We start from the raw sequence: 69,305 nt of genomic DNA on the forward strand, positions 1-69,305 counted from the left end.
GGTTGGTGAACACGCCGTAGAGCGTCACTACAACGAGACACGGGGACGGGCGTGGGTAAGGACAGCAGCCAGCACCTGCCACTGCTCCTCACAACAGCAGCTCGGATGGTTTGTAACGGGTGATGCTCAGAGAGATGGAGAACCAGGGAGGAAGAAGCAAGGGAAAAGCATTTCACCCCTCCGAGCTTCAGAGGACAGGCTGGTCCCACAACACTGCTACAGTGACAGGGCTGAGCGCTCCTGTTCAGAAGGACAGTCTCTGGGACATGGCTGAGCACATCCCAGTGGCAAACTGGACACTGTGCCACTGTCACTCTCACCCAGTGACAGAAAAACTTCGCAGAGTGGGAACCCATGTGCTGTCTGTGTGTCCAGGCATTAAAAAGCATTTCATGCCAACAAAAAATATCAGTGGTGGGTGAACTTTGGCACTTCCAGCAATCACCTCTGACACACAGCTTCCTCCCTTCCCCGGCCCATTCCCACCCAGCAAGGCAGCCCTGGAGCTGTAGCACAGTGGGAACACACCGTCCCGCAGGGATCCCAGTCCTTGCTGGGGCTCTGGCACCCTGCCCAAAGGAGGGCTCCAGGGTGCCCCGCCTGCAGGGACCCCTCTGCCCATCTCTCCTGCCCACCCTGGAGATGTCACTGCAGAGCCCCCAGCCGGGGAAGGGGTGGGGTACCCAGGAGCACTCACTGCAGGGAAGCTGCTTTGGGGTGTCCAGGCGAGGGGCCCTGGAATCTGCCCACCCAGGGTGCCAATCCGAGGGGCACACTGGCCTGGGGATGCGTCTGGGGGCATCCTGTATTCCCAAAGCAGTCGGGAGCTCCCTCCCCTGGCTGCGAGGGCGGTCTGGAGACACCAGTCCGGCAGGGGGAGCCTGCCCGGGGGGTGCTCTAGGGACAGAGGTGCCCGAGCAGGGTGGATCGGGGGGCAGGGGTGCGGGGGTGCCGTTACCGATGTTGCGGTGCCCGCGGAGCTGCTCGAGCGCGGCGCGCTCCTTGCGGAACCCGTACTCGGCGCAGTCGGCGGCGGGCGGGCGGGCGCCGGGGCGGCGAGCGGGCCCGGGCCGTGGCCCCGGGGGCGGCACGAACTCCTTGACGGCGCCGGGGGGGGCCCGGGGATCCCCGCAGCAGCGCACCCGGTACACCGAGGCCGAGGAGCCGCTGCCCAGCGGCGCCTGCACCTCCCACAGCCGGCCCAGCGCCTCCAGCAGCGGCGGCGCCGCGCCCCACGCGCACCCCGACATGGCGCTGTCCCGCCTCACATCGCCGTCCCGCCGCTGCCCCGCCGCTGCCCCGGCACCGGCCCCGGCCCCAGCCCCGGCCGCCGCCGCGCTCCGGCCGCCATGACACCGGAAACGGGGCGGCACGGCGGCGGCACCGCCCTCGGCGGGGCGGGGCCCTCGGCCCGGGAGCCAGCGGCTCCCCCGGCAGCCGGGCCCGGTGCCCTCTGCCCCGGTACGGGCGGAGTCCAGCGCCCTCAGCACTCGCGGGGGTCACCGCCCTCAGCCCAGACACCAACCAGGGCTTCCGCTGGGGTCCCGTCTCCCCAGTGCCCCGAGGTCCGGTCCCCTCAGCCCGGGCTCCGGTACCCTTAACAGCCTCGGAGTTCCGTCCCCTCAGCCCGGGCTCCGGTACCCTCAACAGCCTCGGAGTTCCGTCCCCTCAGCCCGGGCTCCGGTACCCTCAACAGCCTCAGAGGTCCGTCCCCTCAGCCCGGGCTCCGGTACCCTCAACAGCCTCGGAGTTCAGTCCCCTCAGCCCGGGCTCCGGTACCCTCAACAGCCTCAGAGGTCCGTCCCCTCAGCTCGGGCTCCAGTACCCTCAACAGCCTCAGAGTTCCGTCCCCTCGGCCCAGGCACCGGCGGGCTCCCATTACCGCAGCACCCCGGGATCCGGTCCCCTGTGCCCGAGCCCAGCCATCACCCGGTGGTGCCAAGCGCAGCAAGGCAGCCACGTTCTCCACCCCAGTTTGGCACCACCAAACACCCCCTGGCTCCCCACCAGGATGGCGCCAGGGTCGTGCAGGGTGTCCTCTCCCATCAAGGGAATGCCACACATCAGTAGGTACAAAAACCAAAAAAATTTATTGTGCAATCTGCATCTCTTGTCTCAAACCACACACACGCACCCTGACAACATAAATAGAGGGACTGGACTCTAACCGGCTGTGAGTGACAACCCTCAAGGGGAAGGTTCCCTTGGGATCACAGCGATTGAAGATAGTGGTTCTTCAGACAGGGCCTGCAAGTCCTGGTTTCCATCAACACCAACACCGCAGTGCAGACCTGGCAGCACACACACACCCCTGGAGCTGAGGGTGCAGGTGGCCATGCACAGCGTGATCACATTGTCAGGGTGTGTGACACCTCAGCACTGAACATGGGCTCTGTGCAACTCTGCGTCCCTTCACTCTTGAGCAGGGCTTTCCCAGAGCACAGAGCTGCAGGGCCCCAGTGCCACTGTGGCATCCCCACACCAACAACAAGGACATGGGGGGCTGCTCCCAGGGCGAGGGGATCCCTGCTCACAGCTTCCTTCCTCCAGCGGGATAGCATGGCTTTGGGTGGTGGAAGACATTTCTTCAGCCCAACCATCCTGTATGGCCCAGAAGGAGCTGTGAGCAGCCTCACCCATGAGCTCCTGGGTTCCTCCAACCCAGCCTGGGGCTTTGGAGCTTTTCCTCTGAAAACCACCTTTGCGGTGAGGATGTACATAAAAGCTCTAAGCAAAAAGTTCCATCTCAGAGCTGCTGCCTTGCGTTGACAGAGATGTCCCCAGGCTGGCTAACTTCTCCTGTAATCCATGGCAAAACACTCATGCAGCAGTTTCAGAGGACCACGTGGCTTTGTGTGTCCCAGTCTTGCAGAGAGCACCGTCCCAGGAAATAAAGGGGAGCAGTGACTCCCCTTTATGGAGAGGGCTGCCTGCCTGGACAGCTCTGTCCATGGTGGCTGGGATGAGACCAGGAAACAAGCAGGAGCTGGAAGGGAGTCTCACAGAGAGCTCAGCTCCCTGCCAGAGCCCACTGGCCAGCAATTGTGCATCCTGCCAGAGCCCAGTGCATCTGGGGCCCCAGTGCAAGGAGATGGCACTCAGCAGAGTAACACCACGAGGTCAGCACCTGGAGAAGGCTCTGGACACATCTGCTGTCCTGGCTCCTGGCACCAGGGCTGGGTGAGCCTGCTGGTACCCAGGACGGGGCATCTCAGCAAGCACATGGTGTGAGCTGGGAAATCCTCTGGACCAAGGCAGCCAGTGCAGACACGGGGAAGTGTGTAGTGCATGTGGGATTCTCACAGGATGCTCGCTCCAGCAGAGCCAATGGGGTTTGGGGCAGGCTGGCACTTCTACCCCCACGCACCCCCTTGGTTCCCAGTTCAGCAAGGCTCCTGGCTGCAGACAGGGTGGCAGTGGCACTGTGGCAGGACAGGAGCTTGGCATGACTAGGGTGAATAGGGGGCCAGAATGGGGCTGCAGAAACCATGGCAGGACAGGCTGTGCCCCTCCTGGGAATCTGGGGAGAAGCAGGTTTTCATGGCTCCCCAGAGCCCACACTGGGCAGCAAATGGCTCGTTCCACTCCAGGACTTCCCCCTTTCCAAAATAATCACCCCAAAAAAGGCAAGTGGCAGTGAGAGACAAGTCTGGGAGAGCCAGCCCCCATGGCACCCCTGTCACAGCCACCCACTGCTACTCAAAGGACAGTAGGTCAGGATGGGCCCCCTCCACCTCCCAGCCAGAGGCACGTGGTTCTGGACGCCCCGTGCTCGCTGCTGGCTCGTGCTCCAGCCCCTGTCTCCGTGAGGGCTTCTCTGTGCTGGCTGACATCTCAGTGGCCCTCTCACCCACTTGCCACTGGCTCTCCTGGCTGCCCTTATGGATGAGGTCGGGCACGGGTAGGGCACTGGTAGGCTGGTCCCCGCTGGGCTCTAGGGCACCTGTCACACCGAGGACACCAGGGCATGCTGGAGGAGACAGGTCCCCCATCCCCGGCTGCTCCTCTGTGGGCTCAGGGTGAGCCGGGGGCGGTTCAGGAGGCTCCTCGGTGCCACCCCTGGCGCCGGTCCCCTCCGGCTGCGGAGCAATGAGCATGTCCTGGGGGGTCTTCAGGGCGCGCGGCGTCCGCTTCTTGGTGATGGGGGGCGGGGGCTCCAGCCGGGGAAAGGCCTCCAGTGCCACAGCCCTGCAAGCACAGAGGGACAGCTGCATACAGCCCCACTCTGAGCCCCTCCAGCCCGTGCCCGTGGCGCCGGCACGGGGCGCTCGCTGCGGGGACACTCACCCGTGCTCGGCGGGCGGCTGTGCCGTGGCCAGCACGGCGCCCGCGCTGGCGTTCACCTCCGTGGCTCCCACGGCGGGCAGGCCGGCCGGCTCCCGGCGCCGCAGCAGGTCGTTCACCTTGGCGCCCACGGCCTTGCCCAGGTTGCGCAGGTGCTGGCTGCCGGCGGGCCGGCAGGGCTGGGGCGCGGCGCCCACCGCGGCAGGGACGTGCTGTGCCCGCGGCGCGGGTGCCGTGCCGGCGCTGGCGTTCTCAAACATGCTCTGGTCCACTGGAGGGGGCAAGGGAACAGAGAGGATGTGAGTCAGGCTGCAGGGGGATCCCAGCAGGGCCGGCCCAGCAGCACTGTGGGAACGCAGCTTTGGGGACGGGGAGGATGTGCCGACAGCCCTGCAGAGGCTGTGGGCAGCCAGGCGATGCCAGGGCTGCATGGGGCGGTGCATGCACAGGGGACCAGTGTGGGGCAAGAGAGGGTAGGAGTGAGCCCAGGGCCCCACGCTGGCACTGCCAACACAGAGAGCTTCTCTTACCTGACACCAAGCGACTTGGGAAGCAGGTTGTGGAAAAAGAGAGAGCGAGAAAGCATTTACCAGGGGAATGGCAAGGGCCGAGGCCTGTCCCTTGCACACTGCCAGCTGAGGCGTGCTGCCAACCCCCTGCTCAGGTATGTCACGCTACCTGAAGAGATGGGACTCACACAGGGGTGAGTCCCTTGCCAGCCACACCCTGGTGAAGTCACAGCACCTCCTCTTGGGACACCCATGGCATGGGCTCTGCACTGCCCACCCCACCATGGCTCCCTCAGCTCAGCCCAGGCTGGGTCTCTGTGGTGGGTTGCAGCAGGTGCTTGCAGAGGAAAGGGCTCTGCAATCAAACCCCACCTCTGAGCTACACTGGATTCCTCCACCATGTCTTCCCAGCAAGAGTCCCTGAAGCTGTGGGGGCTGCCCCCAGGAGTGCCAGCTCAAACCCCCATGGCTGCCTCCATGTCAGAGTGGGTCTGTGTGATGGCCCCAGGTAGTTCCTGGGTGAGCCTGGTGCTGTTCTGGGGCCTCGCTGCCCATCAGCATCCTCTGCCCAGCTCTGCCTCTGCATCCATATGAGACAGAGACAACCACCTCCCCATCCCATGGCACAGCCAGAGAGGAAGGGTTCCCAGCACTGCTGGACTCTTACAGGGACCCCCGACTCACTGCAGGCCCTTTCCTCTGCATTCTGTGGCCCCACAGTGCTGCTGAACAGCGAGCTGCCTGCCTGCACCTGCAGCATCTGCCAGCCCTGGGGTTCATCCTACAGCTCTCCATCTGCACCAAGAGAGCCACCCAGCAGTGCGTGGGCAGCTTCTCCTCCAGCCTGGACACCAGCTCTCGGCAGTGTGAGCAGCCTGATAACTTCTTGAAGAGCTCTCTTCTGGCTCCTCAGATGACTTCCAGCCCCTGAGAGGGACAGGCTGGCCAGCAGCAGAGCCAGCATCATGGTCCAGGACAAACTCACTGCTTCTAAGGGCCAGCTTGCTCCAGCGTGGCCACCAGTGCACGCTGTGCTGCCCCACCTTCCCCACACCATGGCTGCTCAACACTCAGAGCCAGCACAGCTCCCAGGAGGGCTACACCTTCCAGGGGTTCTGCTGCAGGCCCGAGGTGCTGGGGGAGCAGGAGGCTGCAGCCCCCGCGGTGTCCGTGCAGCCCCAGCAGCCACGGGAGGGCACTGCTCCATCACTCCTGCCAGCAGCACAATGAATTGTTCAGGAGCAGTCAGCTCCTGCCGGCAACACTTCTGCCATCCCTTAAGAGAGGCTCTTCCCTATTTTTCCTTTTTCAGCTGCCAAGAATTTCCCGAGCCCCTGGAAGTGCCGGTTAGCATCTCTGCATCTCTGTGGGGAGCTCTGCAGATGCCAGGAAGTCCCTGGCACCCTCCAGCTGGTGGATCAGCCCTGAGACAAGCCCTGAGACAAGCCCTGTGCTGTGCAGTGGCTGAAGGGCAAGACTGAAACACCTCTACTCCCAGCAACATTCTGGGCATCTTGCTCTCGTGGGCATCCTGTGGCTAGCACAAGCAGGGGTCCCACAGCAGAGGAAGCTTAGGTTGGAGGGGGTCTCTGCAAGGCCAGAGGATGCACTGCTGGTGCTGGCACCCAGCATGGAGAGGGAAGGAAGTACAGAAAGAGAGAGTCAGTGAGAAGAAAGTGACAACAGAAAGCCTTGAGAAATAGAAAGATTTATTTAGCAAAAGCCAGTTGACTGATGACAACACCCAAGGGTTAAGTGCACTTACAATGACAGATTGGCTTCCCAGATAGATTCAACAGTTAGTAATATGACAGTTGTAGGAAAAGAAAGGACAAAAAATATAGCTATAAAACCCCTGTCAAGGTCCATAACAAAAGTGAGAGGCTAGAGAGGAGTCTTGGAGGCAGCACTGACTTAGGAGGGGTCATTTACATGTGTACAGCCATGGTGCAGCACGAGGCTGGCAGGATCCCACCCGGCCCCGGCAGCACCCCCTCGGCCTGTGGGGCACCTGCCCCTGTCCCCCGTGGGCAGAGCGTGGGGCAGCAGCCTGGGGCCACATCTGGTCCTGACAGCCCCTCACAGGCCCTGAGCTCTGTGTGTGCAGCAGGGATGGACTGCAGCAGGGGCTCGGGAGATGGCTCCTCCAACCTGCTTCCTGAGGCAACCCAGCCTGGAAGAGACCTCTGGCCTGTTACTGCTCCTCTTGGGCTCTCCCTTCACCTGCCCCGTGGGTACAGCTGAGCTCCTGCTGCTCCTTCCCCTGAACGATCTCTCTGCCCACATGGAAATCCCTGTCCAAGCTCAACCCTCCCTGCCCTGTAAGCACCATGCCTTGTGCATGCTGCCATGCTCCCTTCCTCCTCCTAGCTGGACCAACCTCTCGCCCTTGCTTTCAGCTCCAACTGCTGCGAGCTGGCAGTGGCACGTCGGGTCCCTGGCACAGGGGCTGGCACACAGCCGTGCCCACAGCCGTGTGGCACAGGGCATAGGGAGGCAGTGGTGCCTGGGGGACAGGAGCACCATGTGCCAAACAGCACCCTCTCCCACCCTGCCTGCTCTGTGGCTGGTGCAGAGCTCCCCTGGACACCAGGGCACTGCTGGGGACGCTGAAACATGTCCTTCTCTCCTTCCCACTCTAGCACCTTGGAGTCCACCCAGTGCTGCCGTGTGGTGGAGGGTGCACAGCACAGCTTGTGCTGACCCCAGGGGTCTCACACACACACTTCTCAGCAGCTCTCAGTCCCCAGGGGACCAGGGCAGAGAGAAGTGATGGACTTTGCTCAGCAGCCAGGCTAAGCCCTGGAGGAGAGCAAGAGGCGGTGTCAGCCAGGGGTTAGTTGCAGGCAGATTGAGCAGAGACAGAGCTGGCAAAGGTGAGAGCAGCAAGGAAGCAACAAAGCAAAGCAGAAGCAGGATAGGAGGGAGGATGGGGAGGAAGACAACTGTGCCAAATCCCCACCTCATCGAGTGCTTCCACATGAAGCAGGGCGGACATCAGGACTTTGGTTCATACCCCTTCCAATCTTGGCCTCTTAGAGGCTCAGCACCAGGCAGGTGATAAAAGTGTTTGCAGAAAAGGAACAAGCTCTGGGTCCCTTGGAGGCCCCCACAGATGGCTTTCAGCCATAAGTGTCTCGAGGGCTGGTGGGGGACCCCTGAGATCCTGGATTCACTTTTCCAGAGGGTGCAAACCAGAGGTGTGATGAAGCACCACCAGCAGTTCACTCCCCATTGAGGCTGGAAGTGTGCTCAGCCCTGAAGATGCCAGTGCCAGCACTGCAGCTCCCAGCCTTGGTCTGGGGCAAAACTGCTTGGAAATGGGAGGGTTTGTCCATAAAGCAAAGCAGGCAGTTTGTAGTGATTGGAAGCGCTTGAAAATGTGACTTGAGAGCATGAAAAAGGCTTTGAAACCTGGCAGCTGCGCCAAGGAGCCAAAGGATTAGATGATGAGGGGGAGGACACTCCACAGCTTGATGCTGCATGCCCTGGCTCCCTGCTCCACACTGCGCTGTGCCTTCCTCTCTGCTGCACAGCCTGCACGCCCTCCACCTGCCTTGGCATAGATAAACCCTGTCCTGAGAGTGACACATCCCCCTGCCAACACCTACCTGCACCTGGCCAGCCTGTGCAACCTCATCTCACCTCTTCAAATCCTTTCCAGGCTCATCCCCACTGTCCCTCAATGCTCACTTCTCACTCACAGACCCACTCTGACAGTGCACCATCACCAACCCTCATTTAGCATGGCCCTGTACTTGTCCTCCACCCTGTCCACCATGCAGAGAGCCAGACCAGCTGCTCTGTCCTTGCTTACCACCTTGGAGCTGCCCCCTCAGTGCCTCTTGTCCCTGCTCACTGCCCTAGACTGCTCGCCCATTCCCCCAGTAAAACCCCTCCTCTGCTTCACTGCTTCCCCAGCAGCAGCAGAAGCTAATCCAGGAGAAGTCCCTTACCTCTGCCTGACCTTGACACACAGTTTGAAGGGAGACGGGGCCGGGGGGGAGCACTAGGAGCTGTCAGCTCTGTCTGCTGCAAAGCAGGGATGCTGCAGCTCAGCACAGCACGCCCTGGGCACGGCTCCGTCCTCACCTCCAGACACTCGCGACCGGGCGCCGGAATCCTCCTGCTCCCTCCTCCGCCCCCCTCCCTCTGGGCTGCGCCATCCCTGCCAGGGCCACGGCGCTGCGGCCGGGGTCCCCCCCGGCTCCAGCAGGCCCTGGCCGCTCTGCACCACCTCCTGCTGACCCCTACACCGCGATCTCGTCCTCCAGGCTGTCGCCCAGCTCCTGCCTGGGCTGCACGTGGAGCAGGCGCGGCGGCTCCTCCTGGGACCAGGAGTCGCGCTCCTCGCTCTCGTCCGTGTTGGACTCGTACTCGGAGGCGATGCCCGACTCGCGGAACTTGATGAGCTCCAGGCTGCCCAGGGCTGGCTCCGGGGCGGGCGGCCCCGAGTCCGGCAGGAAGCGGTAGCACTCCAGCTTCACCAGACAGTCGTTCCTACCTATGGGGCTGCCCATGCTGCTGGGGAAGGCCGGGCTGGGGCCCAGCGACGGCGGGTGCGCGTCCTCGGGCTGCGGGGTGGTCGGGTCGCACAGGACGGGGAGGGCGTTGGAGCGGAAGGTGATCTCCAGCAGACTGTCCTGGGAGCCTGCTGCAAGAGAAGGGCACGGCTAAGAGGCCCAGCTTGCCTGGGCATCCCCTGGCCGCCGCAGCTGGCTGCACACTGGCCAGAGGAGGACAGTCTGGGGTCGTTTGAGTATCAACCTCTCCACTATTGCTGTTTTGAGGGGCTTATTTGGTGTCACTAATGCCAGGAGCTGCTGCTGGCCAACGAAGGGCCAGTTCTCCAGGACAAGAAGTTAACTCTCTTCCAGCCCAGCTCCTGCAGAGAGCTGATGGCCACATCTGTTGGAGATGGAAGGTCAAATAGGGGCTCTTGGGCAGGTATGGAGCTGGCCTGGAGCATGCAGCCACCGGGGAAAGCGAACATACAGCTGATGGAGGTAGGTGACTACCTGTCCATACAGCCCTCCCCAAGCCCCTTCCCATGCTGCATGCATGCACACACACAAGCCAGGCCAGAAGGGCACAAATATCCCTCTGAACAAAATAACTGGAAATGCACACAGAACCCCAAGAAAAACACCTGCATGCATGTCCCCCACAGCCCTGGCTAGCTGCAAGGGGAGAGGAATGGGCGGCAGCGCTTACTGGTCGTGTTTCCCGCCAGCTTCAGCTCCAGCTCCTGCACCTGTTTGACCAGCAGTGAGATGTGCTGCAGCAAGTCCTTGTTCTGGAGCAGGAGCTGGTGCACACGAGCCTGGGCCTCCAGCCGTGCCGCTGCCTCTGCTGCCAGCTGGTCCTTCAGCAGGTGGACCTGGACAGGATACAGCGGGTGAGCACGGGCAGATGCTGCTCGGGGGTTGAGGGCTTCAACCCTGGCCATCCCTGCCCATCTCCCAGGGCTCACCAGCATCCCAACCCACGATGTGATGAAGCAGCCATTCCCTGCACGTACTGCAGATGTGATGGGGAGTGTGTGGGTGGTGTCACACCAGGACTCAGCACATTGTACCCCTGGCCTCCCTGATGGAAAGCCCGAGGCCAGGCAGGCAGCACTGGCTGAACTGTCAGGGGTGCACGTGAGCTGCAGATGTGCATGGAAAGGGCAGCCCAGGAGGAGCCAGATGGATGCAGCAGAGGAGACACACTCGACTGCATGGTGCAGCGGGTGCACGAGGGCACAGCCGTGCAGCAGAGCTGGCCCTGGAAAAGCTGTCTCTTTGGGAAGCTTTCCCAGAAACAGGGCCCAGCCAGTGGCCTCTGTCACAAGGAGGGGCTGGAGCACCACAGATGGCAGGCTGCTGCTGAGGGGTGCTGCCTCTCAGGTGCGAGCTGGCTGCTCAGCCTGGCTCTGGGAAGCAATGCCTGCGGGCAGCCCATGGGCAATACCACCCTGATTTCAGCACAGGCACCTCTGTGCAAACATCTGTGTCCCCAGAACCATGCCCTGAGGGCAGACAGCCCACAGCTCCTGCCCAGGGCAGCTCTCTGATCTGCATTCCAGCAGGGAGAACTCCAGAAATGAACACAAGGGACCTGGGGGCCACTTTGGCTCAGCACCCCTTCCTGGCACCCACTCACAGCTCCTACAACTGTTCCAGCAAGGACTGGAACCAGGAAAGCACAGATTCACAACTAAACGAACAAACAAAAAAAAACCTCAAAACCAAAAAACAAACAAAAAATCAACCAAAAAAAAAAAAAACCCAAAAAAAACCAACTAAAAACAAAACCAAAAAAACCCCACAAAAAACCCCAAAAAATCAAACAAAAAAATTCCAAAACAAAAATAACCCAAAACCAAAAATATCCCCACCAAACACAAAAGGCTATTTTACTGTGCCCTAGAAAGTGACCTTGAGGAAGAAGAGGAAGCTCTCTGTACCTGCCAAGCTGTGAGCTGCAGCTGCAGGGCCCCTGAAGCTGCCCAGCTGGGGGCACCTGCCCCCACAGATGGGCATCAGGAGGCAGTGCCAGCTGTGCCAGCAGGCAGCTGCTGCCCAAATGTGGCCAGCAAGGTGCCACAGCAGTGTCCTTGGCAGAGCCGAGCTCGAACACAGCGAGCCTGGGAGTGACAGGAGACCAGGCAAAGGACTGGGATTTACAACATGCTGCAAAGGCAGAGCAACAGCAAGGGGTGCAATATTTTACACTTCAAGCAGGATCATGGAGCATTTTGGATTGTGAGCAACACTACACTTGGACAGACACAAAGGATTCCCCAATAATGCAGATCCCACTTCCAGAGGGAGTCTGTGACCCCAAAGGGCATGTGGGCTCTGGAGGCAGCAGCTCAGCCAGAACTGATCAACAAACACTGATTTACTGATGTGAGAGGAGCAAAGCCATGGGGCAGCACGGAAAGGCTGCTGGAGCCCATCGCTTGGGCCATGAAAAAAGTTGATGAATTGCAGCTAGCTCAGTGCAGGTCAGGGAACAAGTAAAGCTCAGGTAATGAGTTGGATAAAGCAGCCAGAGCTGCTTCAATGAGAAATAGCTGCATGGAGAATGAGCTGCCAGCTGCACAGTCCAGGCACACCAGTCACTGAGGCAGGGCTCTGGGGAGCAGACAGAGCCAAAGGCCCCAGACACCCGGTGGAAAGCAAGCACCTCATGGAGCTCCCTCCCCATGGAGCTCCTGCCTTCAAGGCTGCCTCCAGGCAGGAGACTCCAGCAGCCCCAAGGAGTTCAGCAGTGTGTCCCAGCCCTGCCACTGCCCCTGGGAAAGAAGGGAGGGGAGAACCTGTGCCACGGCCACTTGTGTCTGCTGCTGCTGCTGCTGCAGGAGTTGCTGGAGAAGCTGCATCTGGTGGTGGGCAGAGAGGGGTGTTCCCAGGTCGGGCAGCTGGGCAGACGAGGGCAGCAGCATCTTGGGCGATGCTGTCAGGATATCTTCAGGGTGGAGGCAGCTCTGCAAAACACCAGCGTTGAAGGTGTGATCCCCTGGCACTCACCTCAGAAAGGCACACATGAGCTTTGGCACAGAGCAGCCATGCTAAATACCCAGAAAAGAAGCAGCTGCATTCACAGCTAATGCACACTTTGCTGAGGGTGCTTACAACCTTTGAAAACAGTACTTTTTCAGTTTCAACAACAACCCACATACTTTTGTAGAAAATTCCCGAAATAGCTGACTCTTCCCGTGGGAATTTCCACTGTATCAAAAAAAGTCTTTTATTTTTGTGTTTTTGGTGGAAAAAAGTCCCTATCAGCTCAGCCCCAAACCCTTTCCGTGTGGCTGCACATAGCTGAGCCTCGGGACGGCTCTCTCCCCTGGGCCCCAGCCAAAGGGCAGCCCTGCAGCGGCTTTGATCCTGGAGCTGGGGAATGCTGCACAATCCCTGCCGACCCCTGGGCCCTCAGAGTCGTGGGCTGGGGCCGTGCCACCCCCTGAGAGGAGAGGCCAGGGCAGCACCCTGGGCCCGGCGTGGCACCCACCTCCTTGCCCACGGCGTCGAGGTCGGTGACGCCGCGGCTGAAGTCCAGGATGTCGGCTCCGGGCAGCGGCAGCTCCACGGCGTCGATGTCGGTCTCCTCGGCCGAGGTGGCCGCTCTCTCCACGCCGGAGAGGCGACAGGCTGCGGGAGCAGGGCAGGGCACGGCCCCGGGAGCCCGCTGAGCTCACCCGTGGCGTGGGCAGCGATGCCCAGCGCGGGTGGGTCCCAGCGCCCCCGTGCCACCCAGCCACCCTCCGGGAAGCAGGTACACAGAGACGGGGCTGCTCTTCCCGCTGCTGCTCAGGAGGAGGCTTGCAGCTAAAAACACACCCAGCCCCAGCACACCGAACCCGGGGAAGGGCAGCCAAAAGCCCTGATGTGAGACAAACAGGCCACCAAGAACAGAAAACACAGATAAAGCTGAAGAAAGGTAAACAAGAGATTACGGGAAAGAAAAACAAAAAACAGATGCTCTGAATTCCCCAGGGAGCTGCATATTGTGGCCGGGACATTGTGTGGAGGAAAAGCAAACAATGACCGGTCCAGGGCAGCCCGATGATTAGGTCATCAGGACAGCACTGGTTACAGAGGCGAGCAGGAAACTGCAGCCCAGCCCAGGCTGCTCCTGTTAGGATGTGGGGGATCCAGCCCACAGCATGGCAGGGCAGGGCAGGGAATTCACACACAGACAGGCAGCAGGAGCTGCCAGTGTCCCACCTGGCACTGAAAGGGTTTGACTAAGCTCTCGTAGAACTTCTGCCTGCCCTCCAACACAGGCACCGGTGCCAAGGAGCAAGGCTGCTCCCTGGGACCCCGCTCAGGGTGATGGGGCTGGACCAGCAGCCCCCCAGCCAGGCATCCCTGCACCCTCTACCCACAGGGCTGAGAGGGAGCAGGGTCTGCAGCCTGCCTGCAGCCCTGACAGCTTGATGGGAGAGCACAAACACGGCTGTGTCCATTCTGGGAATTGCAGAGAGGACACGAGGAAGGTATGTGCTTGGGGCCCCTTGTGCGGAAGCAGCGAGGGAATGTTTGCAGCGTGTGCAGCCAAGCACAGAGCAGAGCCCCGGGCTTGCTAATGGGCTCTCAGCAAGGGGGATGTCTGAGAGGATCATGGCTAACACCTAGAGAAGGTTTCTTGCTGGGCAAGATCCCAGCTTGAGCCTGGAGCACAGCAGGCCAGATTGCCGTGCAAATCCATTGCCCAGAGGTGTCAGCCATCCAGGGGCAGTATGGGAAGGCAGCGCCTCTGTGACCCACACCTGCCAGGCTCTGGGGCCCCACGCCAGCCCCACACCTGCACCCCTGCAGAGTACCTGGGACGTCCAGGTCGTCTCCGTTCCTGTCGCTGTCTGCGTCCTCCTGGCCGTCGGCGTTCTGCTGGGTGTGCTGCAGGCTCAGCTTGTGGCACACCTCGAACGCCTGCCCCACCGTCCGCACGATGCGCATGGCCTGGCTCTGCCGGGGACAGGAGGGCACAGGGAACTGCAGCTGGGCTGCCCCCGCGCCCCCCAGGCTGGCACAGCCCTCAGGGCTCTCACGTCCAAGGGGTCCTGCCCAGCTGCTCCAGCCAGAGTACAGCAGGGCAAGACGTGCATGCTGGCATCTTACCTTCTTCTTGGACTTGAAGACGTTGCACCTGAAGACATTGCTAGACCCATCCCTGGCAATGTAGCTGAAGATCTTTAGGTCCTGGGAGTCATGAGATACATAGAATATCCTGCAAGGACGGAATGGAAAGGAGGATATAAGCATACACATTACCCACATTCCCGTGGGACAAGGCCAAGGCCACAACCAATGCTTCCCAAGGCACAGGGTGCTGCAGATGCCCAACCTCTGCAGCACATCCCTGCTAAAGCCCATCAGAATATTTTGGCAGTGGTTTTACCTCAGCTGGGAAAATTTGCCTGCTGATTCAGCAGCAGCAAACATTTTGCAAAGGCAGCACAGGACTTCTTTGCTCAGCCCCCAGGGACAGCATCAGCAGCCCACGAGCCCTCCAGGGATTGAGAAGAGCAAACCCCACTCCTGGCCAGCCCACAGAGCTGGATGCCTTGCCCAGGTGCCTGCCACCCTCTCCCCAGCATGGCTGGGGGCCTCTCTTGCTCCAGTTTGGCCTCCCTGGAACAGGCACCCCCTGCTCTTGGCTTTTGGGAAGAAGAAGGAGGAGAGCTGGAGGCTTCAGGAAGCTCCATGAGCTGCCCTCCACAGCATGGTGGTGGCTCTCCAGTGCCCAGCACAGTGCTGGTGTGGTGTGGGTAAGGGGGACAGCAGAGCCACACAAGCCTGTCCCCTCACCCAGCAGCCTTACCTGTAGATGGGATCATGCATGACGAGCATTTTGTTCTCGTCCCAGGCCCATTCTTTTTTCTGCAATGAAAGAAGCTGAAAATGAGTACGTCAGATGCTGTCCTTGAGAACAAGGACAGGGCACAGAGACAGTCTGGGGACATACTTGGGAAGCTCCTGTCACAGCTCTGCTGCTGCTCCCCTGCAACCCTTTGCTGAGGGTCGGGTCCTTCTGGGGACCAGTCACATCCCACATCACCTCCCCCAGGGCCCCCTGAGCCCCTTGTGCACCACAGCAGGACTGGCTCAGCCACCCTGCAGGAACGGGACCCACACCAGGCTGACCCAGCCCGTGCCTCCCTCTCCCAGCCACCAGAGCTTCCCCAAGTTCAAGGATGCTGCAAGGGCCCTGCACCAGGAGGAGAGGGGCTCTGCTGCTGAGGCACTGCTGCCCCAGGGACCAGTGCTGCCTACCTTCTTCTTCTTCTTCAGAATGACCTTCACGCCGTCCACCGACACGATGAGATTCACCTTCTTCTTCTTGATATTCTTGGCTTTAAACTCATACTGTGGGAGGTGGAAGGAAACACCTGAGTTAGCCTTCCTGTGCCAGGACAGCCCCAGGGAGGGGCAAGAGGGACAGGGGCAGGTTCTCCTGTCTCCCACATCAACCTTGTACATCCACGCTAGGACAGGACAAGGGGTCTTTTTGCCCTGCAGTGCCCAGCATCTGGAGGAGCACACACCAAAGCAATCCAGCCCCTGGATGTGGATAATGCTTTACCCAGTTCAGGATGCTGCTGGGCATGTTAGCTTGTGTTTCAAAGGCCCTTGGCCTGCCCCTCTGAAGGGCTGTGCCTCCCCAGAGAGGGACCACCACGCCCCCAAGGATGCGCAGCCTGGCTGCACTTGCCCCCCTGGCTGGTGGCCATTGCTGAGCTCTGGAAAGTGAAATGCCATTCTGAGCTGGGTATTTTTGGGCTCAGTATAAAACTGAAGATGACTGCTGAGGATTCTGAGGACCCCTCCATGGGAGATGGGATAATGCAATTACCCATCTCAATTAGAAGTCACCGGACAGGAAAAAAATCCCAACAGGAACTTCTAAAGATCAGTGACTAAACACAAAGCTCTGCTCTGGCCTGGGGAGAGAATTAGATTCCCCCAAATCCACCCACTTTGGCCTTTAGTGTGTTACAAGTGGGGAGAAGGCTGGCAGAGGAGTAGGCTCAATAAGCATGATCCTGCTGTGGGACTTTTGAGGAGTCCCACGACTGGTTTGCCACAGGTGCAGCCACATCAGGCACCTGATTTGCTGGTCCCACTTGCAGGGAGCTGTGCACAGCCATGGGGACAGACCCTCTGTGCCCAGAAAAAGCCCTGCACGCTGCCCTGGCCTGCCTGAGGCAGGGGATTTGCTTTATGCTCTCCCATTTGGGCAGTGTCTCCGCAGAGGGAGCGGCGCCCTGCCCGCGCCAGCCTCCCGTGACAGCTCCAGCACGGCGTGATGCATCAGCTCTGGCAGCCACAGCCAGCAGGCAGCAAAGCTGCTGGCCCTGACCTGTGAGCAATGATAAAAGACCTGAAAGCACAGTTCCTCAAAGCCATTTAAAGTGGCTGAAGGGGATGGCAGATTCAGAAGGCTTGGGAAACAGTGCAGGCAACGCAGCTCTGCCCTCCCCCAAGCACTGACTGGGCAAGCCCACCCACACTGGGGCTGAAGCCATGGTGATGGGCTGGAGAAAGCAGAGGTCAGGCTCCCACCGTGGCTCTGGTCAGCCTCAAAGCCCCCAGGACATCCCCACATGCTGCTTGCATGGCTTATTCCTCATGGAGAAGGGTCTCACCAGAGAACCCACCAAGTGCCATCCCCATCATTACCAGCAGAGATGAAACTGCACTCAAGACCCCTTTCTTTGTGTCTTGTCAGGACACTAGACCAGTGCCTGGTACCTAACACTGAAGAAATGTCTTGATTTAGCCCTGAAAAGGTGAGCTTTGGCCTGACAGCCTTGCAGTAATTATCCCAGTCCTTTCTGAAGCTCTGCATGTGATTTTCCAGGAGCTGCAGGCTGACCTGGAAGCTCTCTGCAGCATCCAGGGTGACTGCATGGCACCTTGGTGCTGATGCCTGATTTATTGGTCCTAACAAATCACTCATTTGCAACATCCAGTTGCATTTTGGAGCTCCTGGTGCTGTGGGGCTTCCATTCTGTACTACCCCAAGTGCAACTGATGTAGGCTTGGAAGAGAGAAAAATATCTCAGGGTAAAACAGACTATTTTTAGTATGTTTTATGAGTGAAAAACAGCCCCTGGACAGCGATGCAGACAGGCCAGGAGGTTTCAGCACAGATGCTACCCAGCTCTGGCACGTTTCAGGGATAGAATCATACAGAGCTCCTTGGAGAGCCTTCCACAATCCCTGGCTGCGGACAAGGGATTCTGCCCAGGCTCACCCCGAGCTTGGCTCTGGGAGTGCCATGGGAAGAGCTGCTGAGCCTCTGCCACGCTGCAGCCAAAGCCCCCTTGCGCCTGGGTCATGGCAGAACTCCAGCAAAACCCACTGGAAGCAAAGAAGTCAAATTCTCAGAAGGAACGAGCAGACAGATTTGTTAAGCCCTTCCATAAATCCCGGCCTTTATCCTGGCACCGACTGGAGAGCCAAGCGCCTCTGCAAGCCTGAGCCATGTGCTCAGGGAGCTGCTGCCCACCCCAGCCCTCATTACAGCAATCAGGCAGCAGCACTAATGAACTCCAGCCCAGGGGTCTCCCATGCAACGCTGACCCTGGCTCAGGAACAGATCAGCCAGGAGGAGCATGGCACAGGACAGCAACTCTGCCCAGCTGCCTCTCACATCCCGGGGCTCTGCAGGGAAAGTATGCTGGCTCCCACGGGCCAGGAGATGCCATTGCTAATTTTGAGGGGCTTCCTAACTTGGTGTGAGCAAGTGTCAGCTTTGTGCAGCTCCTCTGAGTGAGATCTGAGCCACAGAGACTGCAAGGGGTGAACCAACACCCTTAATGGGCCATGGAAGAACATCTGTACAACTTGATCAGGACCTCCCTGGCTTGGAGCTGTTCTTGACGACTGAGACAGAGATCTGCTGTGCCTGCCCCTGTTTGCCAGTGTTCCTCCTTCTGCTGCAAAACAAAGAGAGAAAGCTTGAGAGGGCTGCAGAGCCTTGGGATTTAGCTGTTCTTGCCGCGGGAGGAGAGCAAAGGTGATGATGGCAGGGTTGGAAATGCCACCAAAGGGTCTCTGAGATGGCGTGCACAGCCACAGCCGCTGCACCCAAAACAAGCAGGCACTGGCTGAGCCACAGGAAAAGGAAACCCCCATGTTTCCACGGCCTCCCAATCCTTGCTGGGAGTATATCCTGCATTCCCAGAGACGTGCAGGAGGAACATCTGTGTGTTTGGGTGCAGGGAGCTGGGTGGCAGCAATTCTCCCCACACTCGCTGGGCACTGCACTGGGATTTGGTGACTGCCTCAGGAGAAAAACCACATTTCATATGTGATTAAGCTCAGCCACCCATGGCTCCCTCTTGGAGAGCTGAATCCTAGCCTCCAGCTCAATAAAGAACAGATACAGAAATAATTATCCAGCTTGAAATCAAGAAAGGAAAGAGGATTTGCACAGCATTCCCATGATCCCCTTTGGTTTCACACCATGCAGGATTTCACTGTACTACTTATAACCAATTAAATGCCGTAACAGAAGAGCTTTCTGAGCTTTCAACCCAGCCATTTTGCCCATCTTGGGTATGTTTCTGGACCTTTAAATATCTGTAATAATATTACAAGCTTGGGTTATTTATATTAATCCTTTTTTATAGCTATGTAGCAATGCCAGAAGAAAGAAAAGTATTAATTTCAGGAAAATGCACAGAAAATGAGAAAGGAAACAACAAAATAATCCGTTCCCGGACTTGCACAGCTCCCCAGTTGGTCTCCCACCGAAGCTCTAAGAGCTGCATTAAAATTTTTGAGGAAAGACTGAAAATGGACATCTGAGACACATCAGTTAAAAAGCCCTGCAACTATTTGAGAAGAAAATCAAAGGTGGTCTCAGTAATGCAAAAGAAGTACAAGATCACTCATAAAATCCAACCAGCTAAGTGAAAAAAGACTATCCCTTAATTTTACCCTGCCTACAAAAAAACACATTCATCTTTTCAAATGGAAGAGAAACATCTATTCCATCAGAGCACAGGAGCCTTCCCATCAACCTCAGGTTAGTGGGAGTCTATTTTCAACATCTGTCTTTTGTGCAGAGTTCAGTATTTAAATAACTTTGGAAGGAAAAGAAGCCAGCTGGTGTATGCATCATTGTGCAACGCACTCCTACTGGCAGAGCATTAAAATTGCCCTTTCTGGAGAACTGAGCTAACATATGTTGCTTAATAGAGAGCGCATGTAACCCTGTCAGCTTGGAGTAAAATTATGTATGAATCCGAGAGCGACGGCTACGTGTGAAAAGCAGGGAAAACTCAGCATCCCTAGAAAGATGCTACCCATCCCTATCAGGCTGTTTCCACACAGCAGAAATGTGAGAAAACTCGTAACCACACGCTGCATGCAAGGTCAGGCCGATCAGGCTCTGAGGAGGAGAGATGATGTTTTTCTAGATCTATCATCCCCCCACATTCACAAGCATCTGAAAAATGTTAACCTGAATTAAAATGCCCTCATTTCGTTCCAGCCCATCTCAAGTGCCTTAGGTACAATTTAACTCTGCCCACTAGCACTGTCTGTAAGTAAGGGAAGGTACCAGGAATGCTTTATGGTGGCATTGTGGCAGCAGAATACAAATAAACAGAATATTTTTTAAAGGAAGTTGGTCTAAGTGCATGGAGTTGCCCATGTTCCCATACACCCTCTGTCCCCCTCTTCAAAACAAAACAAAAAGAGGAAAAAGGTTCCAAGCTTGTACCTTGTATTGGGGAAAGAGCGGTGTTTTGAGAATTCAATTAACAGGGAAAAAGCAATTCTCACTAAACTCAATGCTGCTCTGCTACCTCGGGAGGCAGGAGACGAAAATCTGCCCTAAGAAAAAGCACAGAAGAGGACGCAGATTTTGGCAGAAAGGTGTATTTCTGTGTGTTTGTGGAAAGGACATGGAACCGTGAGCAGAGCCGTGTCCCCCTGGGGCACAGGGCTGGCTGGGCAGGAGCTGGAGCACCCTCAGCTCTGAGCTCCTGCCCCTGGCCGTGCCCCCAGCTCCCCTGCAGCTGGCTGGCACAGCAGCTCATTAATCCCTAATAACATCCCTGCCGGGTTGGATTTTAACCCCGGGAGAGCCCGGGCTAATGGCAGAGCAGTGCCAGAGGGAGGAGCGGGCTGTGCTCTGCTCGGGAATGAACTCATTCCAGAGTGACAGCCGGATCCAGTCCCGTGGCCAGCAAGGAACGGCCGGGGGGAGGCACATACCTCACAATTCCTGCTGCTGACAACACGGGCAATGACAGCAAAGCTCAGAACCCTCCAGGAGCTCCCCAGGAGGGAAGCCTGAGAAACCTCGCTGGGATCCTAATGGCCATAATTGGGAGGAATGGCAAATGCAGCTCTGTCCAGGGCAGGAGGATTTCGCTTTGCTGAACCACACCAAGAAATGGCAGCGGCCCCAGTGCCCCGGAATGACTCAAAGCCACCCGTGGGCTGTGCAGGAACGGGAACCTGCGAGGAAAAGGCCCTTTTTCCCTGGCCAGGGGTGCCAAGCCACCCTGGGGTTGGGCAGGGAAAGCAGCATCAGCTCCCCTCGAGCCTTCTGTGGGGTAACCAACACCCCGAGCTCAGCGCCGGGGTCCTGCTGGAGCACCAGGAGCAGACTGCAGCCACAACACCTCCTGCCTTCCTTTTCCCTTCTGCTTAACTGGAGGAGAAGTGTGCCTTTCAGTTAACTGAAAGAAAAGAGCATTGGAGAGAGGGGAATGATTTTAGGTCCAGCTCTGGGTTAAAAAAGCAGCAGACAGATATAACCTGGCCCCAAGCAGCCTTGCCCGTCAGAAGAGGGGCAGCCACGCGAGCTGTGGCACTGTGTGGTGGCCAGCAGCCGTGGGGCAGGGAGCACAGGCAGCACTGGCTCTCCCCTCAGAGGGCAGGGCAGCAGAGAGCCAGAGCCCTGCCAGGGCATCCCCAGCCGTGCAGCATCCATCACTCCCTGCTGCCCCCATCCATCCATCCATCCATCCATCCATCCATCCATCCATCCATCCATCCATCCATCCATCCATCCATCCATCCATCCATCACTCCCTGCTGCCCAGAACAGAAAGGCACCTGCCTGCCAGCCTGGCCCTCGGCTCCCCCAGCCCTGCCGGGGCAGCAGCAGCAGGGATGGAAAGCAGGGCACCTCCCAGGAGGGCAGCCAGCTCCGTCCAAAAGGCATTTCTGAGCAAGGCTTCAGAGTATCTGACAGCCCACTGCTCTGGGCTGCACTTGATGCCCTCAGGGGACTCAGGCTTGCTGAAGGGGAGCACACTGAAATACCTGCTTAGCCTACTAATGTGATCAGCAATAAATGGACTGAAAGCCATTTTTAAAACACTGCTAAGAGCCATCCTACCAAAGTGCTGTGCTGCTGCCTGTGTCTGAGGACTCCCATGCCCTTCACTGAGGGATCCCACTGCACCCCAATTCCTCTGTGCATCTGTAAATCTGACCGTGACTATGCCCAGGCTCCACACACAAGCAGGGCACTTGCCAAGGGATGCCAGCAGCACCTCCCTGCTCCCTCCAGGAGCTGGGATACAAAGAGGAGAAAAGCAGGGACATTATCTTCTCAGTGTGGTCATTTTGCTTGGGCTCCCTGCTCCTGCCACCAAACCTGAGGACAAAATCAGCCCCTGGCACTGACACTTGGAGCAGGGATGGGTCCCATTGTGGGGCACAGAAACATGGAGATATCTGGGGCCAGGATGAAGGTTCTCAGCCACTCCATTGACAGACTGCCAGCATGGCATGGCCAAATATGCTGGACACCTCTGCTACCCTGATAGATTGGGTTTAAACTATTCCTCAGGATTTAATTTCCCCTGTCCTCCTGCCTACACCCCACTGCTGGTGGTTTTAGCATGAGCTGGACTTAAATTTAAGGCCACAGTCATTTTGAAGAGAGGAAAAATAATGAAGTACAGGATGCTTGTTCTTGGGCTTAATGATGCTTTTTAAAACTCTTCCGCAGTTCCTTGGAGTTTGCGTTTGCACATATGGGAAATGCAGCTCTGAGGTACATGTGTTTGTCTGAAATAGATGTGATTTTGGTTTGCACTGACAAGGTCAGTGCCTATTTTCCCATCCAACTTCAGGTTTAATTTTGGTAAGCGTCTGTGATGGTTGTGCGTACCGATGGTAAAAATGGGAATCAGGCTAAAAATACCCATGTTGTGAGAGCAGCAGAGCAAAGTTAAGGTTGCTGCTTCGAAACCACCCCAGGATTGCAGCATACCCATCCATCACACAAGATCTGTTTTCCAATAACATCAAATGCTTCACAATAAATGCCTTCTGCTCGGTTTGCTATTTCCTCCCGGAGAGCTGCCTCCATCCGCTTCCTCCAGCCTCCCCTCACTACCTCCGAGTTTCACAAGTTGAGGTGGCAAACTGGGACACGCTCACCAGCCATCTGCAGGAGAAGCAGCTTCACAGGAAGCTCAGAGAAATCAGAACTGGTAAGAATGAAATCAGCATCAGCCACAGGGTTAAATGGAGAAAGCTAACAGGCAACAACTTATGCTGACCCTTTCTTTTTGAAGACTTCCATTTGCAAGGTGATTTACCTCCCTTACAAGAAATCCTTAGGCATTCCATACCTCTCTGTGAGGTTTTTTTTTTTTTAAACACCCTTAAATCAGAGGTTGAGATGATGCCTGAGGCACAGCAGCAGCTTGCTGAGTGCCACTGAAGGCCATGGGGGACGCAGCAGCAGCACTGTGTCATGGGGGATGCAGGTGCTGGAGCACACCTCAGTGCCACCAGCAGCTCACCAAAGCCACCAGGTCCCTGTGCAAGCCTTACTGCTCATTCCATGGGGGCTCGACTAACACCAAGCTTATGAAAGAAAGCTGGCCTAGCCATGTTCTCATTTCTCCTCCAGCCCGGGCATGTTCAGTGACAGCTCTGAGTGGGAGCAGTGCTTACAGGCTGGGAAAAACTGCACCTCTCAGCCAGGCATGGGTCAGGGGACACCCTGCGACACGCCATCCCCTGCCTCAGAAACATCTCCAAACTCCTTCCAGAAATCCAAGGAAGAGCCAACAGCACGGGCTGGACCCGCGTGGGAGGTGGCAAGGCAAGCTCCCCCCTCCTTGACATGCTGCACCTCCGGTGACCACAGCAGGGTGTGAATGAACTGGTGTGTGGGTGCGTGTGGGATACTGGTCAGACTGGTTACAGGAATCACAGGCTCGGAGCGCTTCCTGCAGCCAGGGAAAACAAGGACAGGCTCTGTGTGCATCTGCAGGCACCGCTCCGCTCTGCTCTGCTCTCACAGCCCACAGGAGAACACCAGAAATGAGCTGTACGTGTTTTCATGTTTACCACCTGCTGCTAGAATAAGCAGAAATGCATTCCTTGGAAAGCCCACATCTGACTGGAATTTGTGGTATTTTTAATTAGACATGCATTGGTTTGACCTATGCAGGCAGAGGCAGCATAAGCTGCTTGGTGCAACCACCCTTTGAAGAAGGTGAGGAACTACAGGAGCCTGGAAATGGCTTCTGTTCCTCCAGCCCAGAGCAGGTTAGAGGCCCTGTGCTGGAACAAGCTTGGTTTAAAGAGCAGCAGCTCAGTCATGCCCCTTTACAGTGACCCCTGATAAACTCCTGCCCCTCTCTGGCCCCAGCCAGTCCCGATGCCTCAGGGACCCCAGGACTGAGCAGCACAGGCAATGTCCAGCCCAGCACCTCCCTCCAGCTGAGAAGCAAAACAAAATTCCTCTGTTTAAAATCAGCTTTCTCCCCCAAATGCATCCTCTCAGAGACAGACCCTGCCTCAAGGCAGCTGAGGTAATCCTTGCCCACATGGACGGGTGGAAGGCAGGGCTGATAGTGCAGAGGAGCACAAAGTCACCCCAAATCTACCCTGAGGGCAGGTGACAGAGCAAGGGGCAGCCTAAGAAGGCGCCCACACAGCACTTCAGAAAGGTGTCAGCTCAGCAAAGCGAGCCGAATCGCAGCACGGTGATATTTATGCCCCAAGTTGTGAAATACAGGATTTATTTTGGTATTTTGTTTTACCGCTCACCACAGAGCTGCTCTCCCACTGTTGCATAAAAAGCTTGAGTAAGATCAGTTGAGAAGGCAAATGAGAATAGCCAGGAAGAGAAGCAGTGACACGCCAAGGAAGGCAGGCTGGTAACACTGTAACTAAATCAGCAATTATGAAATTCAGACAATTAATAAAGAATGAATGAGCAGCAGCATTAAACGCTTGGTGCATCAGAAACAAGGCAGCCCTGTGGGGCTCTTAAGATGCTGGCAGTGCTCAACAATGTTTCTGGGCTGTAACTGGAGAAAAGAGGTAATTATTCATATCACTCTTGCTTCACAGGTCCTATTTCAACAACAACTAATGCAGGTATTAAAACTCATTCACTAAATTCTGCATGTTAAAGGCAACAAGAATAATGTCCTTTAGAGAGGCTTAGACAGAATCACAGAAAAAAATTTCCAAGTAAAAAAAGCATCAAGATTTTAGGTGGAATTAGAAAAAAGAGGTTGAAATCCATGTCAGCAGCAGAGCCCCAGATGAAGCAAGGAGAGACACAGGACAGAATGCCACTGTGCTTGCAGAAACCCCAGTGAGGAGAGCACAGCAATGCTCACAGCAATGCAGGGCTGCAAAAAAAAAAAAAAAAAAGAAAAAATAAAAAAAGAGAAAAAAGAGTATTTGCTATCCAGGCCAAGTGCACAGGAATCTGGCATCCACTCATTTCAGGATGATTTTATATGGCATTGGCCAAGCAGCCTCTCACAGGAAAAGGAACAGAAGCTGCATCTGCCAAGATGCAGAAATGTATCCTAAAAAGACCCTGGAGGCACTGCAAGGTTCATCCCAGTGCAAAGGGCACCATGAAGCCAGTGTGGTCCTGGGACACGTGCAGCAGAACAGAAAGGTGACATTATCTCAAACCACGGCACCACTGACAGCACTACCAACACAATCCACTCCTACAGAGCAACTCCTGCTCTGCCACACACTGCAAAGAAGGAACAGAAAACAGTTCAACAAGAACAAGAGGCAGCTTCCCCAGACTCCTACATCCCAGAGGTTAAAACAAACTCTCTGTATTTGGCCCATCCACAGAGCAGGCTCGGTGGGCACTTGTGCACAGCCCAGAGCTGGGTCTTGGGAAGAGCTTCCTCACATCAAAGGCTCTGGCTTCAGGAAAATGCACAAATCAGCTAGCTAGGAGTTGAAGCTGCATCCACTCAAACCACAGAAAGACAGGTCTTTGTCACAGAAACCTCAAAGGGACCTGCACCCCAGGTCACACTCACCAACTGCTCTGGCCAATTATTCTGGGTTTCTCTTCTCCTTTTGGATAATGTGGATTTCTTAGCATGTAAGCAGAGGTCAGCACAGATGTGCTCTTTGTGTTGGGAATAAACACACATCCCCCAAGTTCCCAAGGATCAGGGAATGTTTGAAGGAGTCCAGACCAGCCCCATCCATCACGTTAAGAGGGAATAAGAAAATGTCATTGGAGCAAAATGCTGAAACAAAACTGGAGGCCTTGGAGAGAAAAAGAAAGGGATGGCTCTCTCAGATGCACATCACTTCTGCATTCCAACAACACCACAACATCACAGGTCTGGCTGCTCCCTCTTGAAGAATTAAGCTGAAATTTAACCATCTCTGCTGAAGTTTCCTGTGGCAAATACACACCTCAGGCTGGCTTTTGCAGCTTCTGCTGGAACACATCAGCAGTTCCATGTGCAAGCCCATTGCATGGGGAACTGGTTTGGTTGGGGATTTTTCCCTATCACGTTACTCTTCCCACTGCTGAAAACCAAGTGACAGATTAAGAATCACTGGGCTCCTTGTGCTCCACCAGGGAAGGAAACATTTCCTACTCTGAAAATTCTTCGTCTGGAGCCTTTGCCCTGGGTAGACTTTACTCCAGGTGGGGAAGCCCATGCCTTCCAAAACTCCCACTGAAGCAGATCAGCTACCAAGCACTGTCTGCAGAGCCACCAGAGCAGCCACAGTGCCACGAGCAGGAGCCCAGCCCCGTGTGGCCCTGGCAGCTTCCCTGTGAGGGGACACGGAGCAGGCAGCAGGAGCAGGGAACCTCCGGGGATTCCAGCACACCGCGGGCTCCAGCCTCCTCGGCTGGGATGGGAACGGGGCTTGGCTCCTTTCCCTGGTTCTGGGCAGCGCCTGCTCCTTCTGCTGCTCCACAATAGATACATCCTTTCCTCCCACCGCCTAATTAAACTCCCATTCCACAGAGCAGCTCACACAATAGATGTTGCAACCTCTCCTCTTAACCAGCTGTGCTGCCTTCCTCTGCCCCTGCACAGGGCAGGAACACCCGTGACACCCAAACGCTGTCACCCTGCTGCAATGACACCCCAGACCCTGTCACCCTGCTGCAGTGATACCCCAGACCCTGTCACCGTGCTGCAGTGACACCCCAGACCCTGTTACCCTGCTGCAGTGACACCCCAAACCCCCTCACCCTGCTGCAGTGACACCCAAACCCTGTCACCGTGCTGCAGTGACACCCCAAACGCTGTCACCCTGCTGCAGTGACACCCCAAACGCTGTCACCCTGCTGCAGTGACACCCCAAACGCTGTCACCGTGCTGCAGTGACACCCCAAACCCTGTCACCCTGCTGCAGTGACACCCAAACCCTGTCACCATGCTGCAGGGACACCCAAACCCTGTCACCCTGCTGCAGTGACACCCCAAACCCTGTCACCGTGCTGCAGGGACACCCCAGACCCTGTCACCCTGCTCCAGTGACACCCCAAACCCTGTCACCGTGCTGCAGGGACACCCCAGACCCTGTCACCCTGCTCCAGTGACACCCAAACCCTGTCACCGTGCTGCAGGGACACCCCAGACCCTGTCACCCTGCTCCAGTGACACCCAAACCCTGTCACCGTGCTGCAGGGACACCCCAGACCCTGTCACCCTGCTGCAGTGACACCCCAAACGCTGTCACCGTGCTGCAATGACACCCCAGACCCTGTCACCGTGCTGCAGTGACACCCCAGACCCTGTCACCGTGCTGCAATGACACCCCAAACCCTGTCACCCTGCTGCAGTGACACCCCAAACGCTGTCACCGTGCTGCAATGACACCCCAAACCCTGTCACCGTGCTGCAATGACACCCCAGACCCTGTCACCGTGCTGCAGTGACACCCAAACCCTGTCACCGTGCTGCAGTGACACCCCAAACCCTGTCACCCTGCTGCAATGACACCCAAACCCTGTCACTGTGCTGCAGTGACACCCCAAATGCTGTCACCGTGCTGCAGTGACACCCCAGACCCTGTCACCCTGCTGCAGTGACACCCCAGACCCTGTCACCGTGCTGCAGTGACACCCCAAACGCTGTCACCCTGCTCCAGTGACACCCCAGACCCCTCACCCTGCTGCAGGAGGCAGGGCAGGCTCTGACTCTGTGCCTCCCCAGGGCACAGCATCCCTTGGAACATCTTCCTGCTGCATTGAGCCAAAACCACCAGGAATTAATTTTAGCAGGGAAGAAACTGGGGCACGTGGCGTTTTTGTGGAAGGCTGCAGCCCCAGGCTTTTGTCTCTCTTCTGAGGTGAGGCAGCAGAGAGCACCACAACAGATTAAATTAAAGGGTCCTTGGCCTCTGAGGCCCAGCAGGGAAGCACAAGAGCAGAAAGGACCATACACAAGAGCAGCATTCAAAGCTGACTTCAGTTTGGGTTGACTTCAGTTCAGGGATGTCTCCCTCAGAAGGAGTCTGACAAGTCACAGCCTCCCTGTGCCTTAGGTTGTCACCCATAAAATGGATACCAAATACTGCTCCAGCCCTGCTTGGGAGCTTTAGTGACTCTTTGGTCTCATTTTTGGAGGTTATTTCTCCTTTTTGGAGGTTATTTCTCCCTTTAACCACGGAGCAGGAGTGAGGTATTGTCTCTGGACACACTGGAGCCCAGCTGGAAGATATGGCTGCCCAGATAAGGCTGGCTGCATCTCTCCTGCTCAGGCCCATGCAGCACCAGCACTCAGCACCAGGGAGCATTTGGTCCCACTCCATCCCAAGAGTAAAATGCTGCCATGATGGCAGAAAATTGATGAAAGCACTGATTTGTTAAAAACCACAAGAAAATTCCATGTTGTAGTAAATAAGAAGGGGAAAACCTCCAAATAGAAGCAATGCCAAGGGTGAGAGGAAACACAAACCCAGGGAGAAGATCCAGTTCTTCAGTGCACTGCCCAGATGCTGCTGAGAGATGCTGAAATGAGTCACAGAGCCTGAAACCAGCCAAACCTCAGCACACCTCTCTCAAACCTATTTTTCCTTATCAACAACCTCTCAGGTAGCCAGGAGCTTATTCCTAGGCACAGCTAGAAATTTACTCCAAAATGCAAAGGGAAGTGCAGATGGTTATCTTCACCAGCAACCTTGCAGCAGCAGAGACTGTCCTCTCTTGGTGACAGTGGTGGGGCTGCTGTGCACTGAGCTGGTGACACTGAGCACAGCCCTCTCCCACAGTAACACCCTCAGCAGAGGTTCATGCAAGCCTGAGGCTCAGGCCCTCAAAGGAAGCTCTGTCACCTTGCAGAAGGCTTTCAGAGGGTGATGTAGGAACTCTGAACCCTCACAAACAGCAATCACCAGTGCTAACATGACCCTGGTCTCCCAGAACAAGCTGCAGACCTCCTCTCCTTGGCTGAATCCATTCATGCCTGGGAGGCAGTGTGCAACAAATCCTTTCTTTCTAGGCAAGCGGAAAAGCCAGAGCAGGAGAGCCCCATGGGCAGCTCCCGTGGCACCTGCAGCCCCACAGACTCCTCGTGTGCCTGGGCTCCAGGCTTGCAGCTCCACACTGCCCTGCTCCTCACGCAGCTGAGCGTGGCACTGGGCTCACCCGCTGCCCTGCCAGAGCCAGCTGTGCAGCACAGGAGGGAGCCAGGGAAGGCAGGGTCACCTGGCCAGCATGCTGTGTGTGCCCCAGAGCCAGGGCAGCCCACCAGGGCAGCCCTTCAGAGGTGCTTGAAGGACCCTTTCTGGGGAAGAACTGTCGGTTTCTCGGCTGTTTAGGTGGCCTGGAAAGGCCCAGGGTGGCCTTGGACAGCCCGGTGCTTCAAAGGATGAGGAGAGACTTCTGATCTTTTCTCGGTCTAGGTGTTTATTAATTGCTTATCTAAAAGATTTTCTCTTGGCCCGACAGAGGTCTGCACAGCAAGCCAGCCATGAGCACACTGAGAGCCCCCGGGGTGGTCACTTATCTTTATACCCGAAGTTACGTATACAATATTTATCCTTTTTCCCCAATACCTTCTACCCTTATTAACCGGTGCTCTTCTAGTAATGACCAATCCCAAAGTGCCACCATCACCACAGAAGATGGAGGCCAAGAAGAAGAAGAAGGACAGGACACGCCCCAATTCCTCCATCTTACTTCTCTAGACCCCCCTGTACAGAAATCCTAAACCCTGTGTCTCACACTCTAATTAACTTATCCCTTCACCATTTACCCCAGTGAAATGCCCCCATCCTCATACAGATGTGGTCTCCTGTGTAGGATCAAAGTCCAGCCACCAGACACTTCTGGCAACATTCCAGGACTCCCGAGCCCCCCAAGGGTGGTCTCAGCCACTCTGCACCTCCATCCTGAGGTGCTGAGATCCCACAAAGAACGAGTGGGAAGCAGGAGGAAGAGGAGGAAGCACAAGGACACACAGAGGATGGACACTGGTGTGATGGCTTTCCACGCTGGCCATGAACTCGGTGAGGGGTGGGAGGCAGCAGAGCATTCCCTGGCTGGGAAGGACTGACAGCCATCTGTGCCCCCCTGGCATGCTCAGGCAGCCTGGCACTGCCCAGCTCTGCCCTGAGCCCCTGCAGACACCTGCTGATGGCCCAGACAGGGGCAAGGCAAGGCATGGGGTGACTCAGGGGGAGCAGGGGGGAAAGCCCCGGGCAGGGAGGGACATGAATCACAGGGAGACACCCAGGGCTCCCAGAGCAGAGCAGAGTCCAGCCCGGGCACGGGAGGGCAGGGCTGTGTGACAGGCTGGAGGGGACAGAAGGCACTGCAGCCTCCCAGCTTCTGCCAGCAGCTCCACTCCTGCCCTGGGCCTGGCGCCTGTTTGGCTTCCAGCCCTCTGCAAGGCACTGGGCTGGCTCCAGGCCAGCTTCACCCACCAGGAGCTGCTGCCTGTGCTGGCACACCCAGTGCCAGCCGAGTGTCCTGCCAGAGCGTTGTCCTGCCCTGCCACAGCCCTGTCCTGTCCTGTCCTGCCACAGCCCTGTCCTGCCACAGCCCTGTCCTGCCCTGTCCTGTCCTGCCCTGCCACAGCCCTGCCACAGCCCTGTCCTGCCCTGCCACAGCCCTGTCACAGCCCTGTCCTGTCCTGCCCTGCCACAGCCCTGTCCTGTCACAGCCCTGTCCTGTCCTGCCCTGCCACAGCCCTGCCACAGCCCTGTCCTGCCCTGCCCTGCCACAGCCCTGTCCTGCCCTGCCACAGCCCTGTCCTGCCCTGCCACAGCCCTGTCCAGAGCAAAGGGCTGAGCTGCTGTGGGACACAGCAGGGGCAGGAAGGCCACACGTGGCTGCACTCCTGGCTCAGGAGCCCTCCCAAACCATGCTCCCCCACCTGCTTACGGTTTCCCTCATCCTCACTGGCTCCAGCACCGTGCTGTCCATGCAGCTGGGAACCCCTGCTCTCTCCTGCCCCAGCCTGCTTTGGAGCCTGGCCACGAGGGACACGCCGCTGTCCCGGCTTTGGCAGAGAGCTCTGGGACAGGGCATGGCTGGAAGCTGAAAGGCAATGAGCTTGTCACTCTGCATTTACTGGGCAGGAGCAGGGCTGGGAGCGTGCCCGTTCCTCATCTCCCAGCTCCATGGGGTCACAGGCGAGCCCGAGCCCAGGCACTCTGCATGGGCCAGCAGGCTCAGACACGGCCAGCACAGGCAGGCCCGGCTCCCCTCTCAGTGCTTCCTGAAGGCTCCATCCCTCACTGCCCTCCCCCAGGCTCAGCCCTTGCTCTCCAGCATTAATGGCTCACACTTCCACCCCTCCAACAGGCCAGATGCCTGTCCTCTGCCACACAGAGGGATTTCCCTCCCCGAGCTCCTCATTGCACCGTGTGTGCATTGCATCTCGCACCACTCGCTGCTCCACTGGGGCCCAGAGCTCCCCTCACCCCATCCTGGCCCTGGTGCAGAGGCAGGGTCACCACAGCTCTCCTGGAAACGTGGGCAGCCTTGGGCAAAAGGCTGCTCCAATCAATCTGGGTACTGCTTTAACCGGGCTGTCGATTAAATACTAACCACAGGATGAGATCCTGGCCGTTCTCATGCCATGCTGGCAGCAGTACCAGACCAGCCATTATTTATTGATTAAATACTAACCACAGGATGAGATCCTGGCCTGTCTCATGCCATGCTGGCAGCAGTACCAGACCAGCCATTATTTATTGATTAAATACTAACCACAGGATGAGATCCTGGCCTGTCTCGTGCCATGCTGGCAGCAGTACCAGACCAGCCATTACTTATTGATTAAATACTAACCACAGGATGAGATCCTGGCCTGTCTCATGCCATGCTGGCAGCAGTACCAGACCAGCCATTATTTTATTATGACATTAAGTGGCACTGGTGATGCCAGGAGAAATGCAAGCACGCCCAGAAGGATTCACTCCTTTATTGTGTCTGTCAGAGCACTGAGGGAGCAACTGAAATTATCACAGACATCCTTGCAGTTCCTCCCAGATCTAATACAACACAATCTTGTTCATCTTGGATAACCACATCAAGTCATTAGCTTGTCAATAATTCACCTTGCACCAAGTGCCATGACTTGGCACGAAGCAGGCTGTGCTCTTCCTGTGGCCAAAACCTGAGCATCTCCTGGCCAGCCCATTTCCACTGTGCTGCTCCTCACAGACACACAGGGGTGGGCTGCCCCAGGCATGCAGGGCCAGCTTGCTCCCAAATCCTGCTCCATTCTACAGAAGAGACACCTGTGCACGGTGAGAGAAAAGAAGAAAAAAAAAGAAGGCATCACTGTAAATGGCGTCATGCTTCTAAAAACTCACCGTGGCAGGAGCAGGGATAGCTGAGAAATATTGCAATTAAACGAGCTCAGAGTTGCACCAGGAGCTCTACACCAGTAACTGGCCACACACATCAATTTTCACACCAGTCCAACTGCACCTGTGGCCTGCAGAGGATGTGAAATCTTGCTTTACACAAGCCTGTAGAAATTCAGCAATTCTGCCAATTTGCTAAAATAGAGCTCAGCTATGCAAAGCAGCAGAAGTCCCACAAAATCAGATGTACCTGGCAGAGTAGGAGGTGTAGAGGAGCAAGATTTTCAAGTGCTTGGAAAGCCTCCCTGTTTTGAGCCTGCAAAACTCAGCTGGACACTTCCCAGAAACAGCCTTGCAGAAGACTTCCACAGCTTTTACCAAGTGCCTACATAGGCTTTCATCCTTCCTGGCTCCAGAGAAAACCTGGATCAAAGCTGCACTCAGCCATCCCAAAGGGCTGAATCCAAATTCTCCAGCACCATGGCACCAAGCCCCAGCCAGGCAGCACTGGCTGCCCTGGAGACATGCCAGGGGCATGCAGAGGAAAGCACTTGCATGAATTTACATCATCACAACGCAAGAAATATACAGTTGTCATCGTCACTGAGGGCCCATGAGCTCACTGGGAGAGGAGGGGAAGGAAAAAGATACCTTACCACCTGCTCAGGCACTTTCAACCAAAATCTGCAACAGCTCATAATCCTTAGGGAAGACACAGCACTCTTAGTTTGGGGCTTTTGGATGCTCAGGTGACTTCCTGGATTTATGGATCAGTTCCTTGTATCTCGCATCCAGAGGAGCCCAGGAGCATTTGGGAAGGCAAATGCAGCAGTTCAGGGCATGAAGCAACGTGGACAGGGTCACCCTGTTTGGGGTGAGCAGCAGCCAGGAGCCAGCTGTACCAAGAGAAGCCCCCCTGCCTGCCCAGGAAACAAACCCTGGTTCTACATAATTTGCTGTGTATGTGGCCATCAGTGGTCTGCAGGAGACTGTAGGGTTTGGAGGAAAGCTGCAGCAGACGCTCACAAAATTGCTCTCCAAGTGCATCTTTAGCATGGCAAATGTCCCATTCCAGAGTCATTTCAGGGCCAGGGCTTCACACCAAGGTGCAGCGCAGAGAGGGCTGTGTGCCCTGAAAGCCCAGCCCATGCAGGAAGGAAAAGCAGACACTCAGCTGAGCACCTCCCCTTCCCTCCTCATCCCGAGCTGCGAGAATCCCAGGAATTCTCCACATCCTCTGCTTCTGGACAGAAACTCCCTCTGGCCAGGACCATGAGGATGGCCTCGGCATCACCAGCCCTTCAGCAATGGGGAGAGGGGGATGGCATCCATGCCACCCCCTGTTTAAAGCTCCTCTCAGCCCTGGCCCACAGGAGGGACCAGCTTTGGGCTCAGGTGGAGCTGTGCTGCCCACAGCAAGGCTCTGCTGTGCAGGGGGTGCCTGGGGCAGGCATCCCAGCAATGTCAGCTATGCTGTGTCCTGCTCTGTGCCCCCAGGGTCAGCTCTGCATCCAAACAGGAAGCAGCACTCCCCCGGCCCCAGCGAGTGTGGGGGAGCACAAGGGAGGCAGGGCTGCAGGGGTGGTGCTGCTGCTGCTGTCCCAGCCCAGCACAGGCAGGCACAAGGGGGCTCCCAGGGCATTCTGCCCACTGGGATCCCCACTCTCGGGCAGGCAGCACCCTCACTGCTTTGCAGGGTCATTTTTAAATCACTTGGGAAACAGAGGCAAAGCCCAGAGAGCAGCTATGGCAAAGGCAGCACTGAGAAACGGGAGTTGAGGCAGCAGAGGGGATGGTGAGGGTCCCCCACCTTCAGCAGCAGTGACTAACCTGGAGCAAACTGAGACAGAGCACCTTGCCCCTAAACCAGGGATTGCATTAAAACTATACAAACCTCAGGGTCAGCAGCTGCTTCACACCCTACACACAAAACTGCTGCTGCTTGCACCTGATGATCCCTCACCGTTGCTTTCTGTGCCCAAATAAACATTTTTCTTTTCTGGTTTCCCCATGCCAGTATTCTGGGACTATTTTATGCCCTCAGGCAGGAGGGTGGCTGTGCTCTGTAAGGAGGACGTGCATCACTTCAGCTCCAGCCAGGCTGAAAGGAGCCCCCAGCACCCAGCCTGGCCAGAAATGCCCTCAGCAATGCTGTGGCCCCTCCTGCTGCCAGGCACTTCCAGGGCAAAGCACAGCACACCAGGGGAGGGCTTTGCACGTGGACAGCCATCCATCCAACCATCCTGGCACCCCCTCACAAATAAACACACACTCAAAATCTCTCTGGCAGGTCTGATCTCCATGGCCTTTCATGACTTGCATCTCTCCTGTCTTACAACAGGTGAAGAAAGCCTGAGCACATGCCTCAAACACATCATTCACCACGAGAAACCATTATTGTACCCAATTCTGTGTCCTCTCACTGCCACTCAGAGCTGTACCTATGAATTTTCTACACCGTGCTTGAGTTTATTCATACTGGGCAACAAGGACATTCTGGTGTTCTTATTTTTCCCCCCTTCAAGGGTTTACTTAAACCCTCAAAGCTGTGCCAGTCCTTCCACACTGAGGTGCAGTTCTGTGATTTTGGGGCTGGAAGTGCATTTGTTCAAAAGTCTCATCTTGGAAGGCAATGAAGGAAACTGTTGTTTATGAGAGCTCTTGAGGACATAACAGTCGTGCTGTCCCAAACTGTCTGGACACAAGGTGAGCAAACCTAATGCCATAAAGGCCTTCCCATGTCATGCCCCAGTCACAGCACTAACCCCCACGGAGAGGACAGGAGGACAGGCAGGAAAGCTGTGAGGAAAGGCCACAAACTATTTACACCCTGAAAGTTTGAGACAGAAGAGCCTCAAAATGTCTGTCCTTTGAAGGTGATACTCCGGATATGATCCTGCTCTCCTCCTCTGGTGAAAGAGAAACTGAGATTAAAGCAAGAGTCTGCATGAAGGGCTGAGAGGAGCAGAGCTCTGGTGCAGCTGCTCAGCCACAGGAGCAGCTTTGGTGCTTATGGGATCCCATCAGACCAGCAGAAAGACAGCTCATCCCTCACCCAATGTCCCTGTAAGTGCCTTCAGGCCCTTCAGGTTCAGGGTGCTGTTCCCAGGACAGAGCCATCTCTGGAGGACAGGGCAAGGTCTGGCCTCAGGACAGACCAAACCTGCAGCCAGCACACCCAGGGCCAGCTGGGCCCCAGGGGCTGTCCCCTGCTGAAGAGCAGCCAAGCTGCTGCTTTTATCAGCCTGGGGGCAGCGAGCTCTGGGGTGCATGGTTTGTTTGCTCCCCTCCCTCCCTCCCTGTGAACACTCGTGCTGCCCAGAGGCTGGGGAGCAGAAGAAAAGCTCCTCTCTTGGTCATGGGCCAAGCATTAAACAGCAAGGGCGTCCCATATCCTGGCTGCAAGTGCTTTGGGAAGCCAGGTGATTTCATTAGCAGATCATAGCCCCTGACCTACTCACCCTGAAACAAGCTCACTGCTGGCCAGCCCCAGAGCTTGCTGCTCTGCACCTCGCCTTGCACGCTGCCATTTAGCACTGACCTGCTGCCATATCCAGGCAGCACCTGAATTTTCATGCTGCTGAAAGTCTTACACAAGCAGTAAAACCCTGAGGAACCTCTTGCACAAGTAGCCTATTGTTACTTTGTTATTGGGACTGACCAACGAGGAATTGCTCCCAGCCACTGCACGCTACAGTTCCCATGGGGTGCCACATCCCACACGTACCTTCCAGCCCATCCCAGGATGCAGCACTGTGAGCACACACACAGCCCCAGCACAGGGGGTGTCTGGGGACAACTGTGCTGCAGCAGTGCCCTGAGCCACACTCAGCCTGCCAGCACCAGGCCCAGCTGACACAGAGAGGGGGACAGTGAAACACGGAGGCATCAATGCACTGTGGGACGGGGTTGATGCGAGACAAAGCTGCAGGTGCAGGTGGAGGATGAGGGCAGGCCTGGGATGGGATGGGATGGGAAGGGAAGGGAAGGGAAGGGAAGGGAAGGGAAGGGAAGGGAAGGGAAGGGAAGGGAAGGGAAGGGAAGGGAAGGGAAGGGAAGGGAAGGGAAGGGAAGGGAAGGGAAGGGAAGGGGAAGGAGCAGCCCGGGCACACTCACCCTGATGCGCCGCATGGCCGTCACGATCTCCACGCGGCTGTTCGGCCGTGGCACATCCAGGCTCCCGATGTACTGCAAGGAAAGGAAGGAGATTAGTCCAGCTCCTAGAGCCCTGGAAATCCCACGGGCCCAGCAGGGCCCCAGTGGTATCCACAGGGGGAACCCAGGGTCACTCCTGGGGAATGAGCAGCATTTTGCCTGCTGCACCTGAATGCCTGCACGCCTCCAGCCATGAAGCTGTTCCCTCACCACACCACACCACTGCAAGCAGTCAAAACCCCTTTTTCTAGCAATAAAATCCCTTCAGCCGTCAGGCCAGCAGGACTCACTCATGTAGGCCATGATCAAAGCACACAGGTATAAGCAAGTATCCCCTCGGTTGCCGTGAGTCATCCATTACAGACCTGGGTATTGGAATATCCCTAAAATAGCCGGCCCAACCTGTCCTGTGACAGGCCCTCCATTATTTAACTGCAGCCCTGCCAAAGCCTGGCTGTTTCTGCAGGAATGCTGAGCCTCCAGGCCAAGCCTCCAGAATAAAGGAGCCGCTTTGCTATTCAAAGGGGACCAAAGGCAGCGCCACCGCGACCCAGCACGGAGAGACACGGAACAAAAACCTTTTTAAAAATCAAATGGAAGAGGGCAGATTCTGAAGAAGGATCAGAAAACAGACAAGCGATGAAGAGTCAATGCTGAGCGCTAAAAACGTGTCGTTGGAAGAAAAGCGTTTTGAGCCCATTTACTGGCCCTGTGTGCTCCCACGCTCCATCTCCACACAAGGGCTGACGTAACCTCGGCAGCGCGGCACGGGCACCACAGCCTGCAGGGCTCCTGCTGCTGGGGCACGGCCACAACCTCTGCTGGCACCGACATGGGTGCCCAGGGGCCTGAACACAGGCAGAGGCTGCTCAGAGGGGTCACTTCCCTCCCAGCTCCCCACACCTCCGAGGAGGGGTGGCACGGTGCAGGGGATGCATGACCAAAGCTGGGCTTTGTGTGCGAGCTGCCCCCGAGGGCCCTGTGGGACAGAAGCTCGGGGAGCCCCGTGTTCCTGAGAGCCCTCCTTGCTAAGGCAGCTCAGCCAGGCCATGCCCAGCACACAGCCCCTGCCTGGGGGTCACACAGGCAGTGCCCAGTGACCCACAGGGCAGTCGGTGCTGAGAGGAGATGAGCAGAGAGAGGATATAAAAATAACCCCAAACAGCTGGCGTGTCCATCACGTGCCGTGCAGGCTGCACGGTGCAGGGCAGCCTTACATAACTGGGAATTGCAGCCCAGGCCAGCCAGCCCCTCAGGGCCCTGCTGAGAGCACACAGCTCCCAGCAGTTCCCTGTCACAGCCCCTGCACGGAGTCTGCCACCCCTTCAAAGGGGCAGCTCATCTGAGAGAGGCATCTCAGACATCAGCACATCCCCTTCTCTGAGGGGAGGCCTGGAAACCATCAGGAAAGAGCAGGAGCTGAGGAGGAGGGCAGAGGCAGCTGGAGCCCTGGGCCTGCAGCCACCAGGCAGGACCTAAGGAAGAAGCCCTGCCCCGTCCTGCTCTGCCAGGCACACATCCCTGTGGCACCTCCTCACTAAGCCTTCCCACGTCACTTTTCTGCCAGGGACCACCTGGGGAAGCAGGATTCTCATCCTATATGAGAAGGACAGACCTCTGCACCCAGAGGAAGCCTGTCTTCCTCCAGCTATTCCCAGCTGCATGAGGTCACTGCCTGGAAATCCCTTTCCTTCCCCTGGGCTCTCCTTGCCCAGGCAGGTGCAGAACGCAGCATGGCCAAGGCCAGGGCAGGCAGTGCCAGCTGGGCAGCAGAGCTGGCTGCCATGGCCACAGGAATTCCAGCCATGCCAAGCTCCCTGGCTGCTCACCACAGCCCCACGGCCACAAGGGAGTGAGTGTGTGAGCCCAGCAGGGCTGGGGTGCCCTGCAAGCACAGCCAGCACCACCCTGGGCCAGGCACCACCTCTGCATTGGCCTCCTGAGAAACAGCATCAGCAGCAGGGTTGTGTTGGTGCTGTCCTTTCTGTGCTCCAGCTCATGCCCACATGCACCCAAACTGAGGGGCAGCAGGATTCACCACTGCTGCCCAGCCTGGTGTGCAGAGCTGCACCCTGCTGTATCCCACAGCCCCTGGTGCTCCCACCAGAGCCCACCTCCACCCCAGCGTGGGCTCACTGCTCACAGTGACCATGCTCACAGCTCCAAAAACACCCCCCTCTCCCTCCACTCTGCAGGAAGGTGTCTTTTACACATTTCACACAACTCAGCAGATGGACAAAGTCTCTCCAGATTATTTTTGCCTTCAGGGCAGAAATCACACGTGACAAGTGTGCTGCAGAAGAGTAACCCTTCACAATGTGGTGAATATCCCCCCAAAATGTGGACTTGGGGGTTGGTCTTTCAGCTGAACAACTTCCCAGGTGAGCTGGGGAATGGCCTGAGAAACCACCCATATTCAGCAGGGATGTGCAGGCAATGAGGGCTGCTCCTGCTCCACTCTCCTCCAGCCCTCCTACTCACAGCACCACTTTTAATTATGGCAATAGGTGTGGGAACAAGCAGGTGAGGCAAAGACAAGGATAAGCAAGGCAGCCAGAGCCTGCACAGTGCAATACTTCCCACCCACCCCAGCCCTGAGACTGAGCTCCCTTCTCTGCCAGTGCAGGAGCTCAGAGACCCCCGAGCATGGGCACTGCCAGGCACAGATTCCTGCCCTCCTTTAACACACAGGAGCCCCCAGCGAGGTGCCAGGCACACAGAGGGGGTCCCAGCCCTGCAGGGCCATGGTCAGGCCAGCATCCGTGCCAGCCAGCTCACCCCAAGGCAAAGGGAGGCAGGAAGGACAAAGGAAGGTGCCCGGGACAAAAGGGAACAAATTAAAGCTGTGCAAAAGAGCTGACAAAGAAAATAAACCCGCGAAAGAACGCACCCTCCCCAAGCCCCACGAGCCAAGGGGGAGAACACGTGTAAGTAAAGGATGTGGCTTTTCCAAATAATCCCCTCCAGATCCACGGCCCCACCGCCCTGCCAAGGGATGGAGGGACAGAACCGGAGTCCCCCAAGAGCCAAGGGGGATCAGGGGGTCACAAATCCCCTCGGGCTGTCCTGGGCAGCCCCCTCCTGCCCTGCCCAACTAGGGGAAGAAAGGCCACCCCTGGGTGAACGGGCAGCCCCACAAAGGCAGGCCCAGCCCTCACTCTGCCAAGGCCAGCGCTGCTCGAGCCCGTGGTGCCACCTCTTTTGTAGAGAGCCTCTGGTCCTGCACATGTCTCCCCCTGTGTTGGGATCCAGCCTTGCATCCACCCATCCTTGCAGGGCCCCAGAAGGGCATCCCTCCCATGCTGTGGGAGGTGGCAGCACCCTCAGGCCTCTCAGCAGCCACAGGGACTCTGCCTGCTGTCCCCTCCCCATGCAAACAGGCTCTCAGTGGGCACAGACACACAGCCTGCACTGCTGCACCCTCTGCCCACGGCTCACAGAAGATCTGCCCAGTTCTGGGAAATGCCAGGGAAAAAAAATAAATTTGTTTTTTAAACAGAAAACAAAGGGGAGCACTTTGCCAAAGCACTGTTTGCACAAGTCACTCAGTTTCTCGTTTTTCCTCGAGGCTGTTGAATACTGCTCGTTTTCTGCTCTGTCAGAAACGAATTTTCTTGAGAAGTTGCTTTTTCTGCGGCAGCAGGTGGCAGATATTTTGGGAAACCGAAGGCCAACGGCATCGCTGCCGGGGGACACCTCGCAAGGGGCGTTGATGGGCCCACCGGAGGCAGAGGTGGGCAGCCAAAGCCTCCTGGGGAGGAGATGCCTCCTTCCTGCTGCTGCCAGCCCAGCTCTGCGTGCAAAGGTCAGGGCTGAATCATCCCCGGCTCACAGGGAGCCTGCCCTGGCTGCTGCTGGCTCCCAGCTCCCTCAGAGGCACGGATGGGAGCCGCTGCTTCTCTCTCTGCAGGCGGGCACTGGGAGGGGACACGCTGGCACCGGCCCTCAGGGCCAGGAGGGGTTACCAGAGGCACCAGCAGCCAGCAGGGAGTGCCAGATGCAGGGCACAAGGGTCCCCAGGTTCCTACGGAGCCCAGGGTGGTGTGAGGCTGCACCAGGCACAGGGACATTGACCCTGCCACATGTGCCACACAGTGAGGGACAAAGTGCTCAGGCGCCGGTGTGAAAGCTCCCCATTTCCCCAGCATGGGGAACGCCCAGTCTGCCTGCAGTGTGTCTGATAAGGGTTTCTCCCCAGGCAGAAGCCCATTGCCAGGGTCCTGGCTGTCCCACTGCTCCTGCTCTCCAGCTGCCCGGGGAGCCAAGGCTCTGAGCTGGCACTGCCCTGCCCCTCGGGAACTCCCTGCCTGCCTGGGGCACAGGGGGAAGCTTACTCACACTGCGCTGGTGCAGAGGCCAAAAGGGATGGAAAATTCACAATGCCAGCCGACTTTAATGGAAAAAGGCCCTGGCTTCCATTCCAAGCTGGGCACCTCAGCCTTGCCCAGTTCCTCCCTGAGCAGGGCTCTGCACCCCAAGGACAACAGATCCAGCCTGGGCAGCCTGAGGCCATGTGTCAGAGCCATGCAGCTGGACACCGGGCATGGACACAGCAGGGACCTCACAGCAGGCAGGCAGAGCCCCCAAGGACAGTCAGTTTTGGGTGGTCTCACTCAATTTTGGGTTGGTTTCAGTCAGTTTAGGGTGGATTTCACCTGGTTTTGGGTCAGTTTCACTAAATTTGGGATGGGTTTCACTCAATTTCGGGTATTTTCACTCCGTTTTGGGTTGTTTTCACTCAGTTTTGGGTGGTTTCAGGTGGGTTTCACTCCGTTTTGTGCCCATGAGCCTGCTGGTCCCAGCAGCACTTGCCCTGCTTAGGAGCTGCCCCAGGCTCAAGCGCCAGGGACACCGAGCTCTGGGGGCCCCAGGACACTCACCACAGCCACTCTGCCCTCCCAGCAGCCAAGCCAGGGCTCACCTCAACAGGGAAGACACCTGTGATGGCGCAGCAGGGCCAGCAGGAGCTGAGGGATGAAGCTTTTCCAGGCAGTGCAGCAGGCCTGTCCATTGCTGTGTTTCCATCCTGCCCAGGCAGGCTGTCCCACACCGGGCCTGAGCCTCCTGCTCCTGCACCCAGCCCCAGCAGGCCGTGCCAGCCCAGAGCGCTGCAGAAAGCTGGGCTGGCAGCATGCCACGGCACCCCTGGGCACCTGCAGAGCCCACGGCCCGGCCCCACAGCCTGGCACACAGGGCTTTGGCACAGCCAGGCCGAGTTTTCCTTGCTAAGAGCTCCACTAAGCAGCCCAGGAAGCGACTCCACAAGTACGGCAGAAACGTGCCACTGTTTCAGAGGAGAACCTTTGCAGAATTGGGAAGGTTATTTATAGCCTGGGGCCAGCAATCCCGGGCTCAGGCTCACTGCAGCTCAGCTCTGGGCACACAGAGCTGCCAGGACAAACAGCCCCCAGAGAGAGCTGCCAGCTCCCTCCCAGCCAGCCAGGCTGCTGCACAGCACCACACAACCTGTCTCCTGGTTCCCAGCCCTCCAGGAAAGCCACCCTTGCTGGCAAGGGAGCCCGGAGCAGTGGAGGAGAAGTGAACACCTCGATCAGGGCTGCCTGCGATACAGTTCACTTCCAATGCTGTTATTTGCAGCCCCAACGTACATAAAAATATACACACGGGTGGAAACACACATGTACTCCCTGCTCAGTGCCCACCTGAGGCTATAATCGTTTCCCTGACACAGGATTTTGCTTTGGAGCAACTGGCAGTGCCTGCTGGTGCTCGCAGCCCCTGGGAGGTGGCAGGCAGGTGGGCTGCAGAGGTTCAGAGGAAGGGACATCATGGATCAGACTAAAGTCTCCTCCATGTCCCATCTCCAAACATAGACAGCAGCAGATGCTCAGTTCAACTCCAGTTTCCCACGCACGGAAGCAGAGAAAAGCACTGACAAAAATGAGAGAAAGTGCCTGGTTGCCAAGACCACTTAAGGGAAAAAAAAATCCACCCCACCAGCCAAACACCAAAACCCCACCTGCTGCACAGAACAGCAATGCTCCTGAACCTCCAGCCCCACCTTTACCTGCAAGCAGGTCTGGTGCCAGGAACAGCAGCTTCCAGCACGTGGGATGCCCAGGCAGTCCCAGACCACAGGCACTGGGTCCACCAAGGGCTGAGATGTGTTTGGGCAGTCACTGCTCCCCGTGCCTGCACACAGGGTCCTCACAGCCACCTGCCCCTTCTCTGGAAGCCACGCACACCAAGGCACTGCAAAGGGATTCATGGGGCTGAGGGAGTGACAGCTCTTTCCAAATCATGGGCATTTGGCAGGTGGGACCTGGCCATGGACACAAGACCCCTGGGGCAGGAGGGAAAGCCCAGGCCAGCAGCAGCCCCCAGGAGAGGGACAGTAACAACTTCCCTGAGCAGAGCCAGCAGCACCCAGCACTGCCAGAGACCAGGAGTGCAGTGCCAGGCTGCACTGCCCCACTCCACTCCCTCTGCCTGCTGCTCTCTCTGGAGCCCTTGGGGGAGCCTGAGTCACAATTTCTGAACACACAGAATTGCTGGTGTTGCACAAGGCGGCCCTTGGGTTTTGCCCTGCAGCACCAGGGCTTTGGGAAGATAAGGAGTAAGCTCACATCCCGCTCCTTCTCATGGAGGTGGAGGAGAACAGGAGATATCTTTCCTCTCTACATCTCTGTTTATTTAACCAGAAAACCACTGCACAAGTGGGAATTTCTGTCCATTCCCCTTGCACCACGCTGCAGCTCCCAGTTCTTTCATCCAAATGTTTCAGCTAACCCAAGAGGCCAGGCTTTTGATTTCAATCAACAATTCAGATGGCAAGACACAGAAGAAAACAAACATCCTGCCTCCCATTGGAGCCAGCTCCTCTGATTCCCTGCAGCCTGACCAAGGCATCTCAGGGATACAGCCAGGTTTGGTGCCAAGAGAAGTGGCCAATGAAAACAGATCCAAAAGTGTGAAATGCATTACTGTTCCTAAAAAGATGGAGTGGGATTTTCCATCTCTTGGGTTTATCTCCAGAAAATGGATTAACATAATCCTTAGGGACACTCTGCTCTGCCTCGGTGACCCTGTGCCAGCACATGTGGCTGCAAGTGGCTCCAGCGGGGACAAGAGGCACGAGCCTTGCGATGGCATCACAGCTCAGGGGACAGCACCGCTCGCCTCACATCACGTCCACCACCCTTTGCCTGACAAAGGTTCAGATTCTGCCTGCCTGTGGCCACCCAGCCACCCGGGATGGCAAGACTCCCTCGGGAGAGGGACAAAGGGGACAACAGCACTGATGCCAGCTGCTGCTGATGGACCAAAGCATGCACTGCACCCACCACACGTGCCACTTAGAGACAGCAGTAGGTCCAAGTGTAAAAATACAATAAAAAATTAAAGCAATAAATCAGTGCACACTGCCTCAGGCCCACACTACCCCCCTGCAGGGAGCCCCAAGCAAGCTCATCAGGAATGTCAGGCTGCTGGAGCAAAGAGCACTGCTCCAGTGCTGAGCTGGAACACCGGGATCCCCGCTGCCCGCACTATCAGCTACCCCAGGAGGATTTGAGGAGACAGCCACTCGAGTCCTGACATCCCAGACAAGCATTTTTCTCGTTTAATCTTCCCCCAAAGTTCTGCTCTAAATCAGAGCTCCACATTTCTGTGACTCGTGCCGGGTGCCTGGCTGCAACAAGAGCTGTGCGGGTGTAAGAGCCTGGGATTCTTGGCGATAAAAGGAAGTAAAGGAATGTAAGCATTTAATTAATCTTGAGCAATCTAGTAAAAGGATAGAGTAATTGCCTCAGCCATCTGCATTCTGTATCTGGCATCGAGGGCTGCTGGTGAAACCCAGGAATTGGGAAGCCGGGTTTGGTACGGACTGCGCTTGGCAATAGCGCGTGCCACCGGATACCAAATAAGAGCAAGAGGAGCTAACAAAGGCTAACATTGCAGTGCACTAACGCAGCCAGACCAGCAGCGTGGAGCAGAGACGAGCCACGAGCACACCCAGGGGCTGCTGACGCCCTGCCCCACTGCCCAGCCTCCCAGCCGGGTCCCCGGAGCTGGCACGGCACAGGCACACGGGATGTAGAAGGGGAGAGATGCTCTGCAGCCACTGGCAGGTGAGGGGTGAGCAGGCGCTGGCAGAAAAGCAGCAAGGCTCCAATCACTCAGGAGCAAAAGGCTGCGAAGTTGAGCTCGAACAGCCTTTGCCAGAGTTGCAAGGCAGGTTTAAGTTTGCTCCACAAACAACTGTTTTGCTCTGTGCAGCACAGTGCCTGCCATGGGGCAGGTGATGGCCTCTGCAGAGGAACCCTCCCGCCCCGAGAAAAGGCGGAAAATAACACTTCGACACCTTCCTACGAGCGCAGCCTTTGCCCCGAGGGCATGGCACACAATTAGATGCCAAATTTTCTTCCCCTGACAGCACATGTTCTCCGAAGACAACAGCGTGTGACAGACGCCTGCCTGCCTGCCTTCCTGCCTTCCTGCCGCTCGTTTTACACCAGGCTTTCCTCCTAAGTCAACCTCACTTGAGTACCCCCGTCAGCATGATAACCGTACTCCCCAAGAGAAGAAAAAACGGGGCAGAATTTTGTGTTTTCGCTTTCCAACTCTCCTGGCCAGCTCCTTCCCAGTTTCCTGCTGGCCAGCGTGCCTTGCTCGGTAGCTTGGCTTTTGCCAGCCTGCTGCGAGATGGCAAGCGCCAGCCTGCGGGGAGCCACAGCCGACGTGGAGCGAGAGAATGAAAAGTCCCAACGGAAAAGAAAAGATAAAAAGCCAAGAGCTCCGTGCCAAATCCACCAGCGAGGACGGTTTATGTGTGTAAAGAGGAATGGCAAGCGTTTATTTCGGGTGCGTGCCCCTGACCGCCTGCACCGCCCATGGCACGCAGTCCATGGGGCTGCTCACAGCACGGCAGCACCGGGCTCCGGGGCACCCTGCAGACCCCACAGCCGTGCCCATCCCGGCGCACTGCCCGCAGCGCTGGAGCCGCAGAGCACAGCCCGAGCCCTCCGCTCCTCCCTGCCGGGCAAGAGGCACACGGACCCGCTTTGGGGAGCGGCGTCCCCGGGCAACACCAGGCGGAGCCCCGGAGGGATGAGGGCCGGGGAGGGATGCCGGGGGGAAGCAGGCGGGTGACCCCACTCCAGCCTGACCCGTCCCACCAGTCCGGGCATCCCTGCCGTACAGGCGGGAAGCCTCGCCCGACTCCGCGGCGGAGTTTAGGGGAGACCAGGTAACGCCAAGGGGAAGGGCTCCGGGGAAAGCAGAAAACCCCCGCGGCTATGCCAAAAGAGAGCTGGGAACCCGGGCATCCCGGAGCGCCGGGGCACAGCGCCGGGCAGCGACCCCCGCGGCTCTCCCGCGCCCGCCGCCCACCTTGGCCTCGAAGCAGATGCCGTGCTGGAAGGCGTCCTCGTTGTGCAGGGGGATGCGCAGGTCGTGCCGGTCGTCCACCAGGTTGTACTTGGACTTGGCGGGCATGGCGGCCCCGCGGCCGGGCAGCCCTGCAGCGCGCCCGGCCCTGCCGCCGGCCCGGCCCGCCCCGCCCGGCCCCGGGGCGGGGACGCGCCCGCGCGGAGCGAGCGGGGCGGGGGCGAGGCTGCGCCCCCCTCACGGGCACCGGCACCGGGACCGGCACCGGAGCGAGCGGGGCGGGGGCGAGGCTGCGCCCCCCTCACGGGCACCGGCACCGGCACCGGAGCGAGCGGGGCGGGGGCGAGGCTGCGCCCCCCTCACGGGCACCGGCACCGGCACCGGCACCGGAGCGAGCGGGGCGGGGGCGAGGCTGCGCCCCCCTCACGGGCACCGGCACCGGGACCGGGACCGGAGCGAGCGGGGCGGGGGCGAGGCTGCGCCCCCCTCACGGGCACCGGCACCGGGACCGGGGCACAGCGCCGGGCGGGGGCGAGGCTGCGCCCCCCTCACGGGCACCGGCACCGGGACCGGGGCCCAGCGCCGGGCGGGGGCGAGGCTGCGCCCCCCTCACGGGCACCGGCCCCGTCACCGGCCCCGGAGCGGGCGGCGGGGGCTCCGTGCCCCTCCCCGGCACCGGCACCGCCGACACCCGGTGCGCGGGGCCGGGCTTGCGCCCCGCCGCCAAACTTCAAATGCATGGGAAACCAAGGAAGGGATAACGGGGAACGGAGCCTCGGGAGCGGCTCGGAGGGTGGGCAGCGCCGGCCGCCCCCCGGCCGCACATGGCGCCCATTCCTCCGGGTCGGGGAGCCGCGCCAGGGAGCTCCGCACGCGAATCTTTGTCTCGGCGCCGGACACGGTGGAAACCAAGCACGCTGGAAGTGGAAAATCTCCGTCTTGCGCTTAAAGAAAGAGCAGCTCTTGAGACCAGATCCCCAGCCCTACCGGGCCCTCCCTTACCAATGTCCCGAAAGCTGTGAATATGCTTCCCACCCACCAAAAGCAGCCCAGAGCTGTTCTCCTGATGTTCGGGGAGCAACTCACATAGATCTGACCTCAAGTCCAGGCTGTTGCATCCCTTACCCCCATACACACAGAGCACTCTAAGGTCGGGCTCCATCCTTCTGTGTTTGGATGCCCATGGATGCTGCAGAGATCATCTCCCCATGTGTGCCTGAGGAGCCAACACGGGCCTCAGGGGCACTCCTCTCCACAAGAGAACCACAATTCCCAAAGTCCTTGCCCTGCCATGCTTGCATGGTCCTACAGCCAGAGCCCACTTCCCTCAGGGTTCCAAATGACTGCAGTGCAAAGAGCAGCACTGATTGTTGATCCTTCCCCGGGCAGAACAGACCCAGGGCCATTGATTTTTTCAGCCTGAATCGGTGTGCTGAAACTTGAGTTTATACGACAGTTCAGTGCCAGCCGCAGCACTTCAGCCACATCTGAAAAATATATTGTTCCACTCAAAACTGGGTGGGCTCCCCACCACCCCCAGGGGCTCTGCTGACAGTCTGGGCACAGACAAGCGTATGACAAGCTGAGAAATCCCTGTGCTCCATCGTGCCACGAGAGGTGTACGTGAGCAGCTCTTGTGCTGCCAGTTTCCCTGTGCCAGGCCCAGGGTGGGATTTTGCAGAACTGCCAGCGCTTGGACAAGTGAATCAAGGGATGATTTCCCACTGAAAGCAAGAAACGAGCAAGCCCTGGGCTCTTGAAACCTTTTACCCTTGGTTTTGGGGGAGGGCAGGGGATCAATGCTGTGTGTCGCAGTTTTGACTGCACCTGCAGGAATCCATGGGGAAAAACGGTGCAGAGAACTGAGCACCTGCTTGGACTCACTTCAGCCTGGGACAGGCAGAAGCTGGTGGTAGAACATTCTCAAGCCTGGATCGACTCCATGGTTCTTGCTGAAGGTTTCTGTTTAGCAAAGGTTTGGCTGGCAGCATGGGAGTCCCAGGTGCTGGGAATGATACAGACACCACATAAATCCCCTGAGAGTCTCTCATCCAAAGCTCCAAGCAGGGTAAGTTTCAGCTCTGAGACCGGAGCAGCAGCTCAGGGCTGTGTCTAGGCACATTGCAAGCATCCCCAGGGACAGAGATCTCACAGCCTCTCTGGAGCCCTGTTCCTGTGCTAAATTTGATTACAGACACACATTCTTGCAGACTGTAGAATTTCCACAGCCTGCAAAGCCCTGTGGATTTGGGGAAGAAGCAAATTCCATGTGGGAGGGCTTGCAAGCATCTCTCCAGTGCATGGTGCCCTCGGGGAGGTGTTCCCCCAGGGGCAGGCATGGGCATTTGATGGGAAGCCTTCAGAGCCTGGGGAATAAACCAGCTCCTTCCAGGCAGTCCCAGCGGGTTCGCCTGGCAGCGCTGGGGTTCCTGACAGATGCCCTGGGCAGTCCACAGCCTGCTCCTCGGGCTTCTCCCGCAGCGTGGCGGCTGTTCCCACTGCCTGCTGCAGTGCCTGGAGCCAGCTCTTTAAATACCGGCGTTGGACCAAAGGACAAGCCTCCCTCTGCAGTTTCTCGTGGGTGTTCTGCACCACGGGCACGGGCAGCAGCAGCGTGGGGGGCAGGAGCTGTGCTGTGACCGGCTTGTCCCAAAGCCACCGGGGACACTCAGGGCCTCGGGCAGCGCTCCAGCCATTCCCACCGGCAGCTGCGGCTGGTTCCACCTTCTCGCTGCGTTACGAAAATCACCGGGGTCTCTCTTGGTTTTTCATTTCCCCCCTGCCATCAGTGACCTGACCCCCCTGCCCTTGCAGCTCCCTGCCCAGCCACGGCCTCTTGCCGGGAGCGCCTTTCGGGCTGCCAGGCTGAGCTGAGCTGAGCTCCCCGGCCCCGCGAGGCACCGGAGATCCGGGAAGGAAATTACCCCTCACGCCCCTGTTTGGCCTGCAAGTCCAGAACCTGTCTCCTCCCACTGAAAATCAATAATTAGGAGCCCTGGGATAACCCGTCGAGGTTGTGTAACCGGTTTGCTCGTTGTCACATCCCCGTCCGTGCCCAGGCGCTGGCGGGACCCGGGCTGGCCCGGCTGTGCCCGCGGGTCGGGGGCTGAAGTGTCCCCCGAGCCCGAGGGGACCCCGCCGGGGCTTCGGGTGGCGGGGACAGGGCTCTGTCCCCCGAGCCACGGCTGGGGCTCGCCCGGGACCCCTCCGGGCGGCTCCGGGCCGGCTCGGGGCCGGGGCCGGTGCCGGGATCTGCGGGACGTGGATTTGTAAGGCTGGCCTGCCATCTCCTGGGAAGGCCGAGAAATGCGGCACGGAAAACCCAGACTGGACGGAGAGTCCGCGATCGCCTCCCTCAGGCTCTCCCCAGCCTTCGGGGTGCGGGCGTGTGTAGGCTGCTCCCCCTTGCTGTGCACCCGCGCCCCGGGGAAACAGCCCCGGCTGCCATTCACACACTGCTCTGGCATCCTGTGAAGTCGAGAGGACGTTCTGGTGCAGCTGATGCCATCAGAAGATGAAGCCCGTGTGGCTGTGTGCCCACTGAGGGGCCGCCAGCAGCCCTGAGCTCCCCAGCATCATCCGGGGTGTCAGGGGGTGCAGCAGGGAGAGAGGATCCTGAGCCCCATGCCCCAGCAGCAAAGGACACAGGAGAGCTGGTCAGGGTGGTGTGAGTTTGTCCAAAAGCATCCCAAAGTCTTGGCAGGTGTCAGAGCTCGAAAAGAGATCATATTGTACAAATATATTATAAATGCGAGCTGGCCTGTGAGTGTCAGCCTGCACCACCTAGTCTCACCCTTATAATAAACCACAGTGAAAATACCACATTTTCCCACCAGAAAGTCCTATATGTTACTGTAATATCCACAGTCTATAGCAGGAACCTCTTTTATCTAACCTGAAATGCCACGCTCGCAGAGCACTTTGTACCTCCCAGCACAACGAAGCCGCAGCCTGACCCAAAACTTGCCCCACAGCTCCTGTGCCACAGCACTGTGGGAGAAGAAGAAAGCTGCCCTCAAAGGTGGCAATGGTGAGCACGGAGCCCAGCCCCAGGAGGCTGGTACCCCTTCCCTTGCTGCCTGTGTTCCCCAAAAAGGGCTCAATGAACTCTCATTTTATGCAGCACAGCGCAGTGGGTTTGGGGAACACACCCCACACAATGCTTGTGCCCAGGAGGCTCCTCCTCCCAGAGGAATAATGGAAGGGCTTTTGGCCAGGAATGCAAATGGTTTTTGCTGTGCTGGATGCAGGTGGGAATGGGAACCATCACAGGGCATGGCTGTGAGAAGAAGAGAGCAGATGTCAGAGTTTGCAGCTCTGCACAGTAATTGGTAAAGCAAATTGGCCCTTGGGCAGGCAGTCACACGGCAGAGTGGGGATCCAGCTCACAGCTCGGTGCTCCCCATTGCTTTGATGTCCTTCCACAGAATCCTACAGCAGCAAATAGTTTTAGGGTCATGGCCCTACATTTGGGGAGTGCAGTAGAGGCACCCGTGAGGCATCAGGGCATCCCCAAGCCTGTGAGGCCCTGGTGGGCTCGGCTGGCTGTCACCTTGTCCCTGCAGTCACCAGCACAGCCCCATCTGGCAGAAGCACCAGGTGAGGTGTGCACCACCAGGACATGCTTTTTCTGCCCAATAAAACATGGAGATCAACATCTAAATAGCAGGATCTGGGAAGGAAGCAAATAACTTCAGAAAGGGGAGGAAGGCAAGCCTGTTGGAATTAAGGTCAGGAACTTGCTGGCATTTGCTGACATTTTATTCTGATGAGCTGGCAGAGCTCATTCTCATCAGGCACACACTTATGTATGCATTTATTTATTTTAGAGGTGGGCCTAGAAACAGCTTCAGAGCTGGTTTTGAAAACACAGACACATCTTTGATATCCAGTGGGATTCAAGCAGACTGCTTAATCAAACCACCTGAAAACTCAGATTTTGTCTTCATAGACAAATCTTTACACTGAGGTTTCCTTTCCATTTGAAATTATCCCAAGTTTTTGGAAGTTCTCCACAAACCCCATGTCTTGAAACATTTTTGTTTCAGAAAAACAAGCACTTGTCTATGGTGCTGAAATAAATACACTCCCTGCAGCAGAGCAGGTGCTGGCTAAAATTAACACTGCTCCCTGCCAGCCCCAGCACAGCCTGTGAGAGCCTGCAAGGTTTGGGGCACCCAGAGCCCCATTGCCATGGCAGGGAGCGGGTGGCAGTGGGAGCCCACCCCTGGGAACTCCCACATATGGAGCAGGAGTATTCCCACAGCAGGCTGGGGCAGTGTCCACATCCCCTGGGCATCTCACAGCTTTGCAAGAGCCACCCCACACAATATTCCTCTTGCTCTTATCCCCATTAAACACATTCCCCATTATGGGAAACACACTCTGCACAAACATCACTCTTGACCTTTCTCAGCTTTATCAGCTGCAGTAATGTTCAGTGAACCAATCAGTATCTGCATGAGCAGATGCTCCTTGCAGTGAGAGCCTGTGCCATGGGCTGGCACGTGCAGCCACCTGCGGCCACGCCAGGGGCACGACATCATCTGAAATTCATTCCCAGTTTGTCACGATGCTGTTCTGAAGGTGGAATCACTGCAGAAAGAAAGGTGTTGAGGTTGTTTTTGTCTCTAGGTGGAGGAATTTGTACAGCATGACTTGCCATCTCTGCAGGAAGTGCTCAAGGCACGGGGGGCTCCAGGCTAATCTTGTCCCTATGATCCCAATCCTGAGGATGTGATGTTGGCCATGGCTTTTATGTTGCAGCAGACACAAGAAGGAATATGTTTTTTCTGAGCTTCTAAGGAGCCAGAAGAACATCTTCTTCATTTGTGTGGCAAGCGTGTAGCCATATTCAAACAATATGTTAATTGCAGTGTCTAGCTGTTCAGGTTCCTGGTAGCAATCCCTCACTTTTGGCTGATAAATAAATACAATACTTGGCATTCTTCATGTGGGACTGCAGCTGATGATCTTCACTCGTGTTACTGCTCAGTTCCCAAGTGCAGGACACCAAGCAGAGGAGGTGGCATTATCCTGGGTGCTCTGTCCCGTGGATCACCGCAGTTAATTGGAACCACCTTTGATACGTTTGTAATTCACCAAGGCTTATTTGCTGTATAATCAGACACGCGGCCCTTCCTTTAACTGCCTTGTAAACTGCCGCAGTGATTAATTCTGCCCCAAGCCTGCATTTACCCGGGACTGACACGGGGTCACTGAGGAGGGAGGCGAGGGAGGGCTGGGCAGGGTCCCTCTGGCTCGGTGGGAATTGTTGTGTTGCTCCTTCCCAGGGCCAGGGCATGTGGAATGCCCGGGGCACAGAGCAGGGGCTGCCCGTGGGTGCAGCCCTGCCAGGGCACCGCCCGTGCCCAGCCCTGCCGGGGCAGAGTCCGCGCACACAAACCCCGGGCCTGGCACTCACTGGGCACCTGTGCCTGTCCCCACCCCCGGCTGGGACACCTCCCTCACTCTGCCTGTCTCCCACAGCCCGCTGATGGGAGCTGGCCAGCAAAGGCAATATTTCACTCCACTCCCCCATGTTTTACATGCTAACGCTGTAGCTCTGGTCTATCCTCCTAATGGACCTCTCATAGCTGGGCAATGAACATTTCTGTGCTTGCAGCTCAACTTTCTTGCCTGGAGATATATTCAGACAACACAATAATAATATATCAGCTCCCAAATCCCAGTGACTGTAAATACCAGGGGAGAATTAAAGCAGCACAGTTAATAGTCCTGCGGAATTCACATAATTCCATTACACCTGGACGCCGGGGCAAGGAGGGATGAGTGGCTCAGGTGAGTGCCTGGGGGCTCAGATGCTTGCTGCTGCCAGGACAGATGGACACATGGACGGAAGGAGGTTTGGGAAGGGATGTGGCAATGTGCTGGGCGTGCCAGCGGGGTGAGAGCAGGAACAGGGATGTGGCAGCAGGCTGCAGGTGGGCACGGGGGGATAACCGAGCCTCACACGAGGAGGTGGGAGCTGGGATACAGCTGGGACCATTTTCACGGGCTTAGCTGCAGGAAGCACGCAGGGAATGGCACCTGCCCAAAAGCAGGGGCTGGGATTTGCCCTGGGCTGTGAGCAGGTGCCCAGCGAGGGAAGGAGCCTGCTTTCCTCGGGCACAGGAGCTGCTGCCCTGCAGGCGGCTTGGAGAAGCACAGAGAGGTCAGTGCGATGGGACTCGTGCCAGAGGGAGTGTTCAGCAGGAAGAAAGCTCTTGACATTGTCCCTCCCTTGGTTTCAAGGACCAGGTTATTTTGGAAACGTGCTGTGGAAAAATGTCCCCAGAGAGAGGAAGGCAAGGAGGGTGAGAGTGGGTGCAGGGGCCCCTGCTGTAGCTGGCTCAGCCCCCTCCCAGAGCAAGGGAAGAAATTAGGGAAAACTTTGTTTCCAAACAATTACAAATGCATAGTTTGAGTATCTGTAATTGAAACTCGAATCCTCCTCCTGCTAACAGTGATGGATGGCTTTTTCCTACTGCTTTGAGAGCCCTTGGATCGTGCACGGCAGATGCCTCCCTGATTTATGGCTTGCCTCTTCCCGGGAAGGGAAACAAACAGCCCAATCCTAATTACCACACTCTTGTTAGGATACTTTTCTCCACTGCTTCCATCTTGTTACCCAGGCTCCCCACTCCACCTTTGTGCAGCTGGCTTGTGTGCTATGGGGAGCCCTGACATGGATTCAAATCATCTCAGTTGCTCTCATTTTACTGGCAAATAAGTTTATGTGCTCTGCAGATGGATGGCCTGCTAGGAACTGCATTTTTCCTGAGTGCCTCAGTCAGTGAGGGGTCAAGATGCGAGGATGGGGATGATGGGGAGGAAGGAGAAAAGCCAGTGCCAGTGGTATTTTCCCGCCTCCAACTGGCTCTGGCTCAAAGGAGGGAGGGAGGGAGGGAGTGGGCCACACGAGGCGCTAAAAATAAATGTTCTTCTTGCTAAAGAGAATCTTGCTGGTTCAACTCTTTCCCATTCTTTTGTGTGTGAGAGCGGTTAATTCTCCTTGGGAGCCCATTCACTCAGCAGATGTTGCTTTTCTTTGTGTGATTAGCCTGAAATCAATGGAAAATAATCCTGCACTGTAACAAATATCAGAGCACACGATTCCAGTGACACAAGGTGCTCCCGCAGCCCGAGCAGAGGCTGAAATCACTGCCTGTAAGAAAACAGGGGGATGTGTCTGTGCCCCTAAACCAGCCCTGGGTCTCTGTGGGGATGGGGGAAATGCCAGTGTGCAGCTGCTGGGGCTCCCTGGCACAAGGACAGCTAGAGCCCAGAGGAGCCCTCTGGTGCCAGCACGCCAGCCAGCCCAGCAGCACGGGTGTGCAGGGACAGATGAGAGTGACACTGGCTGAGCCCAGAGCCCCTGGGCCTGGCACAGCCTGCCCAGCCCAGCCCTGCCCGTCCTCATCCCGGCATGGGTGCTGCCAGCAGGGATGGCACTGACAGAAATGCTGAGCCCTGACCCACCAGTGCTGTCAGCCGAGGGCTTCTGGCTCAGCTGCCTTCTAAAGGCGAGCCTGTCAGACACACTGCAATTCACAGCGTGTGTCTTTTCCTGATAACTTTTCAAATCAGACTGCCGGGCTGTCCCGACTCAAATGCCAGCAGAGCCAAAGTGTTTCACTGTTTCTGTGCTGTTACCTTTACAGCCAAAGACATGATCTCATCAAAGAGCAGCATCACAATTATCTGATGTGCACAGTCCCTGCAAAGTCAGAGGATGGGGATGAGTTTTCTCCCCATTGCCCACTCTAAACCCTCTGCATCCCAGTAAAGATGCCCCTTATTTACTGGGAGGAAGTTTCGAGGGTTGCTGTCCCCAGCACCTGCCCTTCAGTCAGTGTGCCCAGCTGCAGCACACACTAATGCTCACCTCTCCTCCTTCTCATTGGGAAAAGATCCTCATTTCCCACCTCCCTCCCTCCTCGTGCTTGAGCTCAGCAGCCCGGGGCTGTCCCCTGGCACAGGGACAGCAGTGTCACTGCTCTGCAGGCAGCCCAGGCTCCACGCCAGCACCATCACATCCTCCTCCTCCTCCTTGTTCAGGTGATAGCTTTCCCCACCAGGAAATCCTTTGGGCCACACAAGAGTACTTTTATTTCAACTTATTTGCAGTCAATGCTGTTCCATATTTCAAAGTCACTTTTTGTGTTCTGAGGAGGAGGGAATAGCCCATGAGAACTCGTTTGAAGGTGGTGTCTCTAATCTTCCTCTCAGACATATGAAAATGCAAATCCTTTCCAAATGGCATCAGACCCTTGAATCCAGCGATATATATTTGTGTGGCAAATTTGTTATCAGTCCCTGAGGCCCTGCCTCAGTGCTGTGCTGGAGTGCTCTGTGCTGTCAGCATCAGCATCTCCCAGTGAGAACGGGCCTGGCCTGGCTGGGCTCAGCTCGGCCAGCTGGCCCTGCCTGGCACTGGGCTGCTCACACCAGCACTGAAACCTTCTTCTCTCCCTTGCCCATACGCTGAGATGTTTCAAGGAGCAAAGGAGCTGGCAGCCAGCAGTGACCTGGTCCCTGTGAGCTGAGGGGAGCTGGGACAGTGCCCACAGCTGGGGAGACACCAAACCCATTCATCATCTCCCTGCACCGTGCCATTGCATCAAATTGGATTTAGCACCATTAGCAGAGCAGCTTCTGAGCAGCTCCCGGACTCCTGCTGGAACCACTCTCCCATTGCAAAGCTGATTAGAGAGTGCGTCCACAGTGTTAATTAACCTAATGAACCCTGACGATAGAATTGGAGTCCATTAATCCCTGGTGCCCCACTGTGTGTGCAGGTGAAGCAGCTCCTGGTGCCACAGCTGCTGCAGGGCACTGGGGCTCCTTTGCAGCCCCAGGGTGTGGGGAATGAGCTGCTCTTTGCCCACCTCACTTGTAAAACTCCCTGGAGAGGATTGGAGGTGGCAGATGGACAACTGACATCAGAGCAATCCCTCAATGTCCTCACAAGCCCTGGGCTTGGAGCAGCAACCTCTGCAGAGACCCCAGGTCCCACCCCCAGGCCCTTCTGCACTGAGGAAAGGAAAATAAATGAATGCTTGGGGGCTCTGGCAGAGTCTGTGGTGTCTGACAGAGATGGGCTCAGGCCTGTGGGGACAAGGCAGGTGACACAGGGTGAGCAGGGAGCCTGGCCATGCTCCTGGCCCCAAGGGAGCTGCCAGCTGAACCAGAGCCACAGCCAAGCCCCGGGCCAGCTCTGAAACTGCTCCAGATCTCTGCAAGGAGACAGCTGCAGCAGGGTTCCTGTCCTGCCATGAACAGAGCTCGGTGGTAAAGGAGAGGGAGCTGGGAGCTGGCCATGCTGGAGCTTTGGGGACAGCTGGGGACAACTGACACACACCCCACACAGCTATGGGGTGTCTGCAGGTGATGTGAATTCTCCAGCATTTGGAGCTTTCTGGCTCTGACAGGGTTTCTCTCTGCAGAGATGGATTGTCACTTGGCCAGAAACACTGGGCTTGAAGCAGGGAATCATCAGGCAAGTGACTCTGGCCACAGCTCTGCAGATCATAACAGCCCCTTCTGGCCCTAAAGCTTATGAATCTGTAAATCAGATCAGTATGAAAATGGCTATGCCACTTGCCTGTGACAAAACAATCATTTCAGAATATGAAAGAGGATGTCCCATGGAAACAGAAATGTCTAAAAACCATACATTCCATCTCTTGCACAGAGTCAGCAGGTGGCCTTTTGTGCTGTTTTTGGAAAAGGAGTTCCACCCACCTCTGCCTAACCCCGACCAGCTGCCCAGCAGCCCTGGGCAGTCATGGCACAGGCAGGGCTGTAGGGTCACACAGCAGCCCAAGGCAAAGCTGCCTTTCCTCCCTGGAGCTCAATTATTCCCTTTCTGTCCAATTCCTGCAGTCCTGGGGCCTCGGGGCCTTCCTGGGTGCAGCAGCTCAGGGACCAATTTAAAGGCAGGGTCAGTCCCTGGGGGCTTCATCCTGCACTTGCTTTGTGCCTGCCCCCCTCAGGCTGCTCTGTTCAGAGGAAAAGATCCAAAACTCACAGGAGAAAAACTCTTCTGAGCCCAGAATGAAGATGAAATACCATGCACTTTTTCCTGGAGACTTCTAATGGAGAAATGTGAGCCCAGCATAAGAATTTGTGGGAGCCTTTGCATGTCTGGATTCCTAGAGGAGTCTCAGGGCTGGAGTCAGGGCAGTGAAACTGGAGAAAAGCAGTATTTCAGCTGCCCAAGTTGTTTACAATTGCAGGATGATGGGTATAGGATAAAAAGTGAAAAATAAAGTAAATGGGAAAATGAGTAAGATTATTTTTCCATTTTGAACTTGTAATGCTCTATACTGTGGCTTGTCCTGCAGATAAGCAAATGACAGACACTTCAAGTCCACCAAGATGAAGTTATTTAGCATTCCTTCAACATGGAGAGAAATGGAAATGAAGCCTAATAAGGCTCCTGAACTCTTTCTTTACTACCCTCAGAGACAACCAAAAGGCATTTAATTTCCTGCAACCCAAGAGCATAAACCACACTCAGACACTTTATAAGACCCATCAGGCATCTGTCCCAAAGATTAAATAAGTAGGACAACATTTTCAAGAAGCTGCCTGGAGCTGCATGAGCGCAGTGCCCCCTTGCCTGTCCCCTCTCTGCAGGGAGGATGGGGCCTCCTCTCCTGCAGCACTGGGATGATTCAGAGGAGTGGAGAGGCCTGGCAGTGTTTGCTGCCCCCCTCCAGGTGAGAAACAGGGAATTCTGCTGCACCTGGGCAAGCAGGTGCCAGAGCCACTCCATCTGCACAGCCCTACTTCTCTGCCACAGACCCCAGTCTTGCAGCAAAAGAGTTCAGGGAGTGAACCACCTCTGTTAAAGGGAGAGGTGCCAGTGCCTTGGGAAAGAGCTGTGGGTAAAAAAGGGGATGATGAGACTGCACAGTGGCACTTTGGGCATCCCCTCCCTCTCTTCCAACCGCGGGCCATGGGCCACAGATCCTTACAAGCAAAGGGGAGGTTCCTGTGTGCACCCGTTGCTGGGGCAGGGGGACGGTGTGCTCAGGGAGCAGTGCAAGGGGAGGGGCACAGCTCGTTTTTGCAGCAGGCAGCCTTTCTGTGCCACACACGGAGCTGGAAGGAGCCCAAAGCCTGCAGCTGTGTTGAGCAAATTGGATCCTTGTATTAGAAACCCAACAGGAGGAATCTGTGAACAAGAGCAGCTTGATGCTCGCTGGTTTGCATCTGAAGAGGGATTCAACGAGGCAAACCCACTTCCCACCGTTACCTTGGCCACGAGATGAGGGGATGACAGCTCGATATCCCTGCCACCACATCTCCTGCTGCCCGTGCAAACAGCCTGTCAGCCTCTCAGAGCACATGAGCACCCAGGCCCCAGGGGTCTGCAGAGCAGGACATGCAAACCAAGGCACAGGAGCCCCTCCAGAGCCTCTGCACTGGTGAAAAGCCCTGCCTGAGTTCAGGGGGCTGGGTGGCTTCAGGGCATGGGCAGTCAGAGCCAGGCAGCCTGGCAGCCAAGTGCCATTTTTGGTGCTGTTGGAGGGGGATGTCAGAGACAGGACCCACTCTGGGCTGCTCACTGTGTGCTCTGGATGTGCCGCTGAGCCCTGGAGCAGGGAGCAGCAGGGCATGTGCCATCCTGGCCACTGGGCTGTGGGGCTGGTCTCATGACAGTGCCCCATGGCTTTATTTGGGAGAGAAGTGACCTACAGTCCCCCAGGGGAACTGCTGGCACAGCCAGCTGTGGCTCCACTTCCAGCCCCTTTGCCAGGAGAAGGCTCAGCCCTGGCTGTGCTGGCAGTATGACCTGAGCTGTGCTCAGGGTGCCTGGTTGGGAGCCCCTGCCTCCAGCAGCACAGGGGCTGAGCTCTCACTGTGGGGGCTGCAGCTTGCAGGGGGGGGTCGAGCAGGCCTTGTGCTGCCTGTGGCCATTGGCTCCATTGGCTCCATTGGCTCCATTGGCTCCATTGGCTCCACTGGCTCCATTGGCTCCATTGGTCCATCGGCTCCATTGGCTCCATTGGCTCCATTGGCTCCATTGGCTCCATTGGTCCATTGGTCCATTGGCTCCATTGGCTCCATTGGCTCCATCGGCTCCATTGGCTCCATTGGCTCCATTGGCTCCATTGGCTCCATTGGTCCATTGGCTCCATCGGCTCCATTGGCTCCATTGGTCCATTGGTCCATTGGTCCATTGGCTCCATTGGCTCCATTGGCTCCATTGGCTCCATTGGCTCCATCGGCTCCACTGGCTCCATTGGCTCCATCGGTTCCATTGGCTCCATTGGCTCCATTGTTCCATTGGCTCCATTGGCTCCATTGGCTCCATTGGCTCCACTGGCTCCATTGGCTCCATTGGTCCATTGGCTCCATCGGCTCCATTGGCTCCATTGGCTCCATTGGCTCCATCGGCTCCACTGGCTCCATTGGCTCCATTGGCTCCATCGGCTCCACTGGCTCCATTGGCTCCACTGGCTCCATCAGCTCCACTGGCTCCACTGGCTCCATCGGCTCCATCGGCTCCATTGGCTCTGGGGATGGCAGCACTCCCGCATCCCACAGCTCCTATGGAGCTCCATTGGTCCATCGGCTCCATTGGTCCATTGGCTCCATTGGTCCACTGGCTCCATTGGCTCCATTCACTCCATTGGCTCCATTGGCTCCATCAGCTCCATTGGCTCCATTGGTCCATCGGGTCCACTGGCTCCACTGGCTCCATTGGGTCCACTGGCTCCATTGGCTCCATTGGCTCCATTGGCTCCATTAGCTCCATTGGCTCCATTGGCTCCATTGGCTCCATTGGCTCCATCGGCTCCATTGGCTCCATTGGTCCATCGGCTCTATTGGCTCCATCAGCTCCATTGGTCCATTGGCTCCATTGGCTCCATTGGTCCATCGGCTCCACTGGCTCCATCGGCTCCATTGGCTCCATTGGCTCTATTGGCTCCATTGGCTCCATCGGGTCCATCGGCTCCATTGGTCCATTGGCTCTATTGGCTCCATCGGCTCCATTGGCTCCACTGGCTCCATTGGCTCCATTGGTCCATTGGCTCCATTGGCTCTGGGGATGGCAGCACTCCCGCGTCCCTCAGCTCCAATAGAGCTCCATTGGCTCCATTGGCTCCATTGGCTCCATTGGCTCTGGGGATGGCAGCACTCCTGCATCCCACAGCTCCTATGGAGCTCCATTGGTCCATCGGTTCCATTGGCTCCATTGGTCCATTGGCTCCATCAGCTCCATTGGCTCCATTGGCTCTGGGGATGGCAGCACTCCCGCGTCCCACAGCTCCGATGGAGCTCCATTGGCTCCATCGGCTCCATCGGCTCTGGGGATGGCAGCACTCCCGTGTCCCACAGCTCCATCGGCTCCATCGGCTCCATCGGCTCCATCAGCTCCACTGGCTCCATTGGCTCCATTGGCTCTGGGGACAGCAGCACTCCCGTGTCCCACAGCCCTGGAGCAGAGCCCAGCCGCAGCAGTGCCAGGGCTCCCCGTGCCTGGGCTGGCACAGCCTGCAGCAGGCTCAGGTGCCTCTTGCAGCACTCTCAATAAGAGCAGTCTAAGTTAAATGTCAGCTGCGATTTGGCATTTTATCTGTGAGTGGGTGAGTGACCTTTCTGGCTGGGGTGGGCACGTGTTCCGGGCACAGCTGGGGAAGCACCTGGCCACGCACTCAGCTTTGGCAGGAGCCACATCCATTCTCTGCTGATTCCTTGCTGCCCTTGAGTCACTGTTAAACCTGTCAAGAGTGATTTACAGCTGTGTCAACAAGTGGGATCCAGGCTGCTGCTCCACACTGCAGGGAGGAAGAGGAGGAAGAGCAGCAATAGCTCCCAAGGCACAGCATGGACTGGAAGGCTGGAAGAGAAGAGCACAGCTGCTCTCCCCAGCCACAGGCTTGCCTGGTCAGCAGGGTTGCTGTATTTGCTCTGCATTTCCCAGGGTCTGACACGCTCCTGGACATTTGTCTCACCGTTCAATGCAGCTGAGTCAGTTTGGCAGGGCTGAAATTCAGATTGCTGCTCACAGGGGTTCAGTACCTTCAGCTTGTCTCTGCAGCATGCAGACGTGATGTGCTTGTCTCCCCAAAGACATCACAGTCCCTCCCTCCCAGGGAAGGCTTTGTGTGCTGAACGCCAGAATCACCAAAGTTGCCTGTTTGGCCCCAGTCCAGCCCCCAGCTCAGGACACGGCTATCACCAGCCCTGCATCTGGCCCTGACTGTTTTAGCTGCCTTTGATTTCTCCAGGTTTCTCCTGACCTGGGGGCAGGGACCTCAACCAGCTCTGTTTCAGATGCAGCCTCCCAAGCACCAAGCAGAGGGCAGCAAGTCCCCTTCATCTCCTGGCCTTGTTCCTCCCAAAGGAGCCAGGATGTGGCTGCCTTGCCCTGCCATGCCTGTGCAGGCTGGCATGCCCCTGGTGTATTTCTGAGGAGGAAGACACACACCCTTGTCCTCCCAGAGGTGGCAGAGAGCTGCCCACCAGCCTCAGGGCCATCCACCGTGGGGCAAAGGAGGCTCTGGCTGGCACTGGGTGAAGCTGGGCCCATGCACAGAGGAGGAAGCTGAGCTTCTGTGTCACTCCAGCCAGATCCAGCCCCTGCCCCTTGCACAGCACTGAAGGGTTCAGCAGGCCAAGGCAAGGCAAGGCAAGACACGATTCACTTCTGTTTAACGTCACAGAGCCCTTCTGCTCCCTGCAGAGCCCTTCAGCTGGCAGCAGGCACTGCCTCCTCGTGCCAACGGGCCCTGCTTCTCAGGAGCCCTTCTGCCTGCTGCATCCTGCTCCAGGCTGGGAACTGGGCAATTTCCTGCCTGCAAATCCCTGCCCTAGTGCTTTCCTGAGGTCAGGTGGAGAAAGCACACGTCGTCACTCCCTGGAGACCCTTGGAAGCAGTGCTGGAGGTACATGACATTTTCCTTCTGCTTTATGGCTGGAACAATATGGGCAGAAAGGACTTGGATGTTGGAGAGAAATACTGCTGCCACCACAGAGCTGCACGTAGCTGATGTTTATTTCCCAATGAGGAGAATTACTGTAATCACTGACAAATCTATAATTGCCAATAAAAAGCAGCAATGGCAGCAAGCACATGCCAGAGCACGTCATCCCATTGCCAAATAATACACCCACAAGAACTGCCATTCTCCCTCTTTTACCTTCAATAGGTGAAGAAAATTGCCACACATTTGCTCTGTGGGGCCTGAGGCTCAGCTGGGTCACCTTCCCATACAGATGGCCTGCCAGTTCTGAGGTAATGGAAAAGTCCATTCTCTATTTCCCCTTAGAATTTCTGCGTGGTGAGTGGGTTCTGCTTCTCACTGGGGGCTATTCACATGTGAGTCAGCTGTGGTGGAGCTGATTTAAATGCATCATCCTGACAGTAAAACCTGCTGGGGAAAAAAATTACCTTAATGAGAAATGCTTAAGAAGGTTGGAGCGACTGTCCTCGCAGCTCTGCAGAAGGAATTCTGACAGCAGAGCATGGCTGTCTGCTGGGGAAAGGCAGATCACAGAATCCCAGGATGGTTTGGGCTGGAAGGGACCTTAAAAAGCCATCTAGTCTAATCCCTTTGCAATGAGGAAAGACATATTCAACTACAGCAGGTTGCTCAGAGCTCTGTCCAGCCTGATCTTGAACATTCCTAGGATGGGGCTCCAGCAGCTCTCTGGGGAAGATATTTGCTGGACTCAGGGGCTGCTGGCTGGGGAGCAGTCCCACCACTGTGCCCCGCTCTCACACGTGAGAGGGCTGATAAATACCCTGATTCCCAAACTGCACGTGCTGGGATTGCTCTGCCAGGGCTGTATCTAAGCAGGAATTCCCCACCCGTCTCCCTCCCTTCGGCATTCTGCTCCTCCTGCTGCAAACACAGCCTGCTGCCATCATTATTGGTTTTGCTGTTGTTATTATTATTACATATCACTATTTAATTGCCTGGTAAATTTGCAGTATCTTGGAAAAAAACAACAGAGGACGTGTAATTTGAAATGCTAAAGAGAGCAGGAGCAGACAAGGAAGATGCAGTGCATCTAGTAGGAGTATTGAAGAGGTGATGAGGACATTCTTAACCTTAATTATTTCAAATCAACTCATTTTGTAGAGTGTGTAGGTTTATGAATCAGATGAAATGTAAATTGATTCATAATTTCCTTTAATTTTCTGCTCTTTGGAGAATTTAAATCCATATTAACATAACCTGTACCAACCAGTTACTAAGAGACAGGAGAAAATGAGCATGGGCGAAGTGGGGAGACTGGCATTTCAATCTGGCTGAGCCCACCTGCTGTGGGGAGCTGGGGATTGGGACTCACTGGTGAGGGGCTGCTCCCATCAGAGAGGTGGAGATGTGCTCCCCAGTCCCCTCCAGGCAGCCTCAGCTTGCTGTTTGCAAGTGTTCTCTTCCAGCGCTTTTCATTTTTTGGGATGTTCTCCTTGTCGTTCGTTCACTCGCATTTATCCTCCTGGCGCCTGTTTCTGCTACCCAAAACCACACGTGAGGGGGAATGTCTGAATCCACTGTGGTGTGTAGTGCTGGAAAAACAGGGTCTTGTAAGTCACAGTACAAAAGGACTGCACAGAAATTTTCAAAGCTCCTTGGCCTGTGCTGCTGGATGTCCCGGGCTGGTGGGTGATGCAAAGTGACACCGTGTCCCTTGCTAGGAGCTCTCTGCTGTGCCAGGGATGTGCAAGCCTCTGAAGCATGGCGTGAACCCACACCAGCACCTGTCATTTCTGCTTTTGAAGAGAAAGCTTTCCTTTAGGAAATAAGAAATTACAGGAATTACCAGCTACAGGAAAAAAAAAATCAGTCAGGCTGTAAGAATAAGGATGTCTACAAGCAAAATTCTTTTCTTGCTCTTTTTACTTGTGTCGAGTCTGCACTGCAGCAGATTGCTTTGCTGTGCATCAGGGGGCTGGAAGGGAATGTGGATGAAGGTTTGGGGACGGGGTGTTCATGCCCTTCTCCAGAGCAAGGCAGCATCAAGCCAAGCTGCAGCAGCAATCCAGACTGACCTTGCTTGCAAGTCCTCTTGGGCAGTGACAAATGCCTCCCTTTGGAGACTGCTCTTATTCCAGGTTGGACAGAAACCAAACGGAAAAAGCACAGGAGACAGTTGGCCGTGTGGGAAGCTGGCTTTCAGCGCTCTTGCTCTGCAACGGGAACACTTTGTCGCCGTTTCCATTTGTCCTGCACATCGCCCTCCTTGGGTCAGCTGTGCTGCTGTGGGGTGGGCAGCTTGGGCATCTCTGCCGCTGCCCGGGCTGGTGAGCCCTGCTGCCCAGAGTTCAGCAGCCACACAAAACCCTGTGCTTGTCTTCAAGCCAGATCTGGTGATGGACAGGGGAGATGAGCCATGCCTGGAAGTGTGGAATTGTTCACGGCCAGGCTGGATGGAGCTCAGAGCAACCTGACCTAATGGAAGGTGTCCCTGCCCACAGCAGCAGGATTGGAACAAGATGATCTTTAAGGTCCCTTCCAACCCAAAACATTCTGTGAGTTTTGCAGAGGCAGCAGGAATTTGTTCCCAGCCCAGGAGGTGTTGGCAGAGCAAAACCCAACGCAACCATAAACATCTCAAGGTGATATTCACTGTTTGCACTCTCTGCAGCCTTGTTCCTGTTCCCAGTGGTCAGGGATTGTTATTCCCCTGCATCAGTGCCAAGAGAGGGGAGATGCACGTGTCCCATGCAGGAAACTCAGTTTGTGGCAAAAGACACAAGCACATCCTTGCCAGTGGATCAAATGTGCTGACTGAACCAGCAGCTCGTGGTGGTATTAATCCAATAGGAGCGATCAATAGTGGGATTCAGTTCAGGGGAGAGGGATTTTGTGGCTGCCTCTTGGAAGCACAAACACATATTATGTCATCAGCAGAGCAGTAAATCAGCATTTCTGAGACCAGCTGCCCAATTAGTGAGGCAGCTCGATGATGGGAACTGTAAATTGGATGTATGCAAATACATAATATGAAACAGTAAAGTAAACACCTCCCAGAATTACTGAGGAATCTCTGGACCGAGTTGCTGCTCAGGGGAGATAGCCAGGAGTGCAGGCTCCCAGGGTATGGAACAGAAAAGGTGTCTGAATGCTTTTGGTGCTCACCACCATCCCCAGGGCCCCGTGAGACCAGCTCAGAGACCTGAAGACCCCCCGTGATCTGCAAAGCCCCACAGCTGTGGCTGGCAGGACCATCGAGTGCCTGCTGCATCTTGAGCTGCCTCACAAATGCTTCACCTCCAAGAGAGCAGAGATTCAGCTCAGATGTTAGGAGGGAATTCTTCCCTGTGGAGGTGGGGAGGCCCAGGCACAGGTTCCCCAGGGAAGCTGTGGATGCCCCTGGATCCCTGGCAGTCTCCAAGGCCAGGCTGGAAGGGGCTTGGAGCAACCTGGGACAGTGGAAGGTGTCCCTGCAAATGGCAGAGGAGTTTGAACTGGATGATCTTTAAGTTCCCTCTCAAGCCAAGCCTTTCTGTGATTCTGTATGCTGCTTTCCATCTCCTTCAGGGTCCTTGGTGTTGTGGACCTCTGGGTTTCCACAAAGATAGGAGGCAGGAGCCAGGACCTGTGAAACATGGCCAGCCCCATGGCATCACATGAGGCTGATGTGGCCATCACATATTTCCACATCCTTGCTCTTGTCTTTTCTGAGCACATGATGTCACTTTTCTGAGCAAAGCTGTCACTGCATTTTCTGCTTGAAATTTGCTGTGTTTCCTGTGCTGGACACTGTACTGTCCTGATCATCTACTGCAAAAACCTATTTTTGTATTTTCAAGGTCCCCCATGGCAGGAAGGAAATTATGAATCTGGCTCCATGTTCATAGAAGGCTGATATATATTATATTATATTATATTATATTATATTATATTATATTATATTATATTATATTATATTATATTATATTATATTATATTATATTATATTATATTATATTATATTATATTATATTATATTATATTATATTATATTATATTATATTATATCATATCATATCATATCATATCATATCATATCATATCACATTACATTATATTATATTACATTATATATCATAGAACATTATATTATAGAATATTATAGAATGCTATACTATACTAAAGAGTAGAGAAAGGACACTTACAGAAGGCTTAACAAGATACTAATGAAAAACCTGTGACTCTCTCCAGAGCCCTGACACAGCTGGCTGTGATTGGTCATTAAGTAAAAACAATTCACATTAAACCAATCAAACAAGCACCTGTTGGTAAATAATGTCCAAACCACATTCCAAAGCAGCAAAACACAGGAGAAGCAAATGAGATAATATTGTTTTTCCTTTTTCTCTGAGGCCTCTCAGCTTCCCAGGAGAAGAATCCTGGGATTTTCCAGAAAATATGATGGTGACACCATTAAATATCAGACATCTTCTCCATGGACAGGTGCTTAAGGAGTGTGGGCATGTTTATTCTTCACCCAGCTCTTTAATAAGCAAGGCAGATTGAGCTGCTTTAGTCACTCTTTGGTGTAAAGGTGGTTGAAGGGTTTATTACCTTGGACTCAGGATTTGGGTCACAGAGCAATGTGACCACAGCTTGGTAGAAGTGATTTTATCCTGGCTTCCTATGGAAAACAGCACTCAGTGCACTGCATGCCTATTGCTTGTCTGTCTGTCTGTCTGTCTGTCAGTGATTCCCATGCTATCCACTCCTCCCCATCTCAACCTATTGCAGCTCTATTTGTCTGAGGGGCTCAGTACCAAGGAAAAGCAAGCTGGAGCCTCCAGGGTGCAGGGACCTGGCACTTGCACTCCCCAGGTGTAGCGGGGGGCGCTTGTGCCCAGGTCAGCCATGGGTGCTGACAGCCCTCAGAGGGAGCTGGGGCTGGGTGCTGGCAGCCGCCAGCCGGGGCTGAGCACACGGGGGAACGTGAGGAGCTGCTGGCCCGGCTGCTGACAGCTCCTGACAGAAAGGAGCCGCCTCAGATTCCCCTGGGATTGCCCACGGCAGGAGCAGCAGGGAATGGCTGCAGGATGAGCCTCCTCCCCTCGGCACCTCCCTGCACCCAACAGGGTCTCAGCCCCAGCAGGATCTCCCCGCTGCCCTGGCCCAGGGCAAGCTGAGGGCTCAGCCCCCCAGCAGGATCTCCCCGCTGCTCTGATCCGGGGCAGGCTGAGGGCTCAGCCCCCCAGCAGGGCCCCGGCCCTCCCTGCTGCCCTGGCCCAGGTCAGGCTGAGGGCTCAGCCCCCCAGCAGGACCTCCCTGCTGCTCTGATCCGGGGCAGGCTGAGGGCTCAGCCCCCCAGTAGGATCTCCCCGCTGCTCTGATCCAGGGCAGGCTGAGGGCTCAGCCCCCCAGCAGGATCTCCCCGCTGCCCCGGCCCAGGGCAGGCTGAGGGCTCAGCCCCCCAGCAGGATCTCCCCGCTGCCCTGGCCCAGGGCAGGCTGAGGGCTCAGCCCCCCAGCAGGGCCCCGGCCCTCTCTGCTGCCCTGATCCAGGGCAGGCTGAGGGCTCAGCCCCCCAGCAGGATCTCCCTGCTGCCCTGGCCCAGGGCAGGCTGAGGGCTCAGCCCCCCAGCAGGGCCCCGGCCCTCCCCGCTGCCCTGGCCCAGGGCAGGCTGAGGGCTCAGCCCCAGCAGCGTCCCCAGGGCATGGGCACCTCCCTTGGCCTGGCTGCCTGAGCCCTCAGGGTGCAGTGCCCGCCTGCAGTGTCACCTCCCTGTGCTGCCTGGCCTGGCCCTGCGGGGGGAAGGCTCTGGAAGGAGGCTCCCTGCTGCTGTCCCTGCTGCTCCCAGCCCACAGGGCCAGGGTGGCGAGAGGAGAGGCCTGGCTGGGCCCTGAGGGAGCTCCCTGTGCCTGGCACCGCACACTGCAGAGAGAGCCCCAGTGGGTATCCCAGCCCCCAGCATCCCCCAGAGGGAGGGACCCCAGCTCAGCCTGGCACTGGGACAAACATCTCCTGCCAAAGCTGCCATCTGCCAGAGCCCAGAGGGGTTAAAAATAGCCCTGCATCCATGGCACGGAGAATGAAACTCCCCCCGGGCAGAGCTCGGCCGTGCTGGGAGCTGGGAAGGGACAGGAGGTGTGCCAGAGGACAGGCCAGCCTCTGGAAGGGTCACTCGGGTTTGGGCTCTAGCTCAGGATCCTGTCCCAGGGCTGGCAGGCAGTGCTGGCCCAGCTCCCTGCATGGCACGAGCACACAGAGCCAGCAGGAGGGTCAAGGGCAGGACACTGCTGCTGCTGCCCGGCCTGCCTCGGCTTTCATGGGTGTTTGTTTTAGTTGGGACTATCCAAATCTATTCTAATTGCCAGCCAGCCAAGGTCAGCACACCACAGTGGGAGAATGGGAGCCCTGGGAGCTGCCAGGGACACGGGGGTGCTGCAGGACAAGGCAATGGCCCCTCAGTGCCAGGGGAAAGGGCCACTGTTAGCAGAGCTTGGCATTGGCAGGGGAATGCTGCACTTCCACCCCATTGCTGGAAAAGGAAATATTTTATTATGCATTTATTATAATTTAGTCTCAAGCCAGTCAAGTGTGTAATGAGTTGTATCAGCACAGGCATAGGGAAAGGCAGTTCTGGCCTGTCACCTCTGCTCACCTACCCCAGGTGTCTCCAGGTGAAGAAAATGCCTCTGACAGGGCCGCCTTCCTGACCTGGGACCTCTCTGAGGACAGAGCCACTCTCAGGCCTGGGGCTAGCAGGGCTACACAGGGATAGATGAGAAGTTCTGGCAGTCCCCAGGGCATGGCTGTGCTGTGGGAGCAGGCAGAGATGGCAGCTTTGGGGTGGTAGGAGGCCCTCATCAGCCTTCCAGGTGGGAGTCAGAGCTACAGAGGCCACCAGGACACTCAGGAGCCAGGCTGCAGGGCTGGGTTCTGCTGCATGGCCATTGCTTCACCCATCCCCACGCCACTCTGGGTGCTACCCAGTGCTGCCCTGAAATTCTGCTGCTCCTCTTTCCTTGGGGCAGGAGAAAAGCATTGGAAGTGGGGCTGGTCCCTCACACAGGGATGCTGCTCTTCAGGATGGGCTGCTCCAGGGCACGGCTTCTGCACCTGTCCCTCTGGTGCCAGGCTGCCAAATCTCTCCATCATTTCATGCAGCAGCAAAGCTGGAACACTGCCTGGCTAATCTTGGTGTGCAGGGATGGGCTGACACTCCCACAACACCACACTGCCTCTCAGACTTGGAGCATCCCCAGAAAATCTGGTCTGGGGGCTGTCCTGATCTCTTGGCTGGCCTAGAGGCTTGGATTATTTTAATCCAGGCTTGATAATGCAATTAATTCCAATTGCTGATTCACGATGTCTGCTTTCTGAACCGTAAGTGCTTTAATATTTCATTTTCTGTTGCTTTCAGGGTTACATAGTTTATTCCACGAACAAGAGGCTGGGACAGTCATTAGCGTGTGAAATCAGAAACGCATGCATCAGTAACTATGGCAACTCTGAGAGAATACCAGCTTCTAGTA

At 56.5% G+C, this 69,305-nt stretch overlaps 3 protein-coding genes across 5 annotated transcripts in view; all 3 read right to left on the minus strand.

The window, feature by feature from the left end:
- Positions 1-1,250, minus strand: part of UHMK1 (U2AF homology motif kinase 1) — a 17,439-nt gene extending 16,189 nt beyond the window's left edge. Inside the window, exons 1-2 of the mRNA XM_058030254.1 lie at positions 959-1,250; positions 1-27 (exon numbers count right to left, since the gene is read on the minus strand). The exon at positions 1-27 is cut by the window's left edge and continues 266 nt beyond it. Of these exons, the coding sequence (XP_057886237.1) occupies positions 1-27; positions 959-1,250 (319 nt within the window). The remainder of the gene's footprint in view (positions 28-958) is intronic.
- Positions 1,251-2,067: 817 nt separating this feature from the next.
- On the minus strand, positions 2,068-4,727 carry C9H1orf226 (chromosome 9 C1orf226 homolog). The gene is made up of 2 exons (XM_058030242.1): positions 4,288-4,727; positions 2,068-4,188 (listed from the first exon to the last, which is right to left on the minus strand). Exons 1-2 carry the CDS (start codon positions 4,725-4,727, stop codon positions 3,696-3,698), a joined length of 933 nt encoding a protein of 310 aa, XP_057886225.1. The 3' UTR covers positions 2,068-3,695.
- A 4,129-nt stretch (positions 4,728-8,856) lies between these two features.
- NOS1AP (nitric oxide synthase 1 adaptor protein) lies at positions 8,857-46,003 on the minus strand. Of its 3 annotated transcripts, none has more exons than XM_058030241.1 (10): positions 45,854-46,003; positions 36,464-36,535; positions 15,563-15,655; positions 15,111-15,169; positions 14,408-14,516; positions 14,113-14,254; positions 12,798-12,937; positions 12,103-12,270; positions 10,008-10,173; positions 8,857-9,447 (listed from the first exon to the last, which is right to left on the minus strand). In XM_058030241.1, the coding sequence occupies exons 1-10, from the start codon at positions 45,956-45,958 to the stop codon at positions 9,044-9,046; spliced, it is 1,458 nt and encodes a 485-aa protein (XP_057886224.1). In that variant the 5' UTR covers positions 45,959-46,003; the 3' UTR covers positions 8,857-9,043. The 3 variants fall into 3 exon arrangements, with proteins under 3 accessions (XP_057886224.1, XP_057886222.1, XP_057886221.1); XM_058030239.1 differs by having other exon boundaries at positions 8,857-9,444; positions 15,111-15,184; XM_058030238.1 differs by having other exon boundaries at positions 15,111-15,184.
- Positions 46,004-69,305: the final 23,302 nt, after the last annotated feature.

Source organism: Melospiza georgiana, chromosome 9 (genome assembly GCF_028018845.1).
Source record: "Melospiza georgiana isolate bMelGeo1 chromosome 9, bMelGeo1.pri, whole genome shotgun sequence".
NCBI lineage: Eukaryota > Metazoa > Chordata > Aves > Passeriformes > Passerellidae > Melospiza > Melospiza georgiana.

Bases quoted from the DNA above. Each gene is read 5' to 3' on its own strand.
- C9H1orf226 (XM_058030242.1), bottom strand. From the start codon at position 4,727: ATGCACCGCCCCATGCAGCCCTGGCATCGCCTGGCTGCCCACAGCCTC. The intron at 4,189-4,287 runs GTGAGTGTCCCC...CTGTGCTTGCAG, and splicing joins CAGCCGCCCGCCGAGCACGG to GGCTGTGGCACTGGAGGCCT.
- NOS1AP (XM_058030238.1), bottom strand. From the start codon at position 45,958: ATGCCCGCCAAGTCCAAGTACAACCTGGTGGACGACCGGCACGACCTG. The intron at 15,656-36,463 runs GTGAGTGTGCCC...CACCTCCCACAG, and splicing joins CGGCCATGCGGCGCATCAGG to TATGAGTTTAAAGCCAAGAA. The intron at 12,938-14,112 runs GTACTCTGCAGG...CTGCTCCCGCAG, and splicing joins AGACGACCTGGACGTCCCAG to CCTGTCGCCTCTCCGGCGTG.